Consider the following 72,089-nt stretch of genomic DNA (forward strand, 5'->3'; position numbering starts at 1 on the left):
CCACTCATTAGGAGAGCACCACCCGTGCAATGCATATGGATAATCATAGATTCTTTTTTGTTCTTTTTTTAACCGTCTATATTTATCAAACACATGCTTTTTGCATGACTAGTGAACTAGCCTGATTTGTGGACCACTGTACCAGGAGGTGTTCTTGGTGAGACCCACCCATTGAGTGACCCTGACCTAATATGTCCTTCCTCCTAAATCTTTCCCCTCGTGAAGATCACCTTAGAGCTTTATCCACTTATAAATTCAATCACATTCTCCTGCTGGAAAACAGAGGAGGAAACTAACACAATTTCCATGGATTGGGCATTGGTTCTATGGCTGTGGGTTTTGGTTTTTGTTCAGAACCATGGTCATGGGTGTCTTGGGTGCTTGGAGGAGGAGAGGATTTCTCTGTTGGAGCTCAAAGCTTCCATCAATTACCCATATGGGTCTTCTCTTCCTACATGGGAGGATGGGACTGATTGCTGCCGTTGGGAAAGAATCAAGTGCAACAACGCGACAGGACAGGTGACTGAAATTTCTCTCAATGGTACAAGGGAATTCGAGTTGGGTGAATGGTATCTGAATGCCGACATACTTCATTCCCTCGGAGAACTGCGGCGCCTGGATTTTTCCTGGAATACCCTATGTGGTTGGGTTGGTCATGAAGGTATCTTCGACTCCTACATTCTTAACATTCTTCCTTTTCCCATAAATGAAAAAGGGCTGTCTTCATATGGCCAACAAGATTGAACTGCAAAAAAAAAAAAGGTCAATCTAATTACAGGGAAATGACAATCAGGAGACAGCTCACCGAACTGTAACTACATTTGCTGGTTTGGTCCTTTTATCTAATTTATACTTTAGTAGTAGGAATTTTCCACTTTTTTTTTTTTTTTTTTCTTTCTTTCTTTTTGGTTTAAGCAGGCCCTAAAACACAGATGCCACCCACATGCAGGTTTCGAAAGATGGTCTAGATTAAGCAAGCTAGAGCACCTTGACCTGACCCTTAACCGCTTCAATGAAAGCATCCTACCATATTTGGGCGCACTCTCCTCCCTTAAGAGTTTGTCTCTAAATGATAATTCATTCGGAGTTCAAGACACAGCTTCTGGAGAGTGGTATTCATCTCCTGGAATGTCATATGCGAGTTTTGAAATGTTGTCCAGATTGAGCAACCTAGAGCATCTAGACCTAAGTTGGAATCTGTTCAATAGAAGCATCCTACCATATTTGGGTGCACTCTCATCCCTCAAGACTCTTGATCTTAGTGATAATGATTTGCAAGGATGCTTCACTTCTAAAGGTAAGTTGATTAATGGTAAAGAAAGTAAATCAAAATTGATAACATCTTTGAACTTTATTGAGTGGTGCTGCCTCACGCACATGTCCATACTCCCCCCTTGATGATTTCATATTTTATTTATTTTTAAAATTTTTGGCAGAATTGGCGAACTTGAGCAAGTTGGAGGTTTTGAATTTGAGATCCAATCGACTGTCTAGCTCCCTCACCCTCCAAGGTGAGTACTTGGATATTGCTGATAGATGCTTGCACATATAGAGTCGAGTCTTTCACATGCATGTCAAAATGGCATTTTCGAAAATTTTCATTTTAAACTTCTTGTCGATTCTGGCCTCCAGTGGTAGGAGATAATAACATTACATCTTTCTGTGACAATATAAGCTCAGGTGCAGTAAAAGATAGAGGTTCCGGTGATCTCTCGCCATTATTAATTTTTTAAAAGGGTTTTTAATCATTGAAGGGCTTGTCTTTTAGTCGAATTTCAAATAAAGGGCTGTCCCTTTATTATTTTTAAGCAAGTACTTCACGTTTCAATGTACGGTCAAAACAAGCCCAAGTTTGACTCACCGTGAAAACGTTACCGAAAAAAAAAAATGGAAGGGAGTTGAAAAGCCTTTTGAAATGATACTTTAACCCTTCGAAGGGAGGGAGGGATCCCAGATATCTCTGTGCTCGGGCCTGTGTGGGATCCACGGAGATGTCCATGACAAATCCACTCCGTCCATCTGTTTTGAAAGTCAACAATAGGAAAGGATTCTAAAAATAATTAAGATCCAAAAGTTTTGTGGGCAACAGCAACAAAACAGCTAGAACAGCAACATCCACCGTTGAAACCTTCTTAGAGCTAACCATGATGTTTAAATGCCATCCAAACCATTCATAAAATTATTACCACTGAGATAAACTTTCGTGTTGTATATCCCACATGAGTTTTGGATCAGGGTATTTTTAAAATCATGTTTTATTATAGTCTTTCAAAACAGATGGACGGAGCATATGTATCTGTCATAGACCTCTACACGGCCCCACGTCACAGGCAATCCGCTCTTTCAAAGGGACAGCTTCTAAGGGATACTAGGTGACACCCCGGCTTCACCCGAAGACGGTGCCGCTGTTGCCATGGGGCCCACCTTGATGTATGTATTCTATATCCCCACTGTATATCTGTTTTTAAAGATCATTTTAAGCTATGATATCAAAAATGTAGAAAATCTAACTACACTAGTAAAATTATTTTTTTAAAAAAAATGGTAATAGAATGGGCTACCATTAAAAACTTCTTAGGCATACCTTAATGCTTCCCCAGTATTTATTTTCCATCCAATGGGCTGATAAGTTTACATAAATCTAAATGAAGCTAAAAAACAAATATTAGCTTGATCCAAAACTTTCGTGGCCTATGCATGGTCAATCACAGTGTCTTCCCTAGTATTCTTCATCTTTCTTTTTTCTTTTCTTTTTTTTTTCTTTCTTTTTTTTTTTTTTTCAATTTTTTAAAATTATCTTTTAATGCATGTGAAAAACAAAAGGATCCGGCCAATACAGAATACAAAGATCAAGGTGGGCCTCAGGGTAAGGGTCACACCCTCTTGAAGAGAGCCGATTTGGTGAGATCCCAGCCTCACCCAGGACGGTGAGACTTTTACAGTAGGGGTATCGTAGGGCCCACCTCGATGTATGTATTATGTATCAATGCCATCCATCCATTTTTTCATATCATTTTAGGGCATTATCCAGAAATTAAGCAGATCCAATTATCAGGTGGACCATAGCATAATAAGATGGTTAAGTTCATTGGTCTCGATCAGTAAAGAGTGGGTCCACTTTGAGTGTACAATGCGACACGCATGCATGATTAAATGGTCAATGGTCGTGGTACGTATAAATTCGTATGGGGTCACGTGCACTGTGTGACCCACATGCCTGATCAGATTGTAAATAGAGATCAATGGGCTAGATGATTAAACTGTAAGCCCACGGCGCCAAATGTTTACACCGCCTCGTGTACATGCGCCATCAACCCATGTGTATGGTAGACCCCAATTGCACAGGGGGCCATGAACGAACAGCCCATTTGTACATTGGACCTGATCGAACCGATAGTTTCATGGGTTCCTGTTCATAGGTGGAAAATCCAGTGTGTGGATAGCATGTACAGTGGCCCCACGTGTACGGTGGACCATAAATGCACGTGTTTGCGGTTTGGATGATTGAAAACGATGGATTCAGAATAAGGAATTTTGCAAACTACTTATTATAGAATTTACTCTCTGCTAGCATATGAGCTTTTCAATAAGCCACAACATTAATTTAAGTAATTATCATTGGAGTCCCTTCCCTTCCATATCTCAACCACGGTTGAGGTAGGTGGAGTGAGCAACGCGTCCATAACTTGGGTGGACCCTACCGCAATATTTTCCTATAATGTGTGACCACCAGTTGCGCCATCCCATGTTAGGCGCAGGGTCCAAAAATTAGCCCATATGTGAATTAGGTGGACCACATGATAGAAAACACTGTACAGGGTCAATCTCATTTCTTGATGTGGCCCACTTAAATTGCAAATGGGCCTGATGATCGAGAATAGGCCTAAATTTTATTTTGACATCTAATGGTTGAAGTTGATTTAATATAATCATCATGGTAGGCCATTGTAAAATCAACGCCGAATGTTTCTCACCCCTCGGGGTGCCCCTTTCTTTGCTTTGTGAAGAGGGTGTAGTATTAAGTGTGATGATGCATCTGACTTGGATTCAACAATATCAAATGAATCTTAGATTATATGGTCAGCTAGATATCGTAGAATTGTATACAAGTAAGAATTGCATACAAGTATGAACCATTGATTACTTGTGTGGCAGTTCATTCCTCTCAAGGGCTTTTCATAGCAACATGAATGTAGTGTTGACATTAGACCTCCATGGAAATTTCATTTCACTTCTCTGGGCGGTGCTTTAGAGTAACAGGAGCTGTCATGCTGACATTGTTTGACTATGGATGGGGGGCGGGTATCTCTGTTATATATCACACGGATTTTTAAGGTATCTTATCCATATAAGCTATCTGGATTCCATGTGCCAACCACTAGTGGGCCATGCTGGCCCTTTGGAAATAGATTTCCACTGGTGCATCTTGTCTTTGCACTTGACTGGCTCTGGGATGATGTTAAGGTTTACTGTGTCCACCCCGCATGTTTTGTGTTAATTCTTTTGGTCAATGGAGGCTTTACTTGACTCAATTCCAATAAACGAATCTTTCTAATATTATATTGGGTGTGTATATATGTTCCTCTTTAGTAAGGATGAGGACAACTACATGCCAAGGTAAGTGAACACCCCACCATCCTAACCAAAGTATTTGGGTTTATTCCAACCAAAGTGCCGTTATCAAAGGATCATCTGAAGGCAGAACTTGGGTTTGATCAAGGGTGAGAAAACATTCTTATTGTTCCTTCAGTTCATCGTACCAAACAAAACCCTTTCATATTATGACTGGTATTCTACGTTAGGATTGCTTGCAAGTCTGGATTTTGGTAAAGTAATCACTCCTACGCTTCATAGCCTTATAGGGATCTAAGTATTTCACTTGTATTAAGAAAAGTGATTCCCGATGTTATATGACCTCTTAGGATCATGTCTAGTAATCGAAATGAGTAGTTGCCATCACTAAAACCAACTATCACATTACCATCAGTGTGGCTCGACAAGTGTCCCTCACTATATACACTTGGGTACTTTTTCTGCCACTTAATTTTATTTATTTTTTTACTTTAATACTTGTCATAATAGGCTTTTTTGCTGTTTGAGGTACAGTTGGCCTGACCAAGAAAAATAAAAGCTTGCATTCTGTAGTGACCGGACTGGCATTAAGAGTTTATGTTGCCCGCTTTGTACTCTGCACATGTTTTAAAAAGAAATGAAAAAGTCACTAAAACCAAAAAGCAAGTTTTGATGCTGTCTTAGTACCCACCCTGGGGTATGGAAGGTTTTCCAGTGCTTCAAAGACTGCACATTTGTATTTTTTAAAATTTTGAAATTTTGTGGACTTTTGCTTTTGACCATGAAGGCTCCACCAGGGGAATAGCACTTTGTGGGATTTTATTGACCATGAAGGCTCCAACAATATATGCAATATATACAGGTAGCATCTATCAAACCACAAAATAACTGCACAAAATCTCATTAGTGGAAAATATAAACAACAAATTACCTCATAATCATGGCCTATAATATAATAAGAGTGGACAGGAAAATGATACATGCATACTTCTTTTTTTTTTTTTTTTTTAAACACACCCCCACACACTCAGGCCGTAGTGGGATTTCACCGCCTATGGATACTCTTGATACATGCATGCTTGATAGGCAATTCAAAATCTAGCATCATTGCACCCCTACTCTGCTGGAACCAAATTTGCTCTACAATATTTATAGACATTGTTCTTCATTCATTTGTAATCTATAAGTTGCATTTAATAAACCGTCCAGACAGATCTATATTCCTTTGTTATTATAGTAAAATGAAATGATTGAAGTTAGCGTCCAATTCATCAATCCTGAATTTCCATAGGATCCAAAATACATCGCTACCATGAAAAACACACACTATTCAGATGATTCTAGCCTACCCATTCGTGCAAGTGAGCTATTTCTTTCATGGGTTTGATTATGGTCAGATGTGGTTTTAAAGCATCACTTTCAACCATGGTTAGGTAAATGGATGGCTATAAAAGAGAAGGTCAACTAACAAGTTAATTTGATCATCGAATTGGTGCAATTTTTAGCATGGTAGCTCATGAAAAATGTGATTGATGTAATGGACAGCTTAGATCGATCAATTGAGACTGTCCAGGTTTCTGGATGCAGCTAAAAGCCCTAACTCATAGTACTTATGATCACTGTAATCTATAGTAAATTGACAGCACAGGATCATTTCTTCGTTGGATGATTACTTATTTATTTGTTTATTTTTATCTAAAGGTGGGAGCATACCAGCTGAATTTTGTAGTGATATGTTAATTACGTTGTTCGGTTTTGTAGCTTTGTGCAATCTGGAGAATCTCCAAGAACTGGATCTTCAAGGAAATGAATTGGAAGGGAGCCTTCCTCCATGTCTCAGCAACTTGTCATCCCTCCAACTACTTGATGTTTCCGACAACAGACTCAGCGGGCAAATCTCCTTGTCTCTCATCTCCAGCCTCACAATGCTCCGGTTCCTTTCTCTCTCTTACAACCGCTTTGAGGGGTCTCTCTCATTTAGCTCATTTGCTAACCTTTCTAAACTTGAGGTTGTGGAACTTTCAATACTGAACAAAACCTATTTTGTGGGCGATGTTATAACTTATCCCGGTCAGTTGGAGGTTGAAACTGAATCCACACCTTGGGTTCCTCAATTCCAGTTGAAAGTCCTTCTCTTATCAAACTGCAACATCAACAAGCTCACTGGTGCCATTCCCAGCTTCCTTTCCAGCCAATATGACCTGAGAGCATTGGACCTTTCCCACAACAACATGAAGGGAAAGTTCCCATCTTGGTTGTTAGAGAATAATCAAAGACTACAAGCACTAGATCTAAAAAGCAACTCCTTGGTTGGCCCATTCTGTCTTCCACATCATCCTAGCAACCTGGAAGCAATTTGGTTTGATGTCTCCAACAACCAAATCTATGGACAGCTTCCTGAAAACTTCGGTTTTTCACTCCCACATTTAGAATACTTAAACATGTCTTCAAACGCTCTGCATGGTACCATTCCTCCCTCGATGGGCAACATGAGGCAAATGTCTTCTTTAGATTTGTCAAGAAACAATTTTTCAGGAGAAATACCAGAACAATTGGCCATGGGTTGCATTTCATTGAAAAATTTGAAGTTATCAAAGAATAGATTACGAGGCCCAGTGTTTCCGACTGATTCAAACTTGACTCAGTTACGGTATCTGCATTTGGATGGCAATAGATTCATGGGGAAGATCTCGGCTGGTTTATTTAGAAGTCCACATCTAGAGGTTTTGGATGTTGGTAAAAACTACATATCGGATCATCTTCCTACACAGATTGGGAACTTTTCTAAATTGACGTCGTTTTCCATGCCTGAAAATTATTTGGAAGGTCCTATTCCAGTCGAGTATTGCAACCTCTGTATTCTTTCACGTTTGGACCTTTCCCAAAATAGAATTATTGGTCCCATACCTTCATGCGCCAACCTATCTTTGAACTTCTTACATTTGCAAGGAAATGGGTTTACAGGATTGATGCCAGATGCTTTATCCAAAATAACCTCCCTTGTTACATTGGACATGAGGCATAACAACATATCTGGAAATATTCCGAGTTGGATTGGTGCACTTCCCAATTTAAGGGTTCTTCTCCTAGGAGGAAATAATTTTCAAGGTCACATTCCCATGAACTTGTGTCAGCTGAAGAACATCAGCATATTAGATCTTTCAAACAATTATCTCTCTGGGTCAATACCGCCATGCTTTGGTAATATGACATTCGGGAGGGCAAGAGTAATTGATTTTTCTTTTCTTGTCTATCAAATGGAGAGCAGTTGGTCTACGAGCATGTATACGCCTGGAAATCGTATTAATGTTGAAGTGTCTTTTAATGCCGTCGATGTGACACCAGATGAGGATGAAGTGGAGTTTATAACAAAGAGCAGGTCTGAAACTTACATGGGCAATGTTCTTTACTTTATGTCTGGTGTAGATCTGTCATGGAACCAGTTAACAGGTAAAATCCCACCTGAAATTGGACATCTAATGGCTATTCATGCACTGAACTTGTCCCACAATCAATTGACCGGACCAATTCCAGAAACCTTCTCAAACCTAAAACAGATTGAGAGCTTGGATCTTTCTTACAATAGATTGAGTGGGGTGATTCCCCCTCAACTAATTGAGCTCTACACCTTATCTACATTCACGGTGGCCCACAATAACTTATCCGGTAGGACACCTGGCTTGAAGAGGCAGTTTGGCACCTTTGGAGAAACCAGCTACGAAGGCAATCCTCTGCTCTGCGGACCACCACTGAAGAGTTGCTTCTCTACTTCTTTGCTACCACCTTCAATGACAACAACATCAGGCGATGAGGAAGATGGTGATGACATAATCTTCTATGCATGCTTTTCAGTGTCATGCACCACGTCCCTCTTGGTTTTCATAGCTCTTCTCTATATCAACCGCTATTGGCGAGGTCTATATTTTTATTTTGTCGATGCATGCATCTATTCTGTCTATTATTTTGCTTTAGACAGCTACTATTTTGCTTTAGACAACCTTCGAAAGTTTCTCACCCGGCAACCTGTATAACTTTCCAGTCAGATCAGTTTCTCCGTATAATTATGATTGTAAGACAATAATAATTATGATTATGCATGGTGTCACTTTTATTTCAACACATGTTCTCCCTTCTTTCTGCGTTTGGTTGTGCAATTGAATTGCAGTAAGAATTTATGGTTTAATCATGGGGAATAATAAAGCCTAGTGATCTCCATGTGCTCATAATAAGGAAGGAAACCTCAAAATGTAGTTATGATTCTTTCAAGTCTTCTTTCAATTAGTCTTATTAGAGAGTGGCAGAATTAGGAGTCCAATTCCTTTGGATGGTAAGGAAATTTCAAATTTCCTTTTTTCAACAAGTGAATGTACTTTAGATGGAAATCATAGCCTAAGTCATGGATTTTAAATGATTGATTTCATGTAAACTTAAGGGGAGGGGAATATTAGTCTTACTGTCAACTAAAACGGGTTCATCTCATTTTAGTTAGAAATAATTATATATTAGAGATATTGATCTATAATACATAATTAATGTTATCACGAACCCATTATGTATTGGAGATCTTAATTTCTACCACATAATTACTATTAATTAATTTGAGATCAACTTATTTCGAGGAGTCTACCAAACTGGGACTCAAGACTTTCATCTTTATTAATTAAAATGAGATCAACTTATTTTGGTAATGTGGTCCACATGATTCGAAGCATCTGATGCACAAGACAATATTGTCCCATACACATTACACATTGTCACGTGTGACTGTATCAGAGGTGCAAGAGGTCCTAGCTCTGATACAAGCGGGCCCAGCAAGGCTTTCGATGGTTGGAATTTTATCCGATTAGTATACACTCCAGCACTACCATACACCTTCACCACCAGAATATCTAACTATAGATTGTTCGGCATTTATTGAATGCTTAGAAATGAAAAATATGCAAATGTCTTATTGCAAACAACAAGTTTCCATGAATTAGAAATTAGGATGGTTTAACCAATTTAATTTTTAGACTTTTAACTTAGTGACAGTGGGTTCCACAATTTAGTCAGTTTGAGTGAGGATATGTAATTGCATACAATTTCTAAGTGATGGCACATCACCACTAGAACTGCCTTCGAACTGCCTTCATGGTCCGAGCTGGCGAGGAGATTTTAGCTATGGGGTGGAGGCAGTCACGGCGAGACAGGGCTCACTCCAGAGGAGGCACTTCCAAAGAAACAGATCAAGGTAGGTGGGAAAGGAGAGGGAGATCCCCAAGGAGAGCACGGTCAGCACGAACATTGGAGAGTGGAGACAAGGGAGGGGGTTTCAGCTCCTTTGTGGGAAACCTTCCATTCGACTGCACTCAAGAGGAACTATTGGAAATCTTCAAAATATATGGAAAAATAGTTGATACATTCATACTTCTATTCCCGGACACCAAGCTCCCACGAGGTTATGCATTTGTCCATTTCTTGTACAAAAATGAATGGAGGGCAGCCATGGGTATCCTCGATGGGCAAAATATAGATATGGTAGGGTGGTCATGATCAGGGAGGCGACACCAAGGTTATCCATTCCGCAAAAGCCCTCACAACCTACGGCCCCACCACCTTACCTTGCTTGCTCTCAACCTCAATCTTATGCAGAGGTGGTCAGAAGCAAAGGTCGGGGTCGGGCTTATAAGAGTTAAGAGAGTACTTCAAAGGGGATCATGGATGAAATTACCATCGTAAAAGACCCGGAGGCGGTCGCTAACAAGCTCAAGGAACTGCAGCTAGGGCTGCAGGTGTAGCTTCAGACGGATGAGTATCCATTTTGCGCCTGGTGGGAGCAATTAGGTCGTCCAAGTTTGGGGCATCTGCGTTCTATGTGGCCGAACTGTCCCCAGTTCGTTTCCTAATAGTCCCGAGGACAGACAGAGCTCTTGGAATTTACAGTCGATTATTCTGCATTACTTACGGGACTTAGGCAATATACCCTGGTCCCCAAGTGCAGCAGTAGGCCGAGAGGCACTACACCAAAATTGCAGATTAAGAGCGGCTATTTTTTGGTATAGGAATGAAAACGGTATTACTCCACAAATTGACTACATACTACCCCTTCCCTCTGTGGGGCACACCACACCGCCAAACCCTTTTTTCTGATCATGTTACAGGCTTACAGCATGGTTCCAAAAATTGGACAAAACTAAGGCTTAAGTGGATCACAAAGTCAGGATTGAACGGCCACCATTAAAAATTTATTGGGAGCTATATAAGTTTCAGATCAAGCTGATATTTTTGATATTTTTGTTTTCCCTTCATCCCGGTCTGCATGACCTTATGAAATGCTTTGAGAAAAGGGATCAACGTCGTGGATAAAAACTGTACATCATGGTGGGCCCCACAACTCTTTGCCCGGATTGATGATAATCCGAGCGCAATTTGCTTCCCTTACGGATCCATGGACACGGATTTCCTGCAAAAGCCTTTCACGGGGAGTTCCTAGCTGGAAACCTAACTGGACCCATCATGATGTGTGTGAGAAATCTACTCCATCCATCTATTTTTTGAGATCATTTTAGGAAATGGGTCAAAAATGAGAAGGATGGAAGACTCAAGTGGACCGTAATAAAGGAAAATATGGATAGGAAAATTTGTACCATTGAAACCTCCCTAGGTCCACCATGATATTGACATGCCATCCATATCGTTCATAACATCGTTCATACTAAGATGAATTGAAAACATAAATACTATCCTACTATGGCCCAGGAATATTTCATCTATGGACGTTCAATCCTCACGTTTTGGGCCCACTTGATTATTGGATCCGGCTCATTGTTTTGTCCATGTCCTAAGGTGATTTTAAAAAAAATGGATGGACGGGGTGGATTTCTCACAAACATCGCGGTGAGCCCCACCTAAGTTTCCAGTGTAGGAACTTCCTGCCAAAGGCTTTCGCGGAGATCCGCGTCCTTGTAATCCGCTCTGCGCAACTCGTCGTGGGGAGCGGATTGGATACTGAACGCTTCAGTAGCTTTTTGGCTACTGAAGTGACGTGGTAAAATGGCAGTGGTGGATATCAATAGACGGTTTCCTTCCCATAAATGTTCTTCAAAAGGAGATCCGTTAACGGAAGTTTTTCCGTTTAGGGCTGTTAACGACTCGGCCACGCACAGGTACGTTTATCTGGAAACGGATTGGCTACTCCTCTGGCACCAACCAATGGCTGGTGGTCAGTACTCCATGGGCTCCACCTTGATACATATTTTTCATCCATTCCGTCCATATGTTTTTACAGATCATTTAATGATATGAGACCAAAAATGAGTATATCCCAATCTCGATTGGAACACATTACAGGAAATAGTTTTGAATGAGCGTCAACCATTAAAAACATTTTCGGGGTGATAAAAGTTTTGGATCAAGCTGATTTTTGTTTTTTCCCTTCATCTGGGACTTTATGACCTAATCAACAGATTAGATGTCAAATAAACAGTACAGTGGGCCTTAGGATGATGTTAATGGTGGATATCCAATCACTATTGTTTTCATGTGGTGTAGTCCAGCTGAGATTTATATACCTCTAGTTTTTTGGATCAAGCCTAAAATGATCTTTAAAGATGTATGAACGGAATGAATGAAACACATACATCATGGTGGGGCCCACAAAGCACTGATCACCAGCCACGGTGCTGGTGTCAGGCGGAGTAGCCAATCCGTTTCCTGTTTATCTTAAGAAAAAGAAAAAAAGGGCGTGGATTTCCTGCCAGCGCTGGGAACCCAAGTGGGGCTCACTGTGATGTTTGTGAGAAATCCTACCTGTCCATCCGTTTTTTGAGTTCAATTCAGGACATGACGCCAAAACTGAACCGTTTCCAGAGCCCAAGTGAGCTAAAACGTGATAATTGAATGTCAACCGTTGAAATATTCATGGGCCACGGAAGTTTTGAGTCCTGCTAATATTTCTTATTTCAGTTCATCCCGTAGGAATAAAGTTATTAATGGTACGGATGGCTTGTAAACATCACTGTATAACCCACGTAGATTTTAACGGTAGGAATTTCCCTCACCACATTTTTCCTTTAGTACGGCCCACTTGAACTTTGGATACGGCTCATTTTTGGCATCATGTCATGAAATGAACTCAAAAAACGGATGGAAGGTGAAGATTTCTCAAAAACATTACAGCAGCCCCACCTAGGTTCCCAAGAACTTCTGCGTCCAAAAGAAATGTACGTGGAGTTTACCAATACGTGGCAAGGGAAGCGGATTGCGTACTGAGTAAACTATGTGGGGTCCACTGTAATTTATGTATTTTATCCAGTCTATCCATCCATTTTATAAGATAATTTCAGGGCCTTAGCTCAAAACCTAAGCATATAAAGGCTAAAATCGACCACACCAATGGAAACAGTGTGAATTGAATTTATACCGTTGAAAAATTCTTGAGGGCTACAGAAGTTTTGGATCAAGATTATATATATTTTTTATACCTTCATCCATGTTTTTTGATCCTGTGAACAGTTTGGATGAAAAATAAACATCACTGTAGGGCTTGGAAAGGTTTCAAAGGTGGAAATCATTATTTTCACTGTTTCCTGTGATATGGTCCACTTGAGATTTTTATAAGCTTCAATTTTGAGTTCAACGCCTAAAATTAGATGGAAAAACAGATGGAAGGTGTGGATAGATCACATAAATTCACAGTGGGCCCAACTGAATTTTCTGAGTATGACCGTCCGATTTCATGGCCGAGTGGGTGCACGGCGGAAACGGAGAAAGATCCGTTAAGGGAACTAACGGAGTAGCATTTATAACCAGGGAACATGCCATTGGTATCTAGCCAATGGGGTTTTGCCGCATCACTTCAGTAGCGTTTTGGCTACTGAAGCGTTCAGTATCCAATCTGCTCCCCTCGTCCTGAACACTACCATTCCCTACCTCGTCCCAAATCCCCTTTCCCAAACCCCGTTCTGCACAACCGGCTCCAACCTATCATCTTCTGCAAATCCAGAAGCAGACGAACAACCGTTGGATCTCCACGTCTGTCCTTCAAATCGAATAAAAGAACTCGGCTCTTCTCCAGGTTCATCTCGATCCATTTGGGATTTTTTCTTGATTTTTTTAAGTTTCCTGTTTGGTGGATGATATATCCGTCAATCTAGGTTTCCTTCTTCAACAATAGTCTTTCTAACACCCGTTGTATCTGGATTTCCTTATTTTTCTTTTCGTTTTTATTTGATTTTATAATTGACTGGATTTCTTGTTGTTGTCCTGTTGCCATCCATTGATTGGATCGAACATTTGAATCAGCTAATCTTCGTAGTCGATTTTTTTTTTTTTTTTTTTGGTAAATTAAAATTGGTAAATAAAAAATAATAAATAAATAAAAACAAATGGTCCATGCTCACCTGATCAGAACCACCCAAATTCATGAAAACGTAATCCAGACGTACGCTTTCACGACCTTTCTGTGAAATGTGCACTGATTGTTCGATGAAATGCCTGAAAGGAGATGTTTGGATTGCTTGATCAAGACAAGTATCTGTTAGGAGAACACTGGAAAAAGCTCCCACTCGAGGCGACTTGAAAAATTCCCGCTCGAGGTGACTTGATCTCCCCAATCCATGCTGGGGTCTAGGGCATCCCCACGGATCCCTAGACCTTCTGGATTCTCAGTTTTTATTGGGAATCTTCCTTTTGATTGTTCCTCTGCCGATGTCTTCGCGATTTTTGGTAGGTATGGGCGAGTAATCGATGCATCCATCCTGACTTTCCCAGGAACGGCGAAACCAAGGGGTTTTGCGTTTGCCACCTTCTAATACGAGGATGATGCTCGCGCGGCCATTGGCGTCCTCGACGGGAAGCGAATTGACGGTTGTATTGTCACCGTTCAATATGCCAAATACAGGCCGCAAACCAAGGAGAAAACCGGCCTTCATCCCCAACGTGCTCTGCTTCCGGCTCCTCCCAACCCTCGCTCCTTCAGCGGAATCCTTTGGCGCTCTCCACCTCCCGCTTATCAGGCCCACGATACTTCGAATTCGTCCACGGTTACTTTTGACCGGGCGGCAGTCTCCGTCCGGCGGCGCCGGCTCCAGACAGCCTTGGTGGGGTTCTCCTCGGCCCCATTTGCTTCGGTGACTATCATTGCTCTTATCCTGAAAGATTCAAGGTTTGACGCCTCCGCCATTGAAATCATCCGGCTATCTCCCATAGCCATCCTCTTCCAATTCAAATCTAAGGAGGTCCTCACTGACTTCTCCTCAGACCAATTGCTACTTGCAGAGATGGGCATTCGCAACATTCACCCATGGGACCCGTCCGTGGTTCAGGGCATTGGCGGTAGATGGATTAGGCTTCATGGTATTCCCTCCCACGCCTGGTTTGAGTCCACCATTATTGACATTGGGCAGCACTACGGTAAGGTCGTGCAGTTAGATTCCCTGGTAAGATCTAGCCTCTTCCAGGCGTTTGCAAGGGTTAAGGTGCTTCTGCGAACAGGGGTCGCTCTGTCCATGGTGGTTAATCTCAAAGTAGGGAAGGAGGTTTATCCCATCACTGCTTCCTTGGAGGACCCGGGGGGTGAGTTGGCCCTTCCTCAGGATGGGCATCAGCCCTTGAAGGACGGGGTGGCTGTTGCTTTTCCCTCCAAACGGAGTATCCTTGTGGGATGTCCTCCCCTTGTTCGACCAAATGCCCCTATCAACAAGCAGTCCCCGGACCCGTTCGCAAGCCTGGTGCCTAGGTCCGACGCGAAAGACCTCTCTGATGGTTCGGCTATTCCTGATTTGCTGCATCAGACAGAGCATCAATCTAGTGGTTCCCCCTCTCAGAAGGATCGGATGGGAGTGCCCAAGCATCCTCTTCCGTTCAGTCTTCCATCGAAGGATCTTGCCCCTGCTACCTCTCCTCTGGCCAACAGTGAGCGCCCTGCCCCACTGAACAATGTGCCTGCAGCAGCTAATTCCAAAGCAGCCTCTCCTATCTCCATCCTCATTGCTCCTAGGGCAGGCCTTGATGCGGCTGACAGTGATCCCTTGGCCTTGAATCACGACGACTCCCCCTGCCCATTGATGGGCGCTGTGATGCTGAGTGCGGGTACTGACATCCATCAGACAGAGCTTGTGACACCTCCTCCTCAGCATAGGTGTTTTCTCTCCCTGTCAGAGGGAGCCAAACCCAGGGATATATCGACTTTCCACCCTCTGGAAGGTGAACTCTCTCCCTCTCTCATGGTGCCTCTGGTTAGAGCGGTTCCTCCCTCCCCTCCCCTCGGCCACTTCCACATAGACCTCTCTCCCTTCTTCCACAAGGAGAATTCAGACCCCCAACCTCCCCTTCCTCAGCAACCCCTTGACCCCTTTCCCCTGCACGCCCAACCTAAGGCCCCCTCGCAAACTCAGAATTCAATTCAACCCCTAGCAGCCAACCCACCTCTGTCAGAGATCCACTTGGCTCCTCCTCTCTTGCATCAGGCTTCCGATGAGGCTGAATTCACCAATTTAGGCCCAGAGTATTTGAGCAGTCTCCTAAAATCCTGGAGGGCATATCTAATGCTTCTCATGGTGGGAAGATTTGGGCCTTCCACCATCACTCAATTTCAATGTGAGGGGAATTGGAAACCCCCTCGATCAGACATGTGAAGCGGATGATTTCTCTCCATAAGCCTGGCATTCTGGTTCTGCTCGAACCCATGTTGGCGGACTCCTCTCAGATTAGGATCGGGCTGAGGCTCGGCTTCCACCAATCCATATCTAATGCTTCTCATGGTGGGAAGATTTGGGACTTCCACCATCACTCAATTTCAATTGACTTCATTTCGGCTTCTGAGCAATTTCTTACTTTCGCGGCTACGATGCCTGCGCTCGGCATCCCTCTTTTCTTCACCTGCGTGTATGCCAAGTGCTCTTATGTGAGGAGGGGAGAGCTGTGGGGTGATTTGGCTGCTCAGTCCTCGGTGTTTGCCGGCCCTTGGATTGTCTGTGGGGATTTTAATGCAGTCACATCTAATGCGGAAAGGATTGGTGGAAATTCCTTGTCAACTACTAGCTCCAGGGAGTTTCAAGCTGCTATCAATCAGGCCAGCTTGCAAGATGCAGGCTTCTCGGGCAACGCCTTCACCTGGTGCAACAATAGGTCAGGGCCGAACAGAAAGTGGACTAGGTTGGACCGGGCCCTTTGCTCCTCCGCTTGGCTCCACCTACTCCCCTCGTTCCTAGTCCAACACCTCCCAAGGATCCACTCTGACCATTCTCCGCTGCTCCTCTCTTCGCCTACGATCCCTCCTTCCTCCCCAAAGCCGTTCCGGTTCCAGAGAATGTGGACTCAGGACCAGAGATTCTTGGCCCTCGTTGAGTCGGCCTGGAAGTCGGACACGTTCTTAAACCCTATGATCCATCTTCTGGCCAAGCTGAAGAACACTTAGAAGGCGTTGAAAATCTGGAATAAAGAAAATTTTGGCGACATTTTCTCCCAAATCAAGCTCTCCACGGCAAAGGTTGAAATCCTTGAGCAAAATGCCTCCCACGTCCCCTCCCCGTTGACTTTGGATTGCTTTCACCAGGAGAAGAAGAACTTGGAGCGGCTGGAGCTCCTTGAAGAAGTTTTCTGGAAACAAAAGTCCAGGAATAGGCGGCTCAAGGAAGGTGATCGAAATTTGAGGTTCTTTCACGCTTCCGCCTCTGACCGCTTCAGGAAAGCTCAGATTAGGGAGCTGACGTTGCAAGACGGATCCAAAACTTCGGACTTGTCTCAGATGAAGCAGGTGGCCTCTGAGTTTTTCAAGGCCCTGTATTCCGCGGAGCCCACTAACTCACCTAACAATTTCACCGTCAGCATTCCAGCGCTGGTCTCTAGTGCTGAAAATTATATTCTGCTTGCGCCTCCCACCATGGAGGAAGTCCACCTTGCAGTTAAAGCTTTACCGCTGGAGGGTGCCTCGGGCCCCGATGGTTTTTCTTGTGCTTTCTTCGCTAGCTGCTGGCATATCATTAGAGAGGACATCCAAAGAGCAATCAAGTTCCTCCTCCAGGGAGGTAAGATCCCTAGAGTCTTCTCTGCAACCCTCCTTTGCTTAATCCCTAAAAGTGCTGCCCCCAAGACCCTGTCCGATTTTAGGCCGATAAGTTTATATAATTGCATATATAAGATTTTTTCTAAGGTAATTACAGCCAGGTTGAGCTCCATTCTCCCCAAGCTCATTTCCAAAGAACAGATGGCCTTTGTACAAGGTCGGTCCGTTTCTAAGCGCATTGCTTTGGTCCAAGAGTTGCTCAAGGACATCGATAGGAAGGTCAGAGGGCACAACACCATCTTCAAAATTGACCTCGAGAAAGCCTACGATCGCCTTAGCTGGTCCTTTCTCAAAGATGTCCTCCTCAAGTTTGGTTTCTCCACTGCCTGGGTTGCTATTGTGGAGGGTTATTGGTCGTCCCTGTGGCTCTCCGTGCTCTTCAACGGCGAATCCTCGGGGTTCTTCAAGTCGGGTAGAGGGCTTCGCCAGGGAGACCCCCTCTCCCCAAGCCTCTTTATCCTAGGTTTGGAAGCATTGAGTAGGGGCCTCTCGGCCTTAATCCCGTCCATCAGATGCCAGCCCTTCAGATCTACCAGGTTTACGCCGACCATCTCTCACATCCTTTTTGCGGATGACACGATGATTTTCACCAACAGTGGGGCCAGGTCAGTCAGGAACCTGATGTCCTTCCTCCAGGGCTTCTCTCGAGTGTCAGGTCTCAAGATTAACTCGGCCAAGAGCTGTCTTATCTCCTCCTCCAAGATGCCGTCTTCTCGAATCCGCAAGCTTGAGGGTTTGACAGGCTTCGCCCGTTTGCCTCCGTACTTCACCTACCTAGGGGTTCCCCGCTCCATCGGGCGTCTCAGATCCTCATACTTTCAGCCTTTGGTTGACAAAATTCTCTCTCACATCTCGGGATGGAAGGCCCGCTTCCTCAACCAGGCTGCCAGATCCGTCCCAATTAAGCACGTCCTTGCGGGTATCCCCATCCACACCCTTGCTGCGGTTGATATTCCTTCCAAAACGTTGGCTATGCTGGAATCTGGCTTTGCGGACTTCTTCTGGGGGTGGACTGAAGGTAAGAAAAAATTCCACTGGGTCAACTGGAGCAGGATCTCAGTCCCCGCTGACGAAGGTGGTCTGGGGTTCAAAAAGCTGAAAGATAGTCCTATGGTTCAAATTGAAAAGGGCTTGGACAATGTTCTGCGACCTAGGTAACAACCTCTGGGCAGTCTTCATGCGCGCAAAATATGGGATTGTCAGCTCCCGTCCTCCCCTCGCCCAGCGCAGCGCTACGTCTCCTGCTTGGAAGAAACTCTTGCAGCAATTTGAGTTCCTTATGGATCACTCTCGTCTACTCGTGGGAGAGGGATCGAGCAATTTTTGGGATACCAACTGGTCTGGAATGGGCCTCCTCAGACACCATATCTTAGGGGACATTCCGACGCATCTTCAGGAATTGCAGATCAAGGACTTCACTGGTCCTGAGGGCCTGTGGCCAGGCGTGACCGTCCCATCCTCCCTTCCTGCTGAAGTTTGTGACCACATTGCTTCGGATGGTATTTCCCTCACCTCTGGCCAGGACGTATGGGTGTGGACAGCAGCAAACTTTGGAGAGTTTTTAGTTAATTCAGCTTGGCAGATTACCCGCCAGTGAGGTCTCCAGTCGGTTTGGGCCAAATGGGCCTGGAACTCTTTCCTCCCGCCAAAACTCAGGTCTCTTCTTTGGCGAGCACTTAACGGTGCAGTGCTTGTTGATCGCAATATCCAAGGTAAAGGCATTCAACTTGCCTCCTCCTGTATTTGTTGTGGCTAGGCGTATAGGCATGAGGAGTCCTCCGACCACCTCTTTGTGTCGGGAGAGCTTGCAGCAGCAATCTAGGGCCACTTTGGGGTGATCCTATCAGTTGACCTTCTCCCAGGCCAATCGCTTTGGGCCCAGGCAAATCAATGGTGGGCTGTTTCGTCTCCTTTCTCTCTCTTAGGGACCCTGAGAGGCCTCGCCCCTGCCTTGATCCTCTAGGTAATCTGGTCCGCCAGATTCGAAGAGGTGCAGACTTCCCACGCCAGGGCCATCGACCTAGTTCGTAACTGGTTTTTCCGCCTTGCCTCGAATTTCCCGCTTCCCCCTGCTAAAAACCAGAGGGATAGAGACGCCATTTCGGACCTCCGGCTCCCCCTCAGGGAAGGACCTCCCCGTGGCATCTCTCTCATCAATTGGACCTGCCCAGTTATGGGTTGTTTCAAGCTGAATATTGATGGTTCCTCTCTTGGCAATCCAGGCCCCTCGGCCAGCGGAGGAGTGTGCCGAGACCATTTGGGAGAGTTTCGGTTCGGTTTTTCCAAGGGTTATGGTCACGGCTCTAGCTTTTTAGCAGAGGTTAAAGCGGTGGTAGACGGTCTCTCCCTCTGCTTCTCCAATGGTTACACCTCTGTTGATGTGGAAAGCGATTCCCTTGCGGTGGTTGATCTGCTCTCGGGGTCTTCCAAACCTTTGTGGTTCTCCTTTTACTGGCTGAAGAAATGTTCTACCCTAAGAGCGAGGGGATCCATCGCCATTTCCTACATCCCTAGAGAAGGCAATCAGGTGGCGGACTACCTAGCTCGTTGGGCTAGCGCTTCCCAAGCCCAATCCTTCTTCCTCTCCCCCTCTTAGCTTCCTTGGCCGGTTCGTGGTGAGCTCACCCTGGACAGATCGGGCCTGGGAGGGGTGTGCATATCCTAGTTTTCCCACAGTTTTTTGTTGCTCCTTATGATAGGTGGGCCATTCTGGTGCATGGCCTTCCCGAATGTGCAATCTTTGTTGGGCCTCAGCTATTTTTTATTTGCCTTGGCCCCTTTTTGTAAATCCTCTTTCCATCAATGAAATCTTGTTGGTTAAAAAAAAAAAAAAAATGCCTGAAGGAACATCTTTTCTTGGAGTGCATTGATGGCGGGTTATTTCCACTATAGTCTTGCTACAGAAGTTCTCTCCTTGTTCATATCGATGAATGACGTGGGATTCTTGTGTCCCAATGAGTATATATTAGCAACCGTTATATCTTCATGCTCTGACATTCGAGCTTTCGCGGAGCGCAAGCTTTGGTAGTTGATAAGAAGTTTGTTTTTTATACAATAGGGATGGAAATTCTATGGTCTCAACTCTCCGCCCATATTCAATCAAATAGAATTCTGGTTCATTAGGTGAAAATTTGGCTGTAGATGTGATTGTATGGTCTAGTGTGAGGGTTGAAAACTCCGCAATAGAGTATGACAAGACCAAAGCCTCCAATATTTACCCTCATCTGTGGGCCATTGTTGCTTGACTTGTTTCTTTTTTTTCTTTTTTCTTTTTTTTTTTTCTTTAAAATGATTAAAAAAAAAAAAAAACAAACAAACAGGTTTTCCTGGCTTCAAGTTGTAACTAAGCAGCCAATGTGGAAATGAAACATTTTCCATGGAAAATTGCACCCCAAAGTCCAAACCAAACAGCAGAAATATGTTTGGAATCCAACGTTTTCCCCTTCTACAGGACTCCATGGACATTTGAGCTTTACTCATTTGAATAGGAAGTTTGTCTTTTTACAATCGGGACAGATCTCCCATGGTTTAAGCTCTCTGCCCATAGTTAATAAAATAGAATTTTGGTTCATTAGGTGCAAATTTGGATGTAGACGTGATTGTAAGGATTGAAGACTCCACAATAGAGTATGATAAGATCACAGCCTCCAATATTTACCCTCATCTGTGGGCCATTGCTATTTCTTTTTCTTTTTTTAACAGATTCTCCAAGCTTCAAGTTGTAACTAAGCAGCAAATGTGGAAATGAAACCCATTTTCCATGGAAAATTGCATTCCAAAGCAAACAGCAGAAATATGCTTGGAATCCAAAGTTTTCCCCTTCCACAGGACTCTGTGGACATTTGAGTTTTACTCATTTGAATTCTACCAATACAAACACCTCCTGAAGTGTTCATAATTCATCCACCAATCCAAACACATTATTTGTTGTTTATATTTGGCCTTGGATGGTGCTATTGCAAGAAGCCAATACAAATCATGTGCATTCATATGCTTTATATGAAAATTGAAATATTTCTAGATTATTAGTTTTTCCTATTATTTACTGATGTTCTTGTTTTTCTGTTTTTGCAGCTCAATTGGTTTTCTTCAAAAATGGTGAAGGGAAAGTGATATGTATCCCTATTGTGGTGACGGATGGCGGTATGTTCACTCATTGGCATTATCTTTTGTGTTACATCTCTCAAGTTAATATAAGGCGTCTCAAATTGATTGTGAAATTCACATGCTAAATCAAATGATCAAGTTTAAAAATTGATTTGGCTAGATGGTTTGGTTCATGCTCAAGTGCTCCGTAGGCGATGAGGAATCGACGAGATAGGGTGCCGTCTCGCAATGCTCGCCCACCAATCTCCGATCAAAACAGCCCCCAAATCAGAGGGAGATCGCCAAGGCGCACTTCCAGCCCTAAGTTTTCACATAGACCTCAATCCAATCGCAACTTCAGCTTTTTCATGGGCAATATTCCATACGATTGCTTCTGTGAAGATCTGTGGTCGATTTTCAATAGATATGGGAGGGTATTGGATGTATACATCCCTTTGCTCCCAGGATTGAGGAAACCAAGGGGCTATGCATTCGTACGCTTCCTCTATGAGCAGGATGCCAAGGTAGCCATGGACATTCTAAACAACAGGCGTATTGATGGGAAAGTGGCCACGGTACAATGGACGAAATCAAAGGCTGCTCCATCATCTGCCACGATACAGGGTACCCCAAACCCAATTCCAGAGCAGGGGAACCAGTCATTGAAGCCCTCAACAGCTAATGCAGGCCCCTCCTATGCATCTATTGCTTCAGCCTCCGTACGTGGAAGAAGCTCTGATGAGGTTAATCAGTTTACTTCTGTAGCCGACCTGAGAGCGGTGGCACAAAAGTTGCGGGATCTCCAACTAGGGCTGGTAGGTAGAGCTGAGAACCCCAATCTCTCTAATCTGCGAATCGTTGGAGCTATTAGAGACTCCAAATTCGCATCATCCTCGATAGACATAACTAGGATCTCTCTGGACAGCTTCCTATTTGTTCTCAAATCGAAGGCCAAACACAAAGCCTTTCTGGAAGACGAGGAACTTCATAATCTCATGGGGATAGATGGGCTTTTCCTATGGTCCCCTGAGGTGGTTCTAGGAGCAAAGGGAGTGTGGCTCAAACTCTTCGGCATTCCTGCTCACGCATGGATGGAGGCTGTCATCTTAGATCTTGGCAACTTCTTCGGCAAGGTTGTTCAAATAGACACGAATAGCAGATTTGGAATCTTCCAGGTCTTTGCTCGTGTCAAGGTTATACTACGTCCGGGGGTTAACATGAAATGGGTGCTGGAATTGGTAGTTTCAGATAAAGCATTCCCAGTTTACGCTGAATTGGAACACATAGGAATGGAAGGTTTACCCACCAGAAGCAAGGGCAAGAGGTATACCCCAGAGAGCACAAAGGAATGGGTGGAGAGGAGATTCGCATCATCCTCGCACACCAGCCCATCAGATGCATGTGAAAATGATAGACTGGCCATACAGATCTTCAGCCAGCGCCAACAGATCCTACGCACATCTGCCGAACAGTGCAGTGAGAAATCAAGGCCACACTCCACAGATGTTTGTTTATATGTTGTTGAAGAACCCTCTGCCAGTGAGGAACCCTCGGCCAGCGAGGACAGATCAGAAAACTTCCAAGCCCAAATTTCAAATCCCATCTCCTATCACCTACCACCCAGATCTGAACTTCAATGTCCGAAGTGTAATTCTCTGGAGAGACAGTGCCTTGCGGTAGAACGCCCTCCTGCAGAGACGCTATCTCAATATGTTCCATCCAATCAGGCCTTAGAGCAGGACTTGCCCAAGGGATGTCCAGCTGAATTGCACCCTCCAACAGACCGCGAGGAGACTAGTCAGCCCTTAGAGAGAAACTTGCCAATGAAAGGTCCAGCAAATTCCAATACGCCATCCAATAGTGGTCAGTTACAGCCCAAGGAATCAGCACAGAAAATTGTCAATCCTATAGTGCAACATTATCGATCCAGATCGGAGGGTAGATCCCCACTAAAAAAAGTCTAAAAAACATAGAGAGCAGGATTTTGCGGAGATCCCACCTGCCATTCCACAAATTGCCATTGATATGCTATCGTCCCACCCCAAGCTACCAACCTCATCAAAGCCTCTCATCCAAATGAGGCAAGGCTAACAGAATCTGTCAACACAGGCCGATCCCCAGGGTAAGGCAAAACATGTATGGAGATCGACCTCTCGCCGTTCTTCACCTCAGCGATCAGAGTGGATGGGCTTCATGAAGGGACCGTCCTCTCAGATAAAGAAAGTGCTCCACCAGTTACAGGTAAGTCAGAGGTTAGCGCCTCCATTGAGAAGATCAGCGAAGCAGCTATTGTACAGTTACAACAAAATTCTCCCAGCAAGGTGTATTCCACCACCCTTATGAGAAGATCCATAATCCTTTACGCCAAGGGAAACTGGGAATCAAGGCTTAGGAGACTCAAGAGAATGGCTGTCAATTCAGGTTGTGTAACTGATGGATAAGATCCTTGTGTGGAATGCTCGGAGGATAGGCAATCAGCGCACTATATGAACAACCAAGAGACTCATCAGCAAGCACAATCCATGGATAGTGGCTATACTTGAGCCAATGCTCAGAGACAACAGAAGAGTAGGGATTGGCCTATCATTAGGCTTCCACTCCTCCTACTCTAATGATGAGGAGGGTGGGAAGATCTTGATTTTCTTCAAAAACCAAATATCCTTATCAATTGCCAATAAGACTAACCAATCTTTATCCATTGTAGCTACCTTGCAGAATTTTCAACATCCTATCAGCATAACAATGGTTTATGCCAGCTGCGTTAGAAGCCATAGAAGAGCTCTATGGAGCAACTTGGCTTCCCTTTCATTGGTCATGCAAGGTCCCTGGTCGGTAAGCAGGGATTTCAATGCAACAATTGAAGTAGCTGAGAGAAGAAGCCGCAGAGATGCGGAGAGAGCCAGTGCATTAGAATTTGTAAAAGCAATCAACAACGCTGGTCTGATTGGCGTGGGCTTCTCGGGAAACCGATTCACATGGAGCAACAACCAAGGGGGTTCAGCTCGCGTGTGGACGAGGCTGGACAGGGTATTATTCAATGAGCATTGGTCTAGGCTATTCCCTAGATTCCATACAGTCCACCTTCCTCGGGTCAACTCAGACCACGCCCCTCTCCTCTTGCTTTTCCCTTGCCAGACAAAGTACGCCTAAACCATTTCAATTCCAGCAAATGTGGTTTCTGCATGACTCTTTCCAGTAGGTTGTCAGAATAGCATGGGAGAAAGAGAGCTCCCAACACCCTCTATACAATGTTCTTGTGAAGCAGAAATCAGTTAAACAAGCTCTGAATGTGTGGAACAAAGATTCCTTTGGCAATATTTTTGAGCAGTTGGGCCAAGCAGAACGATCGCCAGAAGAAATCGAAAGCAGAATGCAAACTTCGAACTCCAACTCAGGGCCAGACAGCATGCTTCAAGTCGAGCTCAACTCAGTACCGGAAACTCTCAGTCGGCTTGAGCTGATGGAAGAATCCTTCTGGAGGCAGAAAGCGAGGAGCAGCTGGCTAGAAGCAGGGGACAGAAACACAAGTTTCTTCTACGCGGTGGCTATGGAGAGACATAGAAAGGCCGAAATCAGAAGTATTGAGCTGAACTCAGGTCAGATTGTAGAAGACCTGGCGGAACTCAAGAGGGCTGTAATCAACCACTTTGAGCAGCAGTTCACGGCCATCTAGAGTCAGATAAACCCTCAACTACTTGATGTCATCCCTTCGTTTCTCTCTAATGAAGACAACATCTCCCTTATGGCTCCCCCATCGTTGGTGGAGGTCCAGCAAGCAGTCATGGCTATCCCCAGGGACGGAGCAACTGGCCCAGATGGTTTTTCTGGTGCCTTTTATTCTGGCTGCTGGAATATCATTGCTCATGACATCCATAAGGCAGCAGAATACATCTTCCAGGGCGGAAAAATCCCTTGAGGCATCACCACCACTTTGATCTGTCTGATCCCGAAATCAGCCGCCCCAAAGTGTTTGTCAGACTTCCGGCCGATCAGTCTTTGTAATTGCCTCTTCAAAATTATCGCGAAGATCATTACGTCAAGGTTGAATCAATTTTTGCCCTCCCTAATCTCCCCAAAACAGGGGGCATTCATCCAAGGTAGGTCAATGGTTGAAAACATTGCCCTCTCCCAAGAGCTGTTCAGGGAAATCAACAGGAAGACCCGAGGTGGTAACATTGTGCTGAAACTGGACATGGAAAAGGCCTATAATAGTGTAGATTGGACCTTCCTCAAAATGGTTTTGAAGAAATTCGGATTCTCTACCTCTTGGGTAGAGATGGTAGAGAAGTGTTGGGCTAATAATTGGTTCTTAGTGTTAATAAATGGGGAGTCAACTGGGTTCTTTCGTTCCTCTAGAGGCCTTTGCCACGGAGACCCGCTCTCTCCTAGCCTTTTCATTCTGGTTGCGGAAGTTCTAAGCAAAGGTCTAAAATCGTTAGTGAATTGGGGCCTAGTTTAGCCGTTTAAACTTAGAAGGGGATACCCCACTATCTCACACCTTCTGTATGCGGATGACACCCTTCTATTCCTCAATGGAGGTTTATCTTCTATCCGGGCTATTAAATCTTTTCTCTCATCCTACCAAGAGGCTTCAGGTCAGCGCATTAACCTTAACAAAATCTCTTTCATTGGCACGTCAAATCTTCCGGCATCCAGAGTGCGGTCCATCGAACGAGCTCTTGGAATCTCGAGATCAACTTCATCCTTCACCTATTTGGGTGTCCACATGGCAATGGGAAGATTAAAATCCAGCTCTTTCAAACCCCTGATGGACAGGATTGAAGGCAGGATCAAGGGTTGGCAGGCTAGATGCCTTACTCAGGCGGGCAGGGCAGTGCTTATCAATCACGTTCTGGGCAGTGTTCCAATTCACGCATTGGCAGCCGCTCATGTTCCATCCCATGTTCTCTCACTTGGAAAGACAATTTGCTAGATTTTTTTGGGGATGGGTAGAGGGAAAGAGCAAATTCCATTGGAAAAGCTTAGAGATAATATCCTTGCCAAAAGAAGAAGGCGGCTTAGGTAACAGAAAATTGGCAGAGATCATGGAGGCATTCCGTTTAAAGATGGCATGGGCAATTAGTTTCAAGGAAGAAAAGAGTCTATGGAGCAAGTTCATGTTAGCTAAATATGAGCAGAATCTCGCTCCTGCCAATCTGCTCAGCACGGCTGCCTACGCTTCCCCTATCTGGAAACGTATTCGGAAACTGATTCCTTCTCTGGAACCCCTGGTCCACAGGCAGCTGGGTGATGGTGATAGCAACCTATGGAATTCAAATGGGACAGGGCTGGGTCCACTTCATCAGATCGTCATTAAGCCCATTACAGCAGCCTTGAGAACATTGAAGATAAATAAATTCTTGGGTAAATTGAGTCCTCTCCCACCTTCAGACGTTTTCAGCTACCTGCCGCAACATGTTGTGGATTTCATCTTTCAAGTTGGCTATTGCTTAACTGCCGGTCCAGATAGACCCCTCTGGCCTTTCTCTGCCTCGGGTAGATTCTCAGTTACATCAGCTTGGGAGAAATACAGAACGATCGCCCCGCGTAGAGGCTGGGCCAAATGGGTCTGGCATGCAAAGCTTCCACCCAAAATTTCTTTGCTTGTTTGGAAAGTTCTTCAAAGAGCGATCCTGGTTGATGAGGTTGTCTAAATGAAGGGCATTCATTTGGCTTCTGGGTGTGTATGTTGTGATTCCAGCAATTTCCAGATTCATTCGGGCTGAGCCACCAAATCGATCCAGTACCTCTTTCTAGATTGCATATTGGCGAAGTCCGCATGGTCATTTTTCGAAAGAATGTTTGGGGTAGATATGCCCGGAACCTCATCTGTGGAGAATAGGCTGGCGCAATGGTGGTTTTCTCCAACCTTTAGGTCATCTGTTCGCTATGTCCAAAATTTGGTTCCATGTTTGATCCTTTGGGAAACATGGAAGGCCAGTAATTCAGCAGTTTTTTATGGGAGATCCCCTTCACCTTCATCGTTAATCTCTCGCATTTGCTGGTGGATATCTTTCATCGGTAGGAACAGCCGAACGAGCAATCAACTTTCCTCTGTTTCTACCAGCGTGCCCAACCCACAAGTGGCTGATGTATCCTTTTCCTTCAATGTTAACAACACCCGTTCCCCCTCTTCCTATCTAGTGGTGAATTGGAGGAGACCCCCTTGCGGTTGGGTTAAGATAAACATAGATGGGTCGGCCAGGGGCAACCCTGGAATGTCTGGAGGTGGAGGGGTTTGTAGAAACGAGAAGGATGTTTTGTTGTTTACATTCTCAGAGGAATATGGGTTGGGCTCCAACATCAGAGCCGAACTCCGAGCCATTCACAATGGGCTGTACCACTGTATTTCCAGAGGCCACTGGTCAATTATCGTCGAATTTGACTCTCAGCTGGTTATTGATTTCTTACTAGGCGTCGCTACCCCTTGTTGGAAATGGAGCTACTGGCTATCTCGGATTGAAAATCTCAAGCTTTCAGGTCAGGTCCAATTCGCCCACATCTTCAGAGAAGATAATGGTCCAGCTGATGCCATGGCCCGATTAGGCAGCTCGAACCAATCATCGACGGTCGTGGACAGATTGGCTGATCTCCTTTCTCATGTCTGGGGGTCCCTTTTCCTTGACAGAGTAGGGCTGGGTTCGATCAGGGAGCTCTAGGCTGGCCAGGCTGGGGCCTTTTGCCAGCCAATATATATATATATATATATATATATATATATATATATATATATATATATATATATATATATATATATATATATAGTAAGCATCCTTTTTGAAAAAAAATAATAATAAGTGCTCAACTGCAACTGAATTATCTGTATTCATTTCTTTGTAACATGGACTCAAACACGTGCATTGGTGCTGGGCATGGATGCAATGATGTGTGCTTTGGTATAATACTACTAAGGCGTACGAATAACTGGTAAAGTAAGCTATTTTTGTATTTATTTTTTCCCGAAAAGCAGTTGATTTGTGTCCAACACAAGCATCTTACAACCTGTTAGAGAACGCAGAGTTGGCAGGCTTTAGTCATGAATCGCTTGTTATCTAGCTGAATTATGCAATACACTTGTCTCATTCATCCGTTTTGTTTTTCTTATTCCTATTGGATTTGATCTACGTTCTCTAGTTAACTTGTCAATCTCGCCTGGAGATTGATTACTTGCTTTTTTGCCCTTTGGTCCAATTTTTTTATTTGTAAGAACAACTATTGGTCTCCAACTCTATCCTATCATTCCAATAGCCTCCTTGTGCTTGTAATAATCCTCCTCTGATGAACCCAAATGAAATAAGAATAGAAGACCCATGGTGAGAGGAAATTTTCAAATTTTAGGAAATGGAAGATTGGTTCTAACTGCCATTGTCATCTTCTGAGCAAGCACCGTAGATGATTCATAGAGTGGGCGTAACACTTCAGGTACACTCCATGGCTGGTTCACAACATCAACAACTAAAATTCTTAGCATCGATGGGTAGAATTTTTTACTCACTTTTTTTTTTTTTTTTTTTTTGTGATAATTAATAAGCATCATTCAATTAAGACACCAATACATGTTAAATACCTCCAAATCCATATGATCAACAATGTGTATCATTGACCCGCCTCCTTCATAAGGCCTTATGAGGTACCCACTCGGCAGCATTTCTGCTCTCACAAAAGGATGCACGGGTTGCATGCTTGGACCACCCTGAGTGCTGCTAATAGATCTCTCACAGACCTAATAAGTTCACGGTAAACATGAGACTATCAACTCAAATTCATAGCAAATCTGCATGAGTAAGAACTTTGAAAATGGATCCAAATCTGTTCTCCTATAGCATGGAGACTCACAAGAAACCTACCACAAGTCTGCCATCTTCCAAAACTGAAGTGTAGCGCAGCAACCAGAAGTCGCATGCTGGTGCCAACGTTGTCGGGGCATAGAGCCGCAATTCAGCAACCAAAGATTGAGACCCACACTAATTTGATGTTTCACAAGTATTCCACTACATGTGGTAAGCCCATAGAAACCACTACCCACCGGCATATAGAGCAGCTCAATGGTTCCACCATTGCTGGTGGGCAGCACGTTTATAACATCCATAGATCGGCAATCTCGAAACCATGATGGACGATCTTTGAGGATTTCTGCAACCTGAAATCAACTTAAAAGTAAGCCTTACATCTAGCTCAACCATTAGCATTCAGGATACAAAAAAGGAAGGACGAGATGCACATAATTGAGAAGAACTTACCCTTGTAGGCTCCAGACCTACTAGGCCACAAGCACGTGCTGCCACTCTAGTGCAACCATGTGAAATCTAGCTCGATCGGTTAAACTGTAAGTTGTCGACCATAGTTGGACTACATGAGACGCTGTTCTCAGGCTGATCAGTTTACAGTTCAGTTTGTCTGGGTATATTAGCTCACAAGTCGGTCATCCTTGCATGTTAACCCTGTTTGAACACGCCTATATGAACCCGAAGTACCCTAAGACCTTTGCGCCCACTATCAATCGTGGTTCATGGCCCAGAAGACTCATGAGTCAGGGATGATGGTATGAGACACTATGCCCTTGCTGTCAGCCTACGCTGGGGTGACGAGCCTCCCCGTAGTGACCAGTGAACACCTAAACTTATGAGTCGAAGACAGTGGTATGGGACACTGTGCTCGTGCTGTTGGCCTATGCTGGTGTGACGACCTTCCCATAGTCACCGCAAGTAGGACCTTAAAGTCTCAACTGTTTTTTCGTCTGAGCTTAAGAATCATGGGATTGACGAACTTACGAGGGCTAAGGATTGCGAGAGTCACATGACCACGACCTTTGTGTCGCGCGATCGGGTCAGGGCAATGTTTCCGCTAAGGGTATCCGGTTTCCCCAATCTGTTGATTGAATGAATCTAATTAAATCAACTGGGCTAACATGTTATATGACATTTCATTATCTATTGTGGTGATTCGGCAGTCGAGGTCGCAACTGAGGGAGTGTTGGTCATTGTGATCGTTAGATGTTATCGCTTGAAGGAGTATTGGTGGTGAGGGGCATGCTTCATATCATTAAATCATGCATTGCATTAATCAACAGTACTTAGGATTCTATGATGTATGTTATTCACTAAATTTATTATGTATGATAATTTGTGTGGCCTATTGTTAATGGTACCATTGAGTTAGCTACTCACTCCCACTCTGGGACGATGTTTTAAAACACCAACCAGAACCTGTCATAGATGCAGGGTCGATATAGCTAGATGCACTGGAGGATGCGGGCATGGACGATGAGGAGGAGCGAGCGTACTAGCAAACTTTCGGCAGTTTCTTCTAGTTTATGTTTGGATCATTGCAGGACATGGGCCAGGGCCTTAGTTATTTTGGGATATTTATTTGGGTAAGACTAGTTCTCGGTTTAGATTTTCTTCGCACTGTATTTTGGATACCTTACATGTTTAGCGGCTGATATTTACATTTTATGATATTCTCATGCTTATGGTTTGCTTAACTTCTCATTGCTTATGAATAAACCTAAATGTATTAGAATCTGGAGCCCATTGGGACACACACCCCTCTGTGCACCTTCTTACATGAGCACCTACACACACCTGTCCACCTTCTTACATGAGCAACTACACACACCTGTGCACCTTCTTACATGAGCACCCATGTGTACCGTTTCACACATGTCATGGGCACAAAATCTGAACGGTCCACATGATTTGATACCCCTTGATACCTCATGAGCCCAACTTTGAGCCTAATACATAACTCTGGTGGGCCATGGTAGAAGAAAATAAATTCCTCCCTTGATTTGCATTTCTCTTTACTACCGCCGACTAGAGTTTTGAATCAGGCTGGAAAATGGGCTTGTGAGGTTTAAAGTGGTGCAGCATCATGTTCATAACACATGTGCGAAGGTGCGCTGGTGAGCACTCCTCTATATATATATATATATATATATATATATATATATATATATATGGGAAATGGTACTATGAGGTCGAGCGCATAGAACCATAATATAAGGTCAAGTCGTGTCATAGTCCGAACCATTGGATGATAAATTTTCAAAATATGCAGGAGATGCCATCCCAAAAAAACAAGGGCAAAACCGGTTAAATCGGCATTATACAATCTTGGGGTGCGTTGCCATCACCAATTACGTGGTCTCCATGATATATGTGTTATATCCATACCGTCTATCTATTTTAAGATATCATTTTAGGGCTTGACTATAAAACTGATGAAGATCCAAACCTCAACTCGACCACGGCACGTAAAGCAATGGGGACAATGATGCCCACGGTTGAAACCTTTCTATGGCCCATCATGATGTTTATTTTACATCCAACCTATCCGTAACGTCACACAGAACTGGATGAAGGGACCAAACAAATATCATCTTCATCAAAACTTTTGTGGCCCCAAGAAGTTTTCAATGGTAGGCGTTCAATCCCTACTACTTTCTATGTTATGGTCCACTTGAGCTTTGGATCTGCTTAATTTTTGTGCTAATGCCCTAAAATGATTTTTCCAAATGGATGGACGGTGTGGATATAATACTTAGATCATGGTGGGGCCCACATAACTTAGCAATGGTAACACACCATCAAGGTCGAAGGCATGTGGCACACTAGCCTTTTCGCTTCCCATGCGGAAGGGGATGCGGATTAGATACTGATAGGTTAAGTAGCGAGTCGGCTATTGAAGTGACGTTACCAAGTTCTGTTTGCCCCACTATGATGTATGTGCTATATCCACATCGTTCATCCATTTTTAGATATCATTTTAGGGTATGAACCAAAGAATGAGGCAAATAAAAATCTGTAGTGGACCCACCAAAGAAAACAGTGGGGAGAGTGATTCCCACTGTTGAAACTATCCTAAGGCCCATCATAATGTTTATTTGAAATCCAACCTATTCAAAAGTTAAAAAAGACATCAAATTAGGGAAAACACAAATATCAACTTGATCTAAAACTTTCGTGGCTTTTAGAAGTTTTTAATAGTGGGTGTCACTATCCCATTGTTTTTTGTGCTGGGGTCCACTGGAGATTTGGATTTAATACGTTCTTTAGATATTGCCCTAAAATGATCTATCCAAATGGATGGAAGGTGTGGATACAAAACATACATCATGGTGGGGCCCACAGAACTTGCTGACGTCACTTCAATAGCTAGTCTTGCTGCTCAACCTGCCAATAGCTAATTTGCACCCAAGGGAGCAGATTAGGTGCGGCCTCTGCCAAACCTACAACAGTGCGTCCCTCATCGTGGGGCCCAAATTGATCTACATATTGTGTACCCACACGGTCCTTCTATTTTGGAAGACAATTTTAAGGTCCTGATTCCAAAATTAAAATAGATCCAATTCTAAGGTGAACCATACTATAGGAAACAATAGTGATTGAATACTCTACCAATAAAAACTTCCCATGGCCCACTATAACGTTTACATCATGCTTTTTTTTTTCTTTGTTTAAATTATGGGTTAGCTTGTTAGTACACATCCATGTAAGTACACACTCCATGTTAGCCACCCCCACTAGGGATCGATATCACTGTAACATTTACTTCATGCTTATTTTCCATATAACCTGTTGATACGTAACATAAATCTAGATGAAGTAATATATATATATATATATATATATATCAGCTTTATCCAAAATATAAGTGGCCCATTAATTGTCAATCACAACCTTTTACTATGTTTGGTCTACCAGAGAATTGGATCCGCTTCAAGTTCTGAATCATATCTTAGAATGATCTATAAAGACAGATGGGTGGAGTGGATATAAAATTCATACGTCAATGTGAGCCTACAATAAGGGCCGCATTGTCTTGGGTCTAGCCTGAGCCGCACCTAATACACTCCCCACGCAGACAGCTTATCGTCTGGATTGTGTGGGAAGGAATTTTTATCTACACAGATAAGTAGGCCCATTATAATGTTTATGAGAAATTCACCATGTTCATTTATTTTTTTTGGTCATGTTAGGACGTGGGAAAAATAATGAGGTATATCTATAATTCAACTGGGCCACACAACAAGAAAATGTGAGTAGTTAAATACCTACCGTTGAAACCTTCCTAAGGTCTACCATTATTCTTATATGCCATCCATATTGTTCACAGGGTCATTCTTATTATGATGAACTGAAAATACAAAAAATATTAGCCCAATCCAAAACTTTTGTTGCCCCACCAATGTTCACCGGCAGACATCCATTCCTCACTATTTCCTATCGTGAACCCACGTTATTTTCGGATCTGCCCCACTTTTTGTCTCATATACCAACGTGACATGAAAAAACAGATGGACAGTGTAGATTTCTCACAACATGATGGTGGGCCGTAACTAGCTTCCTATCACATTAAGCTTCCCCGAGAGGTCACATCTTCCCGTTACATCACACATTTTGAATGTTTATCATCCAACGGCTCACACTAAGACACGACTTGACCTTATGTTAAGGTTGCATGCGCTCGACCTTATAATACCATTTCCTTACACACACACACACACACACAAGAAATACTCATACGGAACTAGTTGGATCAGGAGAAATTATTGTTAGTAAATGTACTCCGATGGAAGTCTCTCTCAACTTGAATGGGCCCGCTATAATATTAATGTAAAATTCACCCAACCATTAAGTGAGTCAATCCATGATATACTCAGGACTCGAAAATCAGCCCCTCAATTGTTCAAGTGGACCAGAAGATTGGAAATAGTGTGCATAGAAAGGTCACCCTCCATACTCTTTCCCTTGGTGTGGCCCGCTTAAATCACGTATTGGCCTGAGTTTTGGGTCTCTAGACAATATTAATTTGGAGTGGTATCTAATGGTTGGAGTGGATTCCACACGATTATCACAATAGGCCCTATAAAAATGAAGGGTGAACGTCTTTGCCAACGGGTATGCCCACTTGAATTACATATTAACCTTAAATTTTGGCTCCTGGCCTAACATGTGATTATGAATCTATTGGACAGACTGGATCTCACGTATACATCATTGTGGGCCCTTTCAAAAAATAAGGGCGACTTTTGGAGAAAAGTTGAACATGCGGGAGAACAGTAGGGAGTGGACCTTAAGTGGTATTTTCCTGATTGTGGGGCCTACCTGAATGTATCTGCTATATATCCACGCCATCCATCAGATTTTACACATCACTATGGTGCATAGTCCTAAGAATGAAATATATCCAAATCTCAACTAGACCACACCACAGGAAACAGTGGACATTGACCGGCCACAATTAAAAACTTCCCAAGGCCCATCATTATGTTTATTTGCCATCCAAACTGTTCATAAATAAGGTGACATAGGCCTGGACGAAGTAAAAACACAAATATCAGCTTGATCCAAGCCTTCTATGCCCCCCAACAAGTTTCCAGTGGCAGGTGTTCAATCTTCACTTCTTTATGTGATGTGATCCACTTGAGCTATAGAACTACCTTATTTTTTGCACCATGCCATAAAATGACCTGGCAGTATAGATGGCCAGTGTGGATATAAAAAATACATCATATTGAGTCCACAAATTTTTACACGCGAACATGATACCGACAATGTTCTACAGTGTAAATTCGAGAATACTGACACCTCACGGGAGCGGAGAGAAATTTACCACTGTAGATGTCAAATGATTTTTACCAATAATATAAACCTTACCTTACCAACTTAGACTTTGCATGTATGGTAGGAGTAGTTGAGGATGAAAATACCACTGAGTAGACCTATGGCTACGGATTATAACCGTAGCTATGGATAGCATAATCCTTAGCCATAGCCAAAAATCAAACTTGAATCGGGGCAAGCTCACCAAACTGGCAGCCCCCCCACCACTTACTAGCCTGTCCGGCGGGGCCCCTCCGATTTGGTGGCCTCCCTATGGCTACGGATTATAACTGTAGCCATAGGTACCATATACCGTTTTCTTAACTATCTAAACAAAACAAATGGTCACATCAAAGGAAATCTATTTTCTTTTTCTGTTGTTTGGCACTGAATCCGTGGTTTCCAAACATGGCCTAATGGAAAGAATGTAAAAATAATAATAAATAAAATAAAAAGATGTAGTTCTTTAAGATGAGATAGTGTTGTTGGCTTTACAGAACAACCGAATGACCTTCATTTTCATGGCTCACCGGATATTAAGGCACTAACTTTCATTTGAAGATGGCTTTTATTGCATGATTTTCCATAAAAAAGAATTCAACTCATGAAAACCTCTTGTATTTGAGAAAATGGCTGATGTGTTACCATTTGGATTAGTGTCAAAACAAGAATGTATGGTTATCTTGCCAATATTCTGAATCCTTTTTTCTGCCGGCTTAACTATGCCTGTGAGAAAGATTTGGCTAGGCAAACTACAAATTAAGCAAGGCAAACTACAAATTAAGCGAGGGAACCTAGAAATTCTGTGAGACAACCTAGGAATTGAGCGAGGCAACCTAGGAATTGAGCTAGGCAAACTACAAATTTAGCAAGGCAAACTACAAATTCAGCGAGGCAACCTAGGAATTTAGTAAGGCAACCTAGGAATTGAGCAATGAAAACTAGAAATTGAGCGAGGCAACCTAGGAATTGAGCGAGTTAAACTACAAATTGAGTGAAGCAACCTAGAAATTCAGCAAGGGAACCTAGAAATTGAGCGAGGCAACATAGAAATTCAATGAGGCAACCTAGAAATTGAGTGGGCAAACATGAATTTCAGCGGGGTAAACATGAAATTGAGCAGGGCAAACATGATATTCAGCAAGGAAAACATGAAATTCAACGGGGCAAACATAAAATTCAGCGGGGCAAACTAGAATTTCAGCGGGGCAATCCCATATCCGAGTACTTGAATCCACTCCAGAGAACAGATCTGCACTTCTAATGGGTCTTGAATATCTAATTGGCATTTCTTATGTTGATGAAACAAAGGTTTTTAAGGTAGTCATGTTAACTGCATGCCTTCTTTTCTTTATAATTGAATTTGCATAGAGTCTTACCTTGTTTGCGTCAAATGCATAGACAGGTATGCTTGGATTACTTGAACTCTTTAGTCCTTGAGCTGTTTGACGCACATCATAACCTTGACAACTGTGTTGTTGCTGCTGCAAGCATGATGAGGCTTTAGGTACTTTAGATATGATGCTTCTTGCTGCTATTGTGCCTAGATTTTTATAGTTTCAATACATGGCATGGGTTATTATTAGTGTTATTTTTTAAGGTAAGCGTTGGAAGGATCATGTAAGCTAAGATCCACAAGCTAATGTCGAATAATATTGACCATAGATCGATATTATCGAGAGACTATTTCTCGATATATCGACCATAGTTCGATACTATCGAAGATCCTTGCCAAAATGTCTAGCAACCAAAACATAAAAAAATTCATAATTTCTCGATAATATTGAGCATTGTTCGATAATATCAATTTGCAAAGGAACCAGTTTGCGGATCTAGACGTCTAAGTTCTGTCCAAAAAGGAAACTTAGATAAGAAAGAACAATTTATAAAGTAGATATTTCTTTCAAACTGGTTTCCGGTTATCAGTGATACTATCTGTGATATCGATATTGTTTCTGTATCCCTGGCTAGTGAAACTTGTAGCGATATCGATACTTTGAACATAGTGAGTAATAGTAAGTTAGCACCCTACACTGGTTGGTAATAGCAAGTTAGGACCCTACAGTTTAAGCAACAAGCACGAGTGAGTATACTTATATATATATAACTAACATGTTGCTAGCTGTTTCGTTAGGACTTTATATACGTGACAACTGCTTTTGTCTAAGTATCAGATGACTATGTATATGTATGTGTATGTATATGTGTTGGCAATAGGAAGTTAGCACCCTACACTTTATATATTTCTAACTGTTCTGAATTTTGTGTTTTAAAAACCAGGCTTGCTATATGTTAAAGCAACAAGCACAAGATAGTATTCTTATATAACTAACATGTTGCTAGCTGTTTTGTTAGGAATTTACATACATGACATCTGCTTTAGTCTTTTGTCCCAACTACTATGGTACATGTTCATGTATAGGAAATCGAGTCAATAACCTCATTAAAGAAAAACAAAGCTTAAAACATCCTAGACTTTAGCGGGGCAAACTGGAAATTCAACAGGACAAACTAGAAATTCAGCGAGGCAAGCTAGAAATTGAGCGGGGCAAACTGAAAATGGAGCAGGACAAACTAGAAATTCAGAAGGGCAAACAACTTTTGAGTAGAGCAAACCGAAAATTCAACGTGGCAAACTAGAAATTTAGCGGGGCAAACTGAAAATTCAGCGGGACAAACTAGAAATTGAGTGGGGCAAACTAAAAAATTGAGCGGGGCAAACTAAAAATTCAACGGGGCAAACTGGAAATTCCGTGAGGCAAACTAGAAATTGAGCGGGGCGAACTAAAATATTGAGCAGGGAAAACTGAAAATTCAGCGGGGCAAACTAGAAAATTCAGCGGGGCAAATCGAACATTAAGCAAGAGAAATTGAAATTTGTGCTCTGCAACCTAGAAATTGAGCAGGGCAAACATGAAATTCAGCAACGCTAACTTGAAATTCAGTGATGCTAACATGAAATTCAGCGGGGGTAACATGAATTTCACTGAACTTGAAATGAAATTGAACTAACCTAACACATAATTGAACGAGCTTCACATGAAATTCAACGAGTACTTCAGTGAAGTTAACCGAACAATTAATGAAAATGACAAGGTGGTTCATAGATTTTCCATAACATCACATGAATGTGTGGATGTTCCCAGTTATATCTTTATCATTTGTCTATCAAATTCATGAATCACTTGGGGAATTCAACCAATCATGAACCGAGAATATCGGCGACAACTGGAGCATATTGCCGTGAAGTAGGTCAAATAGACCAACAACTCTTGAAATTTGAAATCAGTTTGATCAATACGATAAGAACGTACTGAGTTAATTGATTTGGGTCCACCTTGAATGTATGTGGATTATCCACGTCATTCATCCGTTTTTCCATCTATATTAAGGGTTTGAGCCCAATATCGTAGCATATCCAAACATCAAGTGGATCATATGAAAGGAAACAGTGATTCAACCATAGAAAGCTTGCTATGCCCCACAATGGTGTTTTATTTGTAATCCACAATGATGTTTTATTTGTCACCTACAAAGATGAATTGAAAAACATATCAAACATAAAATTCACAAGATAATCATAGTATACAGAATGAGATATAATTGAAAATAATGTAGCATTTCATGAATTTGAACAAGTTTCATATGAAATCGAGATAGACATTGAGCGAGGAAATACTAGAAATTGAGTGAGACAAACTATCAAAATAAACGAGCAAACTGTCAAATTCAATGAGGCAAACTAGAAAATGAGTGCGGCGACCTATAAGCAACATAGAAATTGAGCGAGGAAAACTGGAAAAATGAGCGAGGCAACCTAGAAATTGAGCGGGGCAAAGTAGAAATTGAGTGGGGCAAACTAGAAATTGAGCAGGGCAAACTAAAAATTTAGCGGGGCAAACTGAAAATTGAGTGGGACAAACTGGATATTCAGCGGGGTAAACATGAAATTTAGCGGGGCAAACTAGAAATTGAGCGGGACAAACTTGAATTTCAACGGGGCAAACTAGAAAATTAGCAGAGCAAACATGAATTTCAACGAGGCAAACTGGAAATTGAGCAAGGCAAACTAGAAAATTAGCGAGGCAAACAAAAAATTGAGCAGGGCAAACTGAAAATTGAGCAGTACAAACTAGAAATTGAGAGGGGTAAACTGGAAATTGAGCGGGGCAAACTAGAAATTCAGTGAGGGTAACATGAATTTCAATGAAGTACTTGAAATGCAATTGAACTAACTTGACACATAATTGAAATGCAATTGAACTAGCCTAACATGAATTTCAATGAACTTGAAATGCGATTGAACTACCCAAACATGAAATTCAAGTATTACTCGAGGAATTCAACCAATCATGAACCAGGAGTGTTGGCGACAACTCGAGCATATTGCCGAGAAGTAGGTCAAATAGACCAAGAACTTTTGAAATTCGAGATTATTTTGATCAATATGCTTTTATCGTGCTGAGTTAACTGATTTAGGCCCACCTTGACTTGAATGTATGTGGACTATCGACAACATTCATCCGTTTTTCTATCTATATTAATGGTTTAAGCCCAAAATTCGATTTCACTTGCTACTCCCCACAATGATGTTTTATTTGTAATCAATTTCATTTTCATCAGATGATGTATACATAGATGAACCAAAAGCTCAGATGCAAGCTTCATCCAACAGGCAATATATTAAAATATACCTGTGGTACTTGCTTTCTTCAGTGGACCAGCCATTTTCAGAAGATGAGGAAATGCTGATGTATGGAGAGGACGCAATCCAATGGGATAATTGTGCGATCTAGTGGAGGGATTTTTGTGCTAGAGAAAATAGGTTTTTTGGTCTTTCTTAGTGAAATTGGGGTGAAAGCAACGTGAGTGAAAGCAACGACAGTGAAAAGGAGGGGTATTTTCGTCCTCGAATTCGTTGTCTGTACATCAAGGTCTAGGTTGGTAAGTTAAGTTTCATTTGTTTCATAAAAACTGCGGATAAAAGGTGGCATCTACAGTGGTAAATTTATCGGGAGCGGATGAAGTGCGCCCCAGCCGCTCAACCTCACCTAACATGGTGCGGCTCTAACCGTGTGGCTCATCTTTATGCATGTATTGTATATCTATGCCATTCATCTATTTTTTCAGCTCCTTTTAGGGTGTAAAACCAAAACTCAAGCATATACTTTTTGAGTGTAAGCTTTCCATGTATACTCTTTCAGTTGTGTGGTCCATCTAAATGATGGATGGGACTGATTTTCTGGCCCTAAGTCTAACATGGGGTGTCTCACCTAATGGTTGGAGTAGATTTTACATTAACACTATGCTAGACCCACTCAAGCCGGTAACTATTTTTCTTGGAAATGTGTTCTTGCCTCATCTTAATGGTAAATCGTTATACAAAAATAGGTACTCCTTACTGTTCATTATTTGTAGCTTCAACTAATTTCCCATATGGTAATACATTACAGGTGGTCTGCTCCTACCCTTGTCAGCATATAGAGAGAGGCTGGTAGAGGATTGTTGATCCGGCCATTTTACAATCCGTGATTGAACACAATTTATAATTATAAATCATTAACCTTTTGAAAAGTTGTAATGCAATTAGCATAAGGACAGAGACTGTAGACTGAAATGAAATGATGGGAAAGATAAAATGAATCCACCGTGAACATGGTTTGGTCTAAAAATTAGGTTGTTGGGGCTTATTACGTGAATCACACTTGTACGGGGAAAATGATTAGTGAGTTGGCCGACAGTATCTTTGCAGCAGGGCATGATGAGAGCCAGGCTATCCTAGCAAGAAGCCCCCAGCGGGACGGAAGGGGATTGGCGGGTGTACCACACACCAGCGATCCAGCTGATGTGTTGACGTCAGCAAGTTCTGTGGGTCCAATCATGAGGTATGTGTTATATTCAAACCGTCTATCCATTTGATGAGCTCTTCATAAGGCTTGAGCCTAAAATAAGACAGATCTAAAAATTAAGTGGACCACACTGCAAAAAGAAGTGTGGGATTGAACATATACCATTGAAACCCTTTTGGGGGTCACAGAAGTTTTGGATCAATATGATATTTGTTTTTCCTCTTCATCCAGGTCGTTTTGATCTTATAACCAGATCGGAATTGAAAATAAACGTTATGGTAGGACCTACAAATGTTTTGAAGGTGAAAATTATTATTCCCGCTGCTATTCATTTTTTGGCTCATCCTCTAAAATGATCTCAAAAAATGGATGAACGGTGGAGATATAATAAATACACCATTTTTGGGCCCATGTAACTTTGATCTCCTTTCAACCGTTCCTACAACTCGAGCTCCAGGACCATATCAACAGGTATAGTAACGTCTCAGCAGGTTGGATGGAAAATAAATGATACGGTGGATACTAAAAAGGTTTCAAGGGTGGATATCGTTATAACCGCTACTCCCTGTGGTGTGATCCAATTGAGCCTTGGATAAACCATATTTTTGGTTAGTAGTCTGAAAATGATATGGAAAAATCGATGGACGGTGTGGATAAAATTGGGAGTAGTACCTAATCCGCGCGCTTATGAAAGGCTGGTGTTGCATACCGTTTTTGACGTTGAATTCCGTTGTCGTCGAAGTGACTGGAATCCTTTATATTAATTACCCGGTCTTATAAAATGAGCGGATTAGCTGTTACCCTGTCAACACTAAAGTATGTGTTATCCTAACCGTGTGGAGCCCACCTTGATGTATAGGGCCCACAGAACACGGACCACTAGCCACCTGGCTAGTGGCAGCGTCAGTAGCCAAACCACGTCCGCATAAAACACCCTAGTCTGAGGTAGGAGATACAGTCCTTAGATGTGACTCCAGATGTGGTGGGGGACTGCCTAAAACACCCAAGTCTGCGGGGGCCCACTAGGTTGAATTTGTGAAATCCACTGTCTATCAGGTTCTATCCTCGGTTAAACCCCATGTCAAAATTATTAATTAGATCCACCACTCGGATGGGTCATACATACTACATGGAACAATGGGAATGCCATGCCAACCATAGGGTTGTGTGTGGGCCACCCTGGTGTGTATTTTTCACCAAACCTATTAAACAAGTGTAACTTACCATGATGAAGAGAAGATACAAAACTCATCAGGCCACTATACCATGTAAATTTACTGGTCTGAGAGTAGGTTTACAATGCTCCTATCGTTGTGGCCCATGGTATGAGTGTTTAATCAGGCTTATTTTCCATATATACCTGTTTGATGGAATGAATTTCACATATACAAAGTGGTAGGTCCTCCAATGCTTGGCTGTTTATTGGGGGTCCTATCAATAGCCACCAACCTTTCTACTGGTCCCATTAATATTTGTGACCCACTTTCCAAATTCATGCTAGCAACTTTTGAACAAATTGGTACATGAATTGATAACAAGAATGAATTTGGCAAGGAATAGAATGGGTGATGTAGGGAATGAAGCCAGCGAGCCTCCAAGATTAGATGACCCCATCCTCACTTTATTTGTCAATTTTTTTAATTATTTTAATTATTTTAATTTTAATTTTTTTTGCAGAATATACTAACTTTTCCTGGCCCTCAGAGGTAGGATTGGCTCATTTTGGGTAATCCTTCGAGTTCACCCATCTCCATTGGCTAGAGATGGAACCCACTCATAAGTTATTAAGGATGGATGAATCAGTGTCAATGTCCCCGGCTAAAGGAACACTACAATTATGCTTTAGATGCAGAAAAAACCATGGAGATAAGAGGCACTTCAAATATCTCCCATGTGGGAATACTTCAGTACTTAAAATCATTGAGTTATTTTCCTTCCAATATGTGAGAGCACACCAACTGCATTTGATTGATTAAAAAATGGATCATCTCCTGAACACCTACGTTAAACCATTGATTGAAAGTATAGGGTCTTGTAAATTTGAAGATTTTGGGTGAAGCCCTGTCGTCAAGTCATGGTCCGACTCACAAAGGCCATATGGCGGCCTTCCTTTTTGGCTATGGACCCGAAGACCTCCTGCTTTAAAACTATTTCCACAACCCACCAAAAAGTCTCTCTTACCCCTGTTGAACAGATATTACAGTCCGATTCTTTTCATGCTTTTACCTTTGCCAAATGATAGCACTACCCTCACTTTCTTCCCAATTCCAGCTGATTTAATTCGATGAATGTCTCTGCCTACAAACGCATGAGGATATTAGGGTCCACGATACTGTGGCTTATCCATGCCATACATCCGTTTTATTATATCATTTTACGGTAGAGCCCAAAATTGAAGCATATCTGGGTCACGCCAAAGGAAACAGTAGCTGGGCATGATGATACCCACCATTGAAATCTTCACGGTGCCCCATGCAGATCTTCCGTTCCTTACTAGAGACACGCATGGGCGGGACGCAATCCACTTGCGAGGCAACCAATGCCTGGCAATAGCCACAATAAAGAATGAGGGGAGGGGAGTGGAGTGAGGTGCTTGGTGGAGTGTAGTTAGTCTACACATGCATTTATCAAGCTGTATACATATCATGGTTGTTGGATAATCCAACCCGTCCAAATCATTGATTTAATCATGGATGGACAATAATAGAAAATTTCACTCACAATGACTTCTGTCCCTTGTTTCTAGATTTTCGCTAGTGGGACCCGAAGGTCATGCATGCCAACTTTATACACATTTTGTACAATTATCTATGCTAATGATATCGTGGTTGCTGACATGCACTGTTGATGGAAATAAAAAAAAGGCAAATCCAAGGCTCAACTGGGCCACATGACAGGAAACAGTGGGGATTTGATGTAGAGCAGGTCGCGAACAGTTACATGGCCAAGATGGATCAGAAAAGGCCCGGTCGACGACAGAAGTGATCCAGACCATCGAACCTTAAATCGGGCGTATCTTGCAATTCGGAATGAGTTATCTGACGTAAAATATATGATTTTGGGGTAGAACGAGCTATTGAAGCCAACCAACCTTGCTATGCCGGGTTGCGCAGCCCGGAATTGCGAAAAACCCTTGAATCGATGGTCATTTCCCTATTTTAATTTCGTTTTTACTATAAATAGTAAGTTTTAGTTTGATTATAACTCTTCATCCGTCGGGCTTTAGGAGTTGCGCCCAACGTGAAAAGAGCTTAGAATAATTAGGAGAACGGTTTGGTGAAGCCAAATAGGACACTTACTATTTTTGGCTGAAAACCTTGCGCACTAGTAGACATCACGACCGTCTATAAATAGTAAGTTTACTATTTATAGTAAGTCATGGATTCTAAGAGTCTGAGTTGTAGTTTGATTCTAATTTCTTTCCCATTGCTTGGTACCCCTATTTAAAGGGTTGTGAACTCGTTTTTATTAATTAATTAATCAATTTCGAATTTATTAGAATTTATTTATATTTTCTGCTTTCTTTCCTCGTGGATTCGAGAAGTCTCTGTGAGGAGTCCAGAGAAGCTCCGTGGATTCGGAGTAGTTATCCTCATCACGTTCATCCCTGCGTCAGGATTGAACATCCACGGTTGAAAATTTCATGGGGCATAAGATGCTTGTGAGAAATTCACCTGGTCCATAGGTTTTGATAGCTCAATTTATGCCATGGGCGAAAAATGAAGCCAACATGAAGGACAACACATAAGGGAACGGTGAGATTAAAGGCTCATCATTAAAACATTTTGGGCCATCATAGGGCTCACTTTGAGCGTTGGATCTCTTTCATTCTTTGGCCCATCAAGCTAGCAAAACAAATGGACTATGGATTTCTCACGACCTCAAGGTAGGCCCCGCAGAATCAAGGTCAGGTCAGCACGTCAATCAAGGAAAGTTTTCGAGAGAGGTTTCGGGCATTTTAAGTCCAGATAGGGAGGATTATCCGGCATTAGGTGGGGCCCACTGTAATGTTTGTGAAAAATCCACTCCGTCCATTGGATTTTGGACAACATCTAGGACATGCACCCAAAAATGAGGCCGATTCAGAGCTCAAGTGGCCAAATGAACAGAAAAAGTGAGGATTGAATTCCTACTGTTGAAACATTTGTGGGGTCACAGATTGTTTGCGACAAATCTACCCTGTTCATTTGTATTTTCAGATCGTTTTAAGACATTTGCAGAAAATAACGCAGATCCAAAGCTTAAGTGGCCCATACGATAGGAAACATGGGATTGAATACCGACTGTTGAAACATACTGGAGCCATTATGGAGCCACTTTGAACTATGGATGTGGCTCTTTTTCTTTCCTTATTTTTATTTTTATTTTATTTTATTATTATTATTTTTTTTTTGTTTTTTGGTTTTTTTTTGTGCAAGAAAAGCATATGGATGGGGTTGATTTCTAACCAATATCAAGGTGGGCCCCATGTACGGCCGAGGTTAGATTAGCATGACAATCCGCGTCGATCAATGTTGTGTCAAGGAAATTCCAAGTCAAGAGTGAGATTTGGTTGACCATAAGTGAGGCCCAAAATTATGTTTCCGATAAACCCATTCCATTCACCGGATTTTTTGGGCAAAAAAATGAGGCTTCTTCAAAGCTCGAGTGCGACAACCAACATGTAACAGTGGTGATTGAACGCCACTGTTGAAACATTTATGACTCACGGAATGTTTATGAAAAATCCACCCTGTCCATCTGTTTTTTCAGCTCATTTTATAGCATAGGCTCCAAAACAAAACCAATACCAATATCCAGTGGGCCACGCAATAGGATAGAGTTTTTTCAGCTCATTTTATAGCATAGGCTCCAAAACAAAACCAATACCAATATCCAGTGGGCCACGCAATAGGATAGAGTGGGATTAAATTCTTACCGTTGAAACATATTATGTCTAGCTTGGACCATACGTTGAGCTTTGGATCTGTCTCATTTTTGGGCACGTGTCATAAAATGATTTGGAGAAACAGATGAAAGGGGTGGATTTGTCACGAACATCAAGATGGGATCCACGTCTGGTTAAAGTTAGGTTGCCACGAGATCGCGTGGTTAGGAGCGGAGATTGCCGAGTGCGGCAATGGGAGGGCAGTTTCGGTAACATGAAAATATAAAAATCTATTAGCATACTTAATTGACAGCAGGTGGTGCACTGCCTAGGGTGAAAACTATGGGCGCGTTTTGGGAAATAGTTTAAAAGCAGAAGGTTTTAGGGCCATAGCCCAAAAGGCAAGTGTACATATGGAAAATTTTCGTTCTTATTATTATTATTATTATTTTTTAAAATTTAAATTGGGGTTATTAGATGATACTCCGGCTGCATATGAGGCTTGATACGCAGGCACTTCCAAATGGTACATCTGCAGTACATTTACTCAACTTAAGCCCTCTAAACTGTGTAATCCATTCTTTCCAACTTATAATCTAACAGCCGGATTAGTTGCACAATTTTATCCTCTAATTCGTCTACACTTGAACTGATATATGATCCATCAAGTAAATTAAATGTACACCAATCTGATAGTTAGATAATTAAATATGTTTTGTTTTTTGGTTCATGACACATCTAAATTATAATACAAAATTTAGACAGATTAATTATATGTTAAAAGTGGAATTTCTAATCAATCTATAAGTGCCTGCTGATCATGCTTCACATTCTGCAAGAGTATTGAAGTTTTTCCCTTCATTATCTCATGAAAGAGATGATTGAGGTTTGTCTTGGCCACCTGATACACGTCTTGGTTAGTCGACGCAGTCAATCTGGTGGACCCATGAAGACAGTTACAAAACGCATACCACTGTATGATGCTAACCTTACCGTCAATGGACTTTAGTGGAAGGCCAGTGGATGGAAGATTCTCAAGCTTTTATTTCATAGAAGGGATAGACGCTTTTATACGTTCCATTGGCCACCTTACACACGGCTTACTAAATTGATGCAGTCAAATTGACGCGCCCATCCATAAAAGCCCTTAGCTGCATGAGGGATCCCATTGGTTGATGCTGACTTTATGTTTAATGGACTTTGATGAAGTCAGACATGTTGGATTTATGGGCTTACTATAAATATACCCATGATTCTATGGGCCAGCCAAAACTTAAGTGGGCCACATCACATCACAGGGAATAGCAGGATGGGATGCATACAATTGAAATTTTCTTGAAACCCACCAAAGGGTCGGATAAAGCAGATATTTAGTTTTTCCCTCCATCATTCATGTACTCACCTTATCAAATGGTGAACCCGCCCTTTGATAACTTCCTAGGCTCATTATTATGTTTATTTCCATCCAACCTGTTGATAAGTTCGCATAGACCTGGATGAAGAGAAACCACAAATATCAGCTTGATCCATTTTTTTTGTGGCCCATGAAAGGTTTTAATAGTCATTCAACATTGTTTCCAGTAGAGTGTTTTATCTTAGATTTTTATCTGCTTTAATTTTGGGCTCATGCTATAGATGAGTTCGCAAAATGGATGGACCGTATAGATATACAATAAATACATCCAGGTGGGCACCACAATGCTGGTTCGGATCCAGCCAAGGCAAGCCAAGCCGTGCCCTTACAGGTTTAACTTCACCCGGACTGAGGGTATCTTTGTCTGAAATTCTTAAATTTGTTGCTTGCAATTGCATGCAGGAATGACGATAGAATGGTTTGAACTGTAGATTTGTTAGTACTTACTCATACCATGCTTTATACGTTTGGAATAGATATTTAAATCTATACCGCTGAACTTATTATTCAGACGGACTGAACTAATTATTATTCGTACTGACATCGTTCATGATTTCCAAGTTGAGTTTCCTTGAATTGTTATTTATTTATTTTGTACTACTCAATATGATGGAAGATCTTGATATGGTTACGAGAAATTTACAATTGTACGACCCATTTATAATCCATTTACATTTTTAAGTGCACTTCTTTTTACCTCGTGAGAATAATCCCCATGTGTACGGACGACTTGCCAAAGGTTGACAATGCTCCTTGTTTTTCAGAAATGTGGTTTCTGGAAGCTGGGGCTACCTGTGGCTATGGATTATAACTGTAGCCATAACCATAACCCTTGCTTTTTCGATGTGTCCTTCGATGTGTAGTGAAGGTCTTTCGATATAATCGAAAAAGGACCAGAACTGTCCAGCGAGTTTGCCTAAAAAATCTTGCAATTTTCGATACATATGTATGGAAGGTGATTTTCCTTATGGCTATAGATTATAACAGTAGCCATAATTGTAGTCCGTGGCAGTCTGTGCAATTTTTATTTTTATTTTTTAACATGGAGAACTTCATTCTACCTACAATTTTCTCTAATACATATTTATATAAATATGTATATATAAGCATATAGATTTTTTCTCTCTTTTTTTTTCATTTCTTTCTTTATTCATTTAACAAGAATATCTTCTAAACCAAAATTAGTTACTTGACATACCCTATATGATTCTGGGGTAGGAGAAGCTACTTTAGCCAACCAACCTAGTTATTTTCCAAGATTCCATCAGGTCAATGGTCGAAAATCCATTTCATTCACTTCGTGGTCAATTTCAATCAGTTCGCGGTCAATTTCATTCATTTTATTTACTTCGCGATCAATTCCATGCATTTCACGGTCAATCCTGGCGATTCCCCTTCATCTCACGGTCAATTCTATGCATTTCACGGTCAATTCCCTCCACTTCACGGCCAATTCCGTGCATTTCATAGTCAATTCCCTTCATTTCACGGTCAATTCCATGCATTTCACAGTTAATTCCGACGATTCCCCTTCACTTCACAGTCAATTCCATGCATTTCACGATCAATTCCCTTTACTTCACGGTCAATTCAATGCATTTCAAGGTCAATTCCCTTCATTTAAAGGTAAATTCCATGCATCTCACCGTCAATTCTAACGATTTCCCTTGACTTCACGGTCAATTCCATGCATCTCACAGTCAATTCCCTTTACTTCATGGTCATTTCCATGCATTTTACAATCAATTCACTTCAGTTCATGGTCATTCCATGCATTTCACGGTCAATTCCCTTCACTTCACAGTCAATTCCATGCATTTCACGATCAATTCCCTTTAATTCACGGTCAATTCCATGCATTTCACGGTCAATTCCGGCGATTCCCCTTCACTTCACGGTCAATTCCATGCATTTCACGGTCAATTCCGGCGATTCCTCTTCACTTTACGATCAATTCAATTCATTTCACAGTCAATTTCCTTCACTTCATGGTCAATTCAATTCATTTCACGGTCAATTCCCTTCACTTAACGGTCAATTCAATTCATTTCATGATCAATTCCCTTCACTTCACGGTCAATTCCATGCATTTCACGGTCAATTTCGGTGATTCCCCTTCACTTCACGGTCAATTCAATTCATTTCACAATCAATTCCATGCATTTCACGGTCAATTCCATGCATTTCACCGTCAATTCTGGCGATTCCCCTTCACTTCACGATCAATTCAATTCATTTAACGATTAATTCCCTTCACTTCATGGTCAATTCCATACATTTCACGGTCAATTCCAGCGATTCCCCTTCACTTCACGGTCAATTCCGTTCCCTTCACGGTCAATTCCGTGCATTTCACGGTCAATTCCCTTCACTTCACGGTCAATTCCATGCATTTCACTCCATTCACTCCCTTACACTCGAATACACGTCCCAACTCATCTCTGCCATCCCTATGGAGATTTAATGAAGAAAATGGGTGAAAAGAAGGAATAAGGGTGGCAAAGATGAGTTCGGACTTGTATTTGAGTGTAAGGGAGTGAATGAAAGTGAAATTGATAAAGCACCGACATTTGTGACCTGTGAAAAGCTGTCTGGGAGTGGATGCATCACAAAGAAAGAAGGAAATGGAGTGAATGAAGTGAAGTGGATGCGCCGTGATATAAATACACGCATTTCTTCGAACGTGAAGTAAAGGAAATTGACCAGGTCAACCGGGTCCAGATGGGGTCGACCCCATTCTCCCTCAAAGTTTTTTGGGTCATACCTAAGTTATAGATTTATCCTGTGATTTTGATTTCCACCCAAACTTATTGAGGAAATTATAAATTCTTAATATACGGTGATTCCAAGAATTTAACATTAGACCCTCCGAAATTACTCGCATACATCCTCTGCATTGACCTTCACGCCAATTGCTTTCAATGGGTCTCGGTATAAAGAAGAAGTGAAGCCTAAACAGCTTTCAGTCGAACAGGGTCGACCCCATCTAGACCCCGTCGACCCCATGAAATGCATGAAATTGACCGCGAAGTGAAGTGAATTGACCGTGAAATGCATTGAATTGACTGTGAAGTAAAGGGCATTGAATTGACTGTGAAGTAAAGGGAATTGACTGTGAAATGCATGGAATTGACCGTGAAGTGAAGCGAATTGACTGTGAAATGCATTGAAATGACCGTGAAGTAAAGGGAATTGACCGTGAAATGCATTGAATTGACCGTGAAGTAAAGGGAATTGATCATGAAATGCATGGAATTGATTGTGAAGTGAAGGGGAATCGCCGGAATAGACCATGAAATGCATGTAAATGACTGTGAAGTAAAGGGAATTGACTGTGAAATGCATGGAATGACCGTGAAGTGAAGCGAATTGACCGTGAAATGCATGGAAATGACCGTGAAGTGAAGCGAATTGACCGTGAAATGCATTGAAATGACCGTGAAGTAAAGGGAATTGACTGTGAAGTAAAGGGAATTGACCGTGAATGAATTGACCGTGAAGTAAAGGGAATTGACCGTGAAATGCATGGAATTAACTGTGAAGTGAAGTGGAATCGCCGAAATTGATCGTGCAATACATGGAAATGACCATAAAGTGAAGGGAATTGACCGTGAAATGCATTGAATTGACCGTGAAGTATAGGGAATTGACCGTGAAATGCATGAAATTGACTATGAAGTGTAGGAAAATCGCTGGAATTGACCATGAAATGCATGGAAATGACCGTGAAGTAGAGGGAATTGACTGTGAAATGCATTGAATTGACTGTGAAGTAAAGGGAATTGACCATGAAATGCATGAAATTGACCGTGAAGTGAAGGGGAATCGTCAAAATTGACTGTGAAATGCATGGAATTGACCGTGAAATGAAGGGAATTGACCGTGAAATGCATGGAATTGACCATGAAGTGAAGTGAATTGACTGTGAAATGCATGGATTTGACCGTGAATTGAAGGGGAATCACCGGGATTGACAGTGAAATGCATGGAATTGATCTCGAAGTAAATGAAATGAATGAAATTGACCGCGCGCAAACTAATTGAAATTGACCGTGAAGTGAATGAAATGGATTTTTGACCATCGACCTGATGGAATCTTAGAAAATAACCAGGTTGGTTTGCTAAAGTAGCTTCTCCTACCCCAAAATCATATAGGGTACGTCAAGTAACTAATTTTGATTTAGAAGATATTCTTGTTAAATGAATAAAGAAAGAAATGAAAAAAAGAGAGAAAAAATTTATATGCTTATATATACATATTTATATAAATATATATTAGAGAAAATTGTAGATAGAATAAAGATCTCCGTGTGAAAATAAATAAATAAATAAATGCAAAAACTTCACAGACTATAGTTATGGCTATGGTTATAACCCGTAGCTATAGGAAAAAATACCTTCAATACATATCGAATACTCTTCGATATGTATCGAAAATTGTAGGATTTTTGAGGACAATTCATTGGACAGTTCTGGACCTTTTTTATTATATTGAAAGACCTTTGATATATATCAAAGTACATATCAAAAGACCTTCGATACATATTGAAAAAGCAGGGGTTACAGCTATGGCTACGGTTATAATCCGTAGCCATAGGAAGCCCCAGCTTTCAAAAATCACATTTCTGAAAAAGTAGGGGTATTTTCGACCTTTGGCAAGTCATCCATACATATGGGGATTATTCTCGCGAGGTAAAAAGAAGTGGGCTTAAAAATGTAAATGGGCCATAAATGGATCATACAGTTATAAATTTCTCTACAGTTATGGTTCAAGGTGGTCTTTTGGGATCCAATGACAATATTAATAGAGGGGCACTTGACTGATGGATTCGATACCCAGTACACATCACTTTGGACCCACACCGGCTGATGTTGTATGGTAATGTTAAAATAAACAATTTCAACTGAAGAAGTTTTTAATGGTCAATTACCACTGTTTCCTGTGGTTGGCCCCCATGAGATTTGGATCTACTTAGTTTTAATGGTAATACCCTAAATGAGCTGTCAAAACAGATGGATGGCATGGATTTATGGCACTTACATCAAAGTAGGTCCCACGGTCAGGTCAGTAGATCCCCGTTTTGTAGACCCGGAGAACGTGAAAGATACTCAGAAACTCTGGGCATTTTTTTAAACCGCGGGTGTTAATTGATACTCCGGCTGCATAGGAGGCTTGATACGCAGGCACTTCCAAATGGTATAAGTGCGATACATTTACTCAACTTAAGCCGTCTAAACTGTGTAATCCATTCTTTCCTACTTATAATCTAACAGCTGGATTGGTTGCACAAACTTATCCTCTGATTCGTCTGCACTTGAACTGAAATATGATCCGTCAAGTAAATTATCCACTAATTTGATAGTTAGATAATTGGATAAGTATTTTTTGTTATTCATGTATTTTTATTTTTATTTTTTGTGGTTCATGTTACATCTAAATTATAGTACAAAATTTAGACAGATTAATTTGTATTAGTTATATGTTAACCGTGGAATTTCTAATCAATCTATAAGTTCCCACTGATCATGCTTCACGCATTTTGCGAGGGTATGAAGTTTTTCCCTTCATTATCTTATGAAAGAGATGATTGAGGTTTGTCTCGGTCACCTAATATACGTCTTGGTTAGTTGACGCAGTCAATCTGGTGGACCCATGATAGTTACAAAACGCCAACCACTACATGATGCTAACCTTATCGTCAATGGACTTTAGTGGAAGACCAGTGGAAGGAAGATGTTCAAGCTTTTATTTCATGAAAGAGATGGCCAATTTTATCCGTTCGTTCCATTCGCCACCTTACATGAAAGCCCTTGGTTGCATGAGCCATCAACTTTATGCTCAATGGACTTTGACGAAGTCTGAAATGTTCGATTGCTATAAATACTCCAATCATTCGTTTTCTCTACATTGGCAAAATCTAGAGAAACCCAGTGGACAGATGGCTGCAGGTTTTTTACTATGATCTTTCTATTGTTGGAAAGAAATTGTGTTCTTGCAATATATAAATGAAAGCAATTAGTAAAAAATATATATTTGTTTTTCAAGTGAAGAACTTGCGTAGTACATACTATTTATCAAATAGTGGTATCAATCTACTTCAAAAAGAAAAAGAAAAAGAAAAAGAAAAGAAAAGTGGGATCTCCTCATTGGTGCCAACTCGGATGACTTGTAATTGAGCAAATGATAGATATATTCATAATTCCAAAACTGGAAAACTTAACTACATTCTTCAATACAGTAAAATTAATAACCAAAACTTTATCCACAAGGAACAACATCATGGAAGTTCTATTGTGTTTATTTTAATGATGATGATAGGAATATATAGAAGATGTGAGAGACCTATTAGATATTTATAAATCCAACCCTATACATATCTAATAGTTATACAACTGTATCTTATAAGACCACCTAATTTTATGTCTTATTATGGATGGATTGTGCTTTATAATAATACAAGTCAAGTTGGAGCACCATGCTATTGGATTTTCTTTAGAAACATAGAAGAATTTAAGTGTTTTTTTTTTGGAAAAACAACTAAAAAGACTTATTTCTTTCCAATGGGCACGCCATCCAAAGAATACAAAAGAGGCCCACACCCTGCCTGATGTGGAGCGGGTCACAAACACTTTAATGGCAAAGATGGACTAGAGAAGGTCGGATTGGAGGTGGAAACGATCCAGACCGTTAGAACCTTAAAACAATCATATCACACAAACTGGGATGAGTTTCTCGACATATCATATATGATTTTGGGGCAGGAAAAGCTACTTTAGCCAACCAACCCTGCCGTGTACAGTTTCACATGCCACATTTGCGAGATTCCACCAGATTGTTAGTCGAAAGTCTAATTTATTTTCTTTTTTACTATAAATAGTAGGTTTTACTTCGAGTATAACTTTTGATCATTTGAGTTGTAGAAGTCGTGCCTAGCATGAAAAGGGCTTAGATAGACCTCACCATAGTTTTACTTCCATTGTCATGGTCTCACCATAAATACGTCCTTAGAAAATCAATGGACCTCTTATTAGCCCATGTGAGAATCAACAAACACTTATGGATGTTCCCAGTCATGCCAAATTTTAATGGCCATGTGGTAGCCTTACAAAGTGATCCAAAGCCATACAATTATATTTGTGACCCTCACATGTCTTCATGAATAAGGACTGATCGAGTAATTTGAAAGTCTAACAAGCAAAGAGAAAAACGTGGTCAAGCAGTCTAAGGTACAAAAGGCAATCGATGTGAGCACAGTGCGGGCGACAAAAGAAGAATGGTTGAAAAAGAGAAATGTAATTTTTTTTAAAAAGGATTTAGAGAAAGTGTTTTTTACTACTGTAACCGTTGTAGTAATGGAAGAAGGATATGGATGAATAACTTGCAACAGAACTCTTTAAATAGCATAGTAATCCAATAGAGAAAAAACAACACAATATTCAAACACAACATAAATTTTTTTTTTTAAAAAACAATCAATCTATCAAATTACTTTTATTCCAGCTTATCCTTAGAGTAGTGATAATTCTTAAGTATAATCTTTAGTTGTAATCCAAATCTATGGTCATAAGTTAGATTTATCCTTTATCCAATATCATATAGTTCTTTCAAGATACTCATTCTTGCAATTCCTCCTAGTAACAGATTGTGAAATTTTCCTTTGGTTTGAATGCAATGGTATTCTGAAAGTCCTTTCTTATGGAAGGCCTAAAGCAGCCCATCTTCAAAGGAAGTACCCCACCCTCCAATTATCGCCTAATTATTATAAAATTGTGTAAGTGGTTGAGTAAGCGATCGATATTATCAGAATCTCCTCATATACATTCAATTTTGACATATCTACTCATTTTGGTGATTAGGGTCGAAGTTGATCGAATTGCATCGAGCCACTTTATCGATTATGGCATGGCTGCACGAATTACACGTGACAAAGCAAATCGAATAGCCGACGTTTTTGGCACACCTAGTGGAACTTACAACTACTAAGTTGTCATAAATAATTATTGTGCACGTGTTGTATAAAACCAAAATGCCAACATTTTTTGCACGCATGATGGGATAGGACAAACTACTTGGTTGTCATCAAATTTTTTTTGCACTAATTTTGAAAAAAGAATAATTTTAGCACACAAGTATACTTATCAGTGTAGGAATTTCTCAAAATCATGAGCCAAAGGTATGGTTGCAATGCTTCAACATCCACTACTAATGTTATTATAGCAAATGAACCTCCTACTCATGATGAGGAGTTACAAATTCAACAAGTGCCTGAGCAAGGAAATCCATCACCTAGTCTATTGCCTATTCCATCAAATTTAGATAAACAATCGACATCTCGAGTTGAACTACTTGACATTATATCAACCAAGATGATTGATATGCAACGAGGGATTCAAGCCATCATAAAATTATTGCAAGTTCAGGCTAAACACTTGAGAGCTCAAACTGAAACCTTTAATAGGTGGATGGTTGGCCAAACCGAGAGCATGAATCAATTGACGAATTTATTTACTAAACGATCACCTATTGCACTTCAGAAATAGGTCGATACTAGTTCTGCTAGGAATCTAGCACCTATACCACCAGTTTAGCTAGTGCCATAGATGATTCCCTTAGGGCGAAATACACCACCTATTTCTATCCCCGGTCCAATCTAGGATATGTGAAATTCACTAATATCGGAAGATTTTAGACATCTTGAATGTGTTCCTGTCCAAGATGTATGAAATTCACCACCACGGGTAGATTTCAGGCATCCTGAATGTAAGAATAAGAACTTAATTCTAAAAGCCAAGAATCAATGGATATATTGGGTGCAACCTTTGCGTTGAAACCAACATTTTAATGAATAAGAATATTGAGTTGGTCCAAAAGTATCTCCAGTTGTTTCGCAAGAACACCGGAAACATAATCAAATTGTTCAATTGGTTCAGGAAGAAACATGTTAAGTTCTTGGACAAACTATTACTCTCGTTTATCATAGGTCATATCCTGACTGGATCGACCAATAATATCCATTATCAAGAAATTATCAACTTGACTTTACGATGTTTACTGGTGATACAAGTTAAGCAACTATAGAAAACTCGGTCAATTTACCATACAATGTTGAGAATTGGCCAATAACGAGTATTATAAATTACAACTATTTGGTCATTCATCATCAGGGTATCTTTCACCTAGTATCCAATCTTCTACCAAATTCCATACAAATTGGTAAGAGATATAAGAAACATTACATGCTCAATTCTTTTATAAGGACAATGAAAATTCTATTGTTGATCTTGCTCTTTCTCGACAGTTTCTAAGAAAATCTGTCAAAAATTATATTACTCAATTTAAGAGAGAAAAAATATTATACAAGTTAGTCGCGACCAAAGAAGAATTTGTCCAATTACCTCAAGTTAGACATGAATTCGAGCTTCGAAAGAAATTTATCAAAACAAAATTCCTAGATCTTTATGATTTGAATAAGAATGTGCTCGGTATGAGGCATTGATTCAAGAGTCAATGCTACAAGATAATTCATCAACAGTGACATATTATTACGAACCTAATTATGATGTTGTAGTGATTAAAGTGGTGGATAATCAACCATTCATATACTTGACTTTAGTTAAAGCAGAGGCAATGATATCATCTAATTAAAAATTTTAAAGAACATACACTACTGATATTTTTCGCACTGACGAAATCCTAGATATTATGTTAGCCGGTAAGGTAAATTTATTAAGATTCTTATTAACCAAAAAATTTTAACAGATGAAGAATTGATAAAGATTAATTACTATGAATAGCATGGAACTTGATCATATTCCACTTCTTTTTTCTTTTTTTTTTTTTAATTTTTAAGTATGAATTCATTGATAGACAAACATCGCATGTACACTGTATCGATTCAAGAGGGAACCACAAAAAAGCTCGGACCTCTCCTATCATATCCTCCAACTATCAATAGAAGCTAAAAACCCTAAAAAAAATTGGGATGCAACACTTAGATCCCACTAGCAAAACTGAGGAAAGAACCACCAAAAACCGTCGTGGAACTGAGGAACATAATTTTAGACACGATAGGACCGAAGAACCCCTAATCCAGTCCTGTCAAGGACGAGCAGCCCCTGCACCTGCCACGGGAGGGAGTTCGGACGCACATGGAAGGAAGTTGCTTGGCTCTCACTGCCCATACGGGCCATTCCATCTGCTGGCCCGTTCCCTTCTTTGAAGGTATGGGTAAAGGACAGCGAACAAACCTTGTGGAGGGAGTTAGCCCACAAGATCCAAGCTCTCATAGGCCACGGGATATGGAATTTCCCAAGGATGAGGTTGAGGGCGACTTTCAAGTTAGATTCAACAACAATATTCTTTAGGCCTCTTGTTAGGTAGAAGATGATCTCATCATGAATAGCCCGCAACTCCGTGAGATTGTTGGAGCCCACCCCATAGCCTGTGGAGAAAGCGAAAATAAGATTTCCATTATCCCCCTACAAACACCTCCTCCGCCAGACAAACCAGGATTGCCTCTAGCTGAACCATCCACGTTCAACTTGACCCACACTGCTGCCGGCCTATTCCATCTGATGATATCGGAGCTCAATCGTTTCTCCCTGGGAGGGGGGATCCCCAAATCAAGCCTGAACCGACTAGGCCTCGAGTAATGGAGGATGACAACATCATCTTGACACCCTCGAATTTGGCTTCATTCCTATACGTCAAACTTCCCAAAAAATGAGGATGGGGAGCAGATACCTGATAGAGGATGGCGCACTATTAGAAACTTCCGCACAATGCCACTACAGAAGCCTCCCTTCAACGGACTAATGGGGCATGTGGGGATCCCGCAGATATGACCAAAATGCTTCCAGATCGCGACAATGTGTTGACCGTGAAGGAAAAGATTGACTATGGACTCAGTGGCTGCAGAAGCACCCTGAACATCTCTTGAACAACAACTGCACTTAGACACCAGCAGTATTCCTCTTGCCTGAACCTTATCGTCCATTGAAATGGCACCTTGCAGCAGTCTCCAGCAGAAAATGGAGATTTTAGGGGGAATACTCTTGTTCCAAGGCCACTTACTCCATCTGACAACCGGGGTGGAAGCATGACTCACTTTCTATGCTTTTTTGAGTGTGAAATGCCCTAACGAGTCGAAATGCCAAAAACATTCTTCCTCTTCATCTGAAATCGCGAAACCACCATTGAAAATGTGAGGTAGAACCTGGTTAGGAAGGTAAGCGAGGGATGATGACGGAGGGAGAGGGCCCGCTGCACCCAGAAAATCACCAACTTTAAGTGCTAATAGCTCATCAGGAATTAGGCCTAGTGCATGCCACCGAGGGGCCCCAAACTTGACCGGTTGTTTACCCACAGCTTAAGGTCCCCTGGACCCACCTTCCATTGAGCATTGCTTAAAATGAAGGGTAAATGTGGCCTAATTTTTCTCCACAATGGAGAAGCTGTCGCCGAAGCTCTGTCCATCGAGTCCCCCATCATGTCCCTATGGTGCTTGGCCAACATAAGGGATGCCCAGGGACTGACATTCTTCCTAATATCACCTCCCACACTATCTTCATCCTGAGAGCAGCCATTACTTCCTTAAGACGTCTGATGCCTAGCCCGCGTTCGCCCATATGTCTAGCAATTTTGTCCCAAGCAATCCAGTGAAGTTTACGCTTGCCTTCTAGCCAACCTCAGAAGAAGCTAGCAAGCATATTTTCCATTCTCCCGATAACTTGCCCTGGCGCATGCATTTCTGACATGCTAAGAATAGGAATACTCCCCAACACATGCTTGATTAGAGCTATCCTACCTGCTTGTGATAGAATCCTGGACTTCCAGCCGCTAACTCTGTGGCTAACCTTGTCAATCAGAAACTGGAAATCCACTACCTTGGTTTTACCTTTGCGAAGTGGCACTCCAAGATACTTTACACCATTTGACGCCTTAGAGAAGCCCAGAAGTCATTCGATATTTCTGGCCCGACCTGCCGGTAACCCCGTAGGACCGAGGAAGCAGCTCTTCCTACAATTAATTTTTTGAACCGAAGCCTCTTGGTACTCATCTAGAAAACCTTTGACTAGCAGTAGCGATCTACGATTCCTGTTGAGGAACAAAAGGGTATCATTTGTGTAAAGAAGATGGGAAAGGGTAGGGCAGCCATGCTGGAGCTTGTAGAGCTGAATCCTATTGGATACCACCATGGTTTTGAGACTTGAAGAGAAAGCTTCTGAGGCGAGAATGAAAAAACTAGGTGAGAGCGGATCGCCCGGGCTTAAGCCTCTCGACGATTTGAAAAAACCTACTACTTCTCCATTCACCAACACCGAAAACTAGTTATTGGTGTAAGTGCTATAGTTTATATCCCTGTCTGTTGTCAAATTTGTGGTGCCAAAATCACTGTTATATATTACTTGCATAAGTGAAGCTCTCTCAAGGATCAACATTCATAAACAAGCTAAACTCACAACAAGCAAAGCTCACAAGTACAAGGATCAATCTTGAATGTAAGAACTGCTCACAAGACAAGACTCAAGCTGCAAGACTTCAAGAAGAGTACAAGGCAGTTTGTAAAGAACTCAAGACACTTTCAAGATTGAGCTACATCAAGATTTCAAGATTGAACTACATCAAGACTTCAAGGCTCATACTTCAAGGTCACTAGTTCCTAATGTTTCAATGTCCTTACTTCATGGTTGAGGTTTAACTGACCTTAGGTTGACCTTAGAAGTAGGTTACTTTGGATACATAAATCGAATGTTTATTTTACATAAGTTTGGTCTGTTCTTCGACTCGTCCTAGGCCTTCTTCGACTAGTCCTAGAGTTGCTTCGACCAGTCTAAGAAATTCCTCAATCAGTCGTGAGTTTGTTACAAATTTCGGATAAAATCTGTTAAGCTTCGACTAGTCCAGGAATCTGTTCGACCAGTCGAAGGAATAGTGTCGACTGCATCTTCGACCAGTCGAAAAACTTCGACTCAAAATCCAGCGATGTTTTTCAGGTTCTTCGACCAGTCGAAGGAGACCTTCGACCAGTCGAAGGAAACCTTCGACCAGTCGTAGAACGGTCAAAGCTTATTGCGCTAATTTTTCAAATATCTGTTATTGCTTCGACTAGTCGAAGAGCTCCCTAGACCAGTCGAAGACGCGATCTGCTCACCTATAAATAGTGCACGAATCTCAGAAGAAATCATTGAATTAATTAATCCATTCAAGCCAATCTTCGTCGAACTTCTGAGAGATAATTTTGTGCTCCATCTATACTAAGTGTGCTTATTTAATATTCTCTTTCCTTAGCTTTATTTAATTGATTTTGTTTCTACTATTCCAATCTAATTTGATAAGAGGAATTGTTATTCCCTTTCTTTGGAATCAAAATCAATTAAAGCAAGCCCTATTTGGTTTAATTTAAAATCTATTAGAATTAGAACCATTGTAATTGAGTACTGGACATTGAACTTGGACATTCAATCATCTACTCTGATTTGGTTCTACCGGGCTGCTACAACAAAGGAGATAATCAGGTATTTTACATTTAATTATAAATTCCTTTCTGTTTTAGTTTCTTTCAAGATTTGCCAGAAAAATCTTGTTGTATTGGTTATCTGAGGAGAGCCAGGAAAACTCAGAAGTGGGGTTTTTTAATTGTGTAAGCCCACAGACAAAGACACAATTGTAAAGGTTTTGGGTGAACCTGGGAAAACCTATTTCGTTAGTGAACGCTAATATTCCCTGTGTGAGGATATTAGGAGTGGAGTAGCATTCTGTGTGGCTGTTGTTTAACAGTTGGTGAACACACAGGCGAACCACTATAATCCCTTGTGTTGTGGTTGAATGATTTATACTTCTGATCTTTAATTATTCTTTTGTGGGATGTATGTATGGTGGTGAATGTTGTAATCATTTAATTCAAGCATTGTGAGAATTTTGTAATAGTTTAGAACTTATTTTCTGCTATTCCTTTATCAGCTTGATATTCAATTTTCTTTAAAAGTTGTTCCAGCACGGTTGCCCTGCCATTTTTATGGTGTATGGCTGTCCCTAGAACAATACATTTGTGATTACAATTTATTTTAATTCAGTTTGTATTTATTTCTGTATTCCTCTTCGGTTTGAGATTTGATACAAAGATCTTTTTAGAAATAAGGTTGTCCTACCATAAACTCTGGTTTTTGGTGTAAGGTTGTCCTTATAACAACATTTGTATCAACCTCTCAAGATCTGAATTTTGAGGTTATTTTACTTTCTTGCATTGTGATTTATTTTGGCTATCATATTCTATTTAATTCAGCTGTTATAAGTTTTATTTGGCATTGTCCTATTCACCCCCCCCCCCTCTAGGACATCTAGGCCTTTTTAAGTGGTATCAAAGCCTAATAGCTCTTTTTTATTCTTGGATTTAATTCCTGAGCTAACGATTTAAGCTATTTAAGATGTCAAATTTTGATAGCCTTTCAGTCACTAGGCCTCCACCCTTCGATGGCTCCAACTATGCCTATTGGAAAGCCAGAATGAGGATCTTCCTCAAATCAATGGATGAGAGTGTGTGGCAAGCCACAGCAACTGAATGGAAACCTCCTATCATGGAAGTTACTGGGGTTATGGCTCAAAATCTATGAAAGTCACACCATATTACCAATGGACCACTCTTCAGAAAAGTGAGAGTAGTACAAATGCTAAAGCACTAAATGCAATTGCTTGCGCACTATCACCAGATGAGTTCAAAAGAATCATTTCCTGTGATACTGCAAAGCAAGCTTGGGATATATTAGAAATGACACACGAGGGTACTACAATTGTCAAAAAATTTAAAGTCCAACTCCTCACAACCAGATTTGAAGAAATTCATATGGAGGAAAATGAAATGTTTATGGACTTTTACACTAGATTGAATGACATTGTAAACTCAATGTGGGGTCTTGGCGATAAAATCCCAGAAAGTAAAGTGTGTGCAAAAATATTACGCTCACTTCCTGAACAGTTCAATTCTAAAGTAACCGCGATCCTGGAACTTCGTGATACGGATAATATGAGGGTAGAAGAACTAGTTGGTTCTCTACAAACCTACGAGTTAAACTTTAAAGCTCCTAAAGGTAAATCTATCGCACTAAAATCTTCTAAATGTAATTCAGAAGAAAATTCTGATTCAGAAGATGATATGACTTTTTTAGCTAAGAAATTTTACAAGATTTTCAAAAGCAAGAAAATGGTTGATTTTCAAAAATCAAATGATAAAAAGAAGTTTAGACCCAAATCTCGAAAATCTTTAAAAGATAGTCAATGTTACAACTGTCAAGAATATGGGCACTTAGCAAATAGATGTCCTAAAAGGGACAAACCCAAGAAGAAGGGTATGTTGGCTACATGGGATGAATCATCTGATTCTGAAGGTTCTTCTGAATAAGAAGATTCTGAAACTGAGTCGGGCAATGAGGTTAAAGCTCTTATGACTCTAGCCAAATTCACATTTTCAGATAATGACTCAACAAGTGAAGAAAATCTAAGTAGTGAATGTGAAAATGAAGATGATCTTCAAGATGCTTACAATGCCCTATATAAGGAAAGTTGTAAAATTGTTGTCAAACTTAAACTTCAAAAAGAAAAGTTTTCTAAACTCAAAAAATGTTTTGAATCACTTGTCTTAGAAAAATCACAAATATTAGATTGTTTTAAAAAATCAAAATGCGATTTGGAATTCAAAAACTCCCTAATTATTGATTTAAAATTTGAAATTGAGAAACTTAAAACTGAAGTATCTTCTCTTCTGAGTATAAAGGACACATGGAAATATGCCCAAGGTGATCCAAAGTTAGAAAAACTATTATCCGGATCAAGAAAATGTGGCGATCGATCCGGGTTGGGCTATGATAAAAATCTACCTCCTAAACAAAAGTATACTCCTCCTATGTTTGTTAAAGGAGAGTCCTCAATCTCAAAAGAGAAAAGTACTTATCAAGATTTTTCTAGAAATTCAAAAACTTTTCAAAAATCTAGAAGCAGCCATGTCAACTTTAATTAGAAACGAAATCCACTAGCTGAAAAGATAGTTGATTTACTCAAAGAGCTCTTAAAATCTAACTCTATAGGTCATTCCTACAAATATACACAAAAGAAGACCAACTATGTTCCTAAACCCAAAACAGTTATGAAATGGGTTCCTAAAGTTATATGCTTGGTTGCTCACACTGCTTTCAAAGCAACAAGTCATTCAAAGTGGTACCTAGACAGTGGATGCTCCAGACATATGACATGTGACAAAGCTTTATTCACGGATCTGAAAGATATGACTGATGGTTCAGTCACATTTGGTGATGGTAGCAACTGTAAGATTATAGGCCAAGGTACGGTTCAACTTTTTAATCTTCCTGTGTTTAAAAATGTTTTATATGTTGAAGGCTTAAAACATAACTTGCTTAGTATATCTCAAATATGTGATAATAACCATAATGTTTGGTTTTCTAATCAAAGCTGTGAGATACTAAACAATAAGGGTTCTGTAATATTAACTGGACGTAGAACGTCTGAAAATTGTTATATTATTAGCGAATCCAGCTCATCTAATCAAACATGTTACATGGTCCATACAGACGAGTCTGATTTATGGCACAAACGTCTTGGACATGTACATTATCAAAATTTATATAGATTGAGCAAACAAGAACTTATAAGAGGTTTACCCAAACTTTAGAAATTAGATAAAATATGTGGTGAGTGCCAGATAGGCAAATAAATAAAGAACTCACACAAAAAGGTGAATTCAAATACCACATCAAGACCACTCGAACTTCTCTACATGGATCTGATAGGACCTACCAGAACAGAAAGTCGTGGTGGGAAAAAGTATATCCTGGTAATAGTTGATGACTTTACCAGATTCACTTGGGTAGTCTTCTTAAGGGATAAATCTGAAACCTTTGAAGAAGTAAGAAAAGTTTTCAAAAAGATTCAAATTGAAAAATCTTCTCAAATCAGTAAAATTCGTAGTGATCATGGATCTGAATTTGAGAATAGCAATTTTGAGAAGTTTTGTACCGACCAAGGAATATTACATGAATTCTCTGCTCCCAAAACTCCACAATAAAATGGAATTGTAGAAAGAAAGAATAGGGTGCTTCAAGAAATGGCTAATGTCATGTTGAATAGCATGAAGCTCTCTAAAAATCTTTGGGCTGAAGTAGTCAACACAGCTTGCTATATTATTAACCGAGTCTACACTAGCAAAGATAATAATAAAACGGCTTACGAATTGTGGTTCAATAAAAAGCCTACTGTTAAATACTTTTGAGTTTTTGGCAGCAAGTGCTATATTTTACGTGATCGTAAAAATTTGAAAAAATTCGATACGAAGAGTGATGAAGGTATTTTTCTAGGATATTCCTTAAACAGTTGAGCTTATAGGGTTTTGAACAAAAGGACTAGTGTGATTCAAGAATCCATTAATGTTGTCATTGATGATCACTTAAACACGCCAATTTCTAATTCAGATAATGATGAAGTACTAATCATTGATAAACCCGATACTTCATCGAATCAGACTGATTCTGAGTTGAGGACTGTTAAAGATCATCCAACCACACAAATTCTTGGAAACCCTCTCACCGGTGTTCGCACCCGTAGACAACTTGAGGATATATATAATTATGTATGTTTTCATCCCAAATAGAACCATCTAACGTAAAAGAAGCTCTTGCTGATGAGAACTGGATTGTTGCGATGCAAGAAGAACTCAACCAATTCGTAAGAAATGATGTTTGGTATCTTGTACTAAGACCTAAAGATAAACACATCATTGGAACAAAATGAATTTTTAAAAATAAGTCTGACGAGTGTAGAAATATAATTAGAAACAAGGCTAGACTAGTGGTACAAGGTTATACTCAAATTGAAGGGATTGATTTCGATGAAACTTTTGCACCAGTAGCACGTCTTGAATCTATCAGACTATTTATATCCATTGCATGTTTTAGAAAGATAAAGATCTATCAGATGGATGTGAAAAGTGCTTTTCTAAATGGCGATTTACATGAAGAAGTCTATGTTGAACAACCAATGGGTTTTGAAGATTCCAAAAATACTGATTATGTATATCGGCTTAAAAAGGTACTTTATAGATTAAAACAAGCACCTAGGGCATGGTATGAGAAACTAACGAAATTTCTTTTAAGTCATAATTTTCAAATGGGATCTGTTGATAAAACTCTGTTTGTTAAAAAACATAATGATCATATCTTAATGGTGCAGATTTATGTTGATGATATCATTTATGGATCAACTTGTACTGACTTGACTACTGAGTTTGCAGATTTGATGAAATCACAGTTCAAAATGAGCATGGTTGGGGAATTGACTTATTTCCTTGGATTGCAAGTAAAGCAACAACCTGAAGGAATATTCATTTCTCAATCTAAGTATGCTTTGAATCTAATCAAGAGATTTGGATTTGAGAATGGCAAGAATTTCGATACTCCTATGAGTACTACCCTGAAACTCTCAAAAGACTCTAATGGTAAAAATGTTGACTCAAAACTTTATCGGAGTATGATTGGTAGTTTGTTATATTTAAGCTAGTAGACCGATATTTCTCTAAGTGTTGGTATTTGCGCAAGATATCAATCGATCCAAAAGAATCTCACTTGATTCCTGTCCAGCGAATTATTAGATATGTCGCAATATTGTAAATCTCGGTCTCTGGTATCCTCATGAGACCAGTGTCCAATTAGTTGGGTACTCTGACTGGGGTGGTAATCTAGATGATAGAAAATTAACCGGTGGTGGTTGTTTTTACATTGGAAATTGTCTAATTTCTGGTTTAGTAAGAAACAAAATTCTATATCACTTTCACAGCTGAAGGAATACATCGCATTTGGTAATGCATGTACACAGCTTGTTTGGATGCAACGAATGCTAAGTGATTATGAAATTAAACAGGATTCTATGTTATTACATTGTGATAATTCCAGTGCGATAAATATTTCATAAAATCCTATTCAGCATTCTCGTACTAAGCACATTGACATTAGATTTCATTATATAAGGGAATTAGTAGAAGAAAAAGTTATATCTCTAGAATATATTCCTACCGAAGATCAACGAGCTGACATTTTCACAAAACCTCTCGATAAAAGCAGGTTCAAAAAGATAAAATTTGATCTTGGCATGTGCATTTTAAAATGATTATTTATACCTACTTGTAGTATAGTATATATATTTGCTAGATTGAATTCTAATTTTTGTATAATTTGCAAGAAATATGAATTTTTAGACATTCTTCGACCAGTCGTGAGTATACTCGACTAGTCGACCTTCGACCGGTCGTAGATATCCACGACCAGTCGTAGAACTCGGGAATCACTTAAAATTTGGGGATTTTTGCTTTCTTCCTCATTCCATTTTTTTTCTCTCTAAGGGGCTGAGCTTCGACTTGTCGAACCCATCTTTCATATTCTTCAAGGTTAGTGTTCCAAATCACGTTTTTCTTGCAGATTTGTGTTTAGATTGTTTACTTTTCAAGCTTTAAGCTTTGTATTTTGAATTTCATTAAGATTTGGAGTTTGAATTTTGAAAAACCTGTTTTAAGTAAACCCACTTCTCAATCCTTTGCAACTTCTTAATTCCTTGATATCCTTGTTGCAAATGGCTTCTAGAAGTAGAAAAACTACATCCCGTGGTCCTTCTTCTTCCTCCAGATCGACCATTATCTCTAAGCGTCATCTTCTTATTCCCAATGATGATCCATCTTTTGTTAGGGACATTAGATTACGTAATGTTATTGTTGAACATCCTGTTGATGTTAATCATATTGAACCTTTTGACATCCTTCCTATGCTTGAAGCTGTAGGTTGGGTTAACTTATTACATTGGGGTGAGCCTGCATACCGGTCCATTGCTCAATCCATGTTTACATGTATTAGTGCTTTCTCACAGGATAATTTAACTTTTAAAATATCTACTAGAGAAGGGCCTTTTGACATTGATCGTCATTTAATTTCAGCCCTTATGGACATTCCTGTGAATGATGAGGGTATTCCTATCCATAACTTAACTAATAAACCCTCAATGTCTGAAAAACGCATGCTCATTAGAGATTTGTGCAACATGGATGTTCAATGGACACAAAAAGGGAATGCGCTTCCCGCAAGGTATTTGTTACCCAAGTACAGAATTCTCCACAAAATCTTTGTGTCTAATCTATATCCTCGTTCGGGTAATAAAACTGACTTGACTTCGTTTATGGTTCGTGTTATCCATGCTATTTCCAATGGTACTCAGATTTGTTTACCATCCTTAATCTGTCATTTCATTCTTCAGTTTAGACTCCATCCTGGTCATAGTGACATTCCTTTTACCTATTTAATGACTGTATTGGCTACACATATGTTAGTCGATATGCCGGTTGATGAGGCACCTATCCATCATCTGATTTTCAACAATACTAATATCAATAAGATGAAGCTGGATTTACTTCCTGAACAAGGTGGTGGTGGTGGTGGTGGTCATGAAGAAGCTGGTGATGACATTAATATGGATGACATTTTTGAGGAACTGGATTCTGACTCAACAAATTATCCAGATTTTGAACCATCTGATGTTGATGCTCGTCTTAGTGCATTAGAGGATAAAGTTGAGAATATAAATGTAAAGATGGAAAACATGTCTGTTGCTCATGATTTACAATTCAAGTACATGCACAAATATCTTAGGTGATTGAACAAAGGCATGCACCAACTTGATCCCTCTATTCCTGCTCCGTCATCTGGTTCTGGTTCTGACTAGTTTATATGAGACTTCTGGTCTGTAATAACTTTATAACTTAGCACTTGGTTGACTGATTTTGAGTTGGATACTATCTATGTTTTATACTGGATATTTATTCTATGTGAAGCTATGCTGAGTATCTCTATCACTGTTTTGCTATACTCTCATATATCCCTTTATTTAGTTCTCCTTTATTGTTGTTTCCTTTGTCATATTGTGACAAAAAGGGGGAGAATGGTTTGTTCTTAACGATGTGATTGTGAGAGGAGTAGCATTGGTTATGTTACTCAGGGAAAGTATGTTTGAACTAGTTGAATGAAACTGGTCGGATGTTGAATGTTGAATATTGAATATTGATTTGCAGGTAAGCCAGTTGATATGACCTGGTTCATAACTCTTTAACCAGTTGTTTTACTTTATGTTTATCTTGGTTATGTGTTTTATCACTAATTTGACAAAGGGGGAGATTGTAAGTGCTATAGTTTATATCCCTGTCTGTTGTCAAATTTGTGGTGCCAAAATCACTGTTATATATTACTTGCATAAGTGAAGCTCTCTCAAGGATCAACATTCATAAACAAGCTAAACTCACAACAAGCAAAGCTCACAAGTACAAGGATCAATCTTGAATGCAAGAACTGCTCGCAAGACAAGACTCAAGCTGCAAGACTTCAAGAAGAGTACAAGGCAGTTTGTAAAGAACTCAAGACACTTTCAAGATTGAGCTACATCAAGATTTCAAGATTGAACTACATCAAGACTTCAAGGCTCATATTTCAAGGTCAATAGTTCCTAATGTTTCAATGTCCTTACTTCATGGTTGAGGTTTAACAGACCTTAGGTTGACCTTAGAAGTAGGTCACTTTGGATATATAAATCGAATGTTTATTTTACATAAGTTTGTTCTGTTCTTCGACTAGTCCTAGGCCTTCTTCGACTAGTCCTAGAGTTGCTTCAACCAGTCTAAGAAATTCCTCGATCAGTCGTGAGTTTGTTACAAATTTCGGATAAAATCTGTTAGGCTTCGACTAGTCCAGGAATCTGTTCGACCAGTCGAAGGAACAGTGTTGATTGCATCTTCGACCAGTCGAAAAACTTCGACTCAAAATCCAGTGATGTTTTTCAGGTTCTTCAACCAGTCGAAGGTGACCTACGACCAGTCGAAGGAAACCTTCGACCAGTCGTAGAACGGTCAAAGCTTATCACGCTGATTTTTCAAATATCTGTTATTGCTTCGACTAGTCGAAGAGCTCCCTAGACCAGTCAAAGACGCGATCTGCTCACCTATAAATAGTGCACGAATCTCAGAAGAAATCATTGAATTAATTAATCCATTCAAGCCAATCTTCGTCGAACTTCTGAGAGATAATTATGTGCTCCATTTAAGCTAAGTGTGCTTATTTAATATTCTCTTTCCTTAGCTTTATTTAATTGATTTTGTTTCTGCTATTCCAATCTAATTTGATAAGAGGAATTGTTATTCCCTTTCTTTGGAATCAAAATCAATTACGGCAAGCCCTATTTGGTTTAATTTAAAATCTATTAGAATTAGAACCATTGTAATTGAGTACTGGACATTGAACTTGGACATTCAATCATCTACTCTGATTTGGTTCTACCGGGCTGCTACAACGAAGGAGATAATCAGGTATTTTACATTTAATTATAAATTCCTTTCTGTTTTGGTTTCTTTCAAGATTTGCCAGAAAAATCTTGTTGTATTGGTTATCTAAGGAGAGCCAGGAAAACTCAGAAGTGAGGTTTTTTAATTGTGTAAGCCTACAGACAAAGACCCAATTGTAAAGGTTTTGGGTGAACCTGGGAGAACCTATTTTGTTAGTGAACGCTAATATCCCCTGTGTGAGGATATTAGGAGTGGAGTAGCATTCTGTGTGTCTGTTGTTTAACAGTTGGTGAACACATAGGCGAACCACTATAATCCCTTATGTTGTAGTTGAATGATTTATACTTCTGATCTTTAATTATTCTTTTGTGGGATGTATGTATGGTGGTGAATGTTGTAATCATTAATTCAAGCATTGTGAGAATTTTGTAATAGTTTAGAATTTATTTTCTGCTATTCCTTTATCAACTTGATATTCAATTTCCTTTAAAAGTTGTTCCAGCAAGGTTGCCCTGCCATTTTTATGGTGTATGGCTGTCCCTAGAACAATACATTTGTGATTATAATTTATTTTAATTCAGTTTGTATTTATTTCTGTATTCCTCTTCGGTTTGAGATTTGATACAAAGATCTTTCTAGAAATAAGGTTATCCTACCATAAACTCTGGTTTTTGGTGTAAGGTTGTCCTTAGAACAACATTTGTATCAACCTCTCAAGATCTGAATTTTGAGGTTATTTTACTTTCTTGCATTGTGATTTATTTTGGCTATCAAATTCTATTTAATTCCGCTGTTATAAGTTTTATTTGGCATTGTCCTATTCACCCCCCCCCCCCCCCCCCCTCTAGGACATATAGCTCGGCCTTTTCAATTGGCCCAACACTATTCCACTAAGGTAATCCATCTGTCACTAAAACCAAACCTGGAAAGGACTAATTTTAGAAAATTCCAATCCACTCCATCATATGCTTTCTCCACATCCAGTTTGATAATGGTTTCCCCCCCCCCCCCCCCACCCCCCCACGAACCTTCCTGTCTAAATCTCTCATCACCTCATGTGCAAGAGTGATGTTGCCTGAGATATCTCTGCCTTACATGAATGCGCCTTGCTCTTGTGAAATCAGCTTAGTCAATATTTTAGATAGCCTAGTGGCTAGGACTTTAGCGATGATCTTGTAGATGGCGTTGCATAGGTTGATAAGCTTGAATTTTGAAAATTTTGAGGCTGATGGGGATTTGGGGATGAGACAGATCAGAGAAGCGGAGAAGGCTCTCGGCATTTCACCACCATAAAAAAATCAGTCGTTGCCTTATTAATATCTACCCCAACTGTATCCCAACAGTCCATGAAAAAAGCTGCCGAAAATCCATCCGGTCCTGGTGCCCCATCTCTTGGGGTGGAGAAGACTGCCTCTCAAACTTCAGTAAAGGATGGAGGAGCCAGAAGATGTACATTATCTTAAGCTGTGACCAGGAAGGGGATAGACTGCATGAAAATGGACGGACGAGAGGTTCCTTCCGCCTTGAATAGATCCTGGAAGTATAGCACTGCCACTGCCTTAATTTCCTCTTGCGTGGAAAATATATTCTTGGCCTCATCCTGGATGGAAGAGATAGTCGCACGTCTTGATCTTTCTCTCGCTTAGGCATGGAAGAATTTTGTATTTCTATCCCCTTCCCACAGCCATGAATTTCTCACTTTTTGCTTCCAGTAGAGTTCTTCCATCTGATGGAGTTGATCAATCCGCAGTTTGATGGCCGCGCTTTATTGAATCAGCTCGTCACTGACGACATCTTGTAGCCGAGTATCAATGATCTCTAGGTCCTCCTCAGCCCTGTGAATCTGCTGGAATATGTTACAAAAGGTCTCTTTGTTCCAGACCTTTAACAATTGCTTGCATTTCTTCATTTTTGGTTGAACGTTAATCATAGGCAGAGGCAAACATTCCCCCTCCCAGGCTTTCTTGATGAGTGGCTGGAATGACTCATGGAGCGTCCACATTCTTTGGAAATGGAAGGGTTTCTCCTTTGGCTGGAATTGGCTAGGGAGAGAAAGCAACAAAGGGGCGTGATCAGATTTATATCTCGGCAAATGCTGCACTTGAAAAGAAGGAAAAATAGCCCCCCATCTGTTGTTGAAGAGCATGTTGAGGGTTGAATATTGCATATTAGACCCCAGTTATAGCCTGGATTTACGAACATGGTATTGTTTAATGGTCTAATTTAATCGTGTTTGTGATATAAGGTGAATTGATGAGCATAGACTGGAAAAGGGT

The 72,089-nt window shown here is 40.8% G+C and overlaps 3 protein-coding genes and 1 long non-coding RNA gene across 4 annotated transcripts; 3 read left to right on the top strand and 1 right to left on the bottom strand.

Moving 5' to 3' along the window:
- Positions 1 to 16,192: 16,192 nt before the first annotated feature.
- On the top strand, positions 16,193 to 21,730 carry LOC131220116 (uncharacterized). The gene is made up of 5 exons (XM_058215088.1): positions 16,193 to 16,894; positions 17,027 to 18,635; positions 18,772 to 19,210; positions 19,598 to 20,144; positions 21,692 to 21,730. Exons 1-5 carry the CDS (start codon positions 16,193 to 16,195, stop codon positions 21,728 to 21,730), a joined length of 3,336 nt encoding a protein of 1,111 aa, XP_058071071.1.
- A 2,111-nt stretch (positions 21,731 to 23,841) lies between these two features.
- Positions 23,842 to 25,376, top strand: LOC131220117 (uncharacterized). Its single transcript, XM_058215090.1, has 3 exons — positions 23,842 to 23,944; positions 24,408 to 24,730; positions 24,903 to 25,376. Exons 1-3 carry the CDS (start codon positions 23,842 to 23,844, stop codon positions 25,374 to 25,376), a joined length of 900 nt encoding a protein of 299 aa, XP_058071073.1.
- A 2,140-nt stretch (positions 25,377 to 27,516) lies between these two features.
- LOC131220118 (uncharacterized) lies at positions 27,517 to 28,362 on the top strand. Its single transcript, XM_058215091.1, has one exon. The coding sequence runs from the start codon at positions 27,517 to 27,519 to the stop codon at positions 28,360 to 28,362; it is 846 nt and encodes a 281-aa protein (XP_058071074.1).
- Positions 28,363 to 29,010: 648 nt separating this feature from the next.
- LOC131220567 (uncharacterized) lies at positions 29,011 to 29,630 on the bottom strand. Its single transcript, XR_009158688.1, has 3 exons — positions 29,551 to 29,630; positions 29,271 to 29,426; positions 29,011 to 29,138 (listed from the first exon to the last, which is right to left on the bottom strand). It is a non-coding gene; the product is annotated as an uncharacterized LOC131220567 (long non-coding RNA).
- Positions 29,631 to 72,089: the final 42,459 nt, after the last annotated feature.

Source organism: Magnolia sinica, chromosome 12, assembly GCF_029962835.1.
Source record: "Magnolia sinica isolate HGM2019 chromosome 12, MsV1, whole genome shotgun sequence".
NCBI classification, from domain to species: Eukaryota; Viridiplantae; Streptophyta; class Magnoliopsida; order Magnoliales; family Magnoliaceae; genus Magnolia; species Magnolia sinica.

Coding starts and splice junctions, on each gene's coding strand:
- LOC131220117 (XM_058215090.1), top strand. CDS start 23,842: ATGGAGATCGACCTCTCGCCGTTCTTCACCTCAGCGATCAGAGTGGAT. Junction 23,945..24,407: donor AAGTGCTCCACCAGTTACAG/GTAAGTCAGAGG, acceptor TATCCATTGTAG/CTACCTTGCAGAATTTTCAA. Junction 24,731..24,902: donor TGTGGACGAGGCTGGACAGG/GTATTATTCAAT, acceptor TCTTTCCAGTAG/GTTGTCAGAATAGCATGGGA.
- LOC131220116 (XM_058215088.1), top strand. CDS start 16,193: ATGATTTCTCTCCATAAGCCTGGCATTCTGGTTCTGCTCGAACCCATG. Junction 16,895..17,026: donor ACCAGAGATTCTTGGCCCTC/GTTGAGTCGGCC, acceptor TCCCAAATCAAG/CTCTCCACGGCAAAGGTTGA. Junction 18,636..18,771: donor CTTCTGGGGGTGGACTGAAG/GTAAGAAAAAAT, acceptor TCTGCGACCTAG/GTAACAACCTCTGGGCAGTC.
- LOC131220118 (XM_058215091.1), top strand. CDS start 27,517: ATGCCCGGAACCTCATCTGTGGAGAATAGGCTGGCGCAATGGTGGTTT.